The sequence below is a fragment of the Barbus barbus genome (genome assembly GCF_936440315.1).
Source record: "Barbus barbus genome assembly, chromosome: 2".
NCBI lineage: Eukaryota > Metazoa > Chordata > Actinopteri > Cypriniformes > Cyprinidae > Barbus > Barbus barbus.
In genome coordinates this window covers 43928523-44000611 of record NC_136730.1, presented here as the reverse complement: position 1 = coordinate 44000611, position 72089 = coordinate 43928523, and the positions used below count along the sequence as shown (strand labels likewise).

General features: G+C 37.2%; 3 protein-coding genes across 3 annotated transcripts in view; 1 reads left to right on the top strand and 2 right to left on the bottom strand.

Moving 5' to 3' along the window:
• hectd4 (HECT domain E3 ubiquitin protein ligase 4) overlaps nt 1-30122 on the bottom strand; it is a gene marked incomplete at its 3' end in the record, with an annotated part of 79719 nt that extends 49597 nt beyond the window's left edge. The window contains exons 1-25 of the mRNA XM_079436454.1: nt 29861-30122; nt 24604-25202; nt 23418-23507; nt 22763-22890; nt 21505-21613; nt 20115-20253; nt 19459-19629; nt 18392-18584; nt 16403-16564; nt 15526-15639; nt 14225-14365; nt 11163-11392; nt 10890-11032; nt 10734-10804; nt 9819-9924; nt 9465-9585; nt 7909-8037; nt 4530-4654; nt 4265-4418; nt 3317-3405; nt 2973-3177; nt 2755-2874; nt 1777-1881; nt 1201-1364; nt 77-310 (exon numbers count right to left, since the gene is read on the bottom strand). Of these exons, the coding sequence (XP_079292580.1) occupies nt 77-310; nt 1201-1364; nt 1777-1881; nt 2755-2874; nt 2973-3177; nt 3317-3405; nt 4265-4418; nt 4530-4654; nt 7909-8037; nt 9465-9585; nt 9819-9924; nt 10734-10804; nt 10890-11032; nt 11163-11392; nt 14225-14365; nt 15526-15639; nt 16403-16564; nt 18392-18584; nt 19459-19629; nt 20115-20253; nt 21505-21613; nt 22763-22890; nt 23418-23507; nt 24604-25202; nt 29861-30007 (3989 nt within the window). The 5' untranslated portion in view covers nt 30008-30122. The remainder of the gene's footprint in view (nt 1-76; nt 311-1200; nt 1365-1776; nt 1882-2754; nt 2875-2972; nt 3178-3316; nt 3406-4264; nt 4419-4529; nt 4655-7908; nt 8038-9464; nt 9586-9818; nt 9925-10733; nt 10805-10889; nt 11033-11162; nt 11393-14224; nt 14366-15525; nt 15640-16402; nt 16565-18391; nt 18585-19458; nt 19630-20114; nt 20254-21504; nt 21614-22762; nt 22891-23417; nt 23508-24603; nt 25203-29860) is intronic.
• Nucleotides 30123-36138: 6016 nt separating this feature from the next.
• LOC306881688 (group 3 secretory phospholipase A2) lies at nt 36139-42531 on the bottom strand (the record flags this gene model as incomplete). The annotated part of the gene is made up of 4 exons (XM_079435899.1): nt 41766-42531; nt 40404-40536; nt 39362-39496; nt 36139-36739 (listed from the first exon to the last, which is right to left on the bottom strand). Exons 1-4 carry the CDS (start codon nt 42280-42282, stop codon nt 36139-36141), a joined length of 1386 nt encoding a protein of 461 aa, XP_079292025.1. The 5' UTR covers nt 42283-42531.
• An 11721-nt stretch (nt 42532-54252) lies between these two features.
• LOC306881684 (rabphilin-3A-like) lies at nt 54253-69088 on the top strand (the record flags this gene model as incomplete). The annotated part of the gene is made up of 15 exons (XM_079435884.1): nt 54253-54401; nt 54829-54958; nt 55641-55724; nt 55807-55957; nt 56605-56796; nt 57250-57420; nt 58422-58501; nt 58824-58898; nt 60283-60392; nt 61028-61154; nt 61274-61330; nt 65404-65558; nt 66500-66581; nt 67137-67233; nt 68958-69088. The coding sequence occupies 15 exons, from the start codon at nt 54253-54255 to the stop codon at nt 69086-69088; spliced, it is 1791 nt and encodes a 596-aa protein (XP_079292010.1).
• Between the last annotated feature and the right edge of the window lie 3001 nt (nt 69089-72089).

The window sequence follows — 72089 nt, the reverse complement described above, 5'->3', positions numbered from 1 at the left end:
TTCTGATTACAGTTAAATGTTCTGCTATCATTAAGTTACATTCCCCTAATATGTAGTGTCCATATCATGTGCTCACTTGATGCTGGGGCGAAACTGAGGCCGGCCTCTTCCAGACAGCTCCCTCAGGCGGCCCATAATGCCCAGGGGTAAGTGGATGCGGGGAAGCTCACAGCAAGCGCCTGGAGGAGGGACGAGGATGTCTGAAGGATAGGTGAACTCTCGCTCCTCATCAATGGTCAAAGGCAGAGGAGACGGAGACGGCGTGAGGGCAGGAGAGATCGCACCATTAGCCTCCACCTGCCACTGACACCTTACACAGCAGGAAATAAATGCTTTCATTCAACAAATATGCATTAAGTTGATCAAATATGACAGTTTTATAGACATTTATCATGTTTTTTCTGAAGAAAAACAAACATATATAATGAGGAAAGCCAAAATATTAAATCCCATGGATGTTTATTCACTGAGTAATCCACTATTACCTTGTAGAAGGGGGTCAAAATGACAATTTCACTTGAGAAAACTTGTTCGAATCCGCCCTTGCATAGGATTTCGTCCTCAAAACCAAATGTGTTCATCAGTGATTGTATATCAAGAGCAGGGCATTTTATTTTGTGATTTCACTATAATCTCCACAACGGGACTAAAGCGTGCATCAATGACAACAAGCACTCAGGATGTTTTCAAAAGCAACACATTTTAGCACCAGATCGCCTCTTATTTAACGCAAATGAACAAAGTCAAAAGCCTGCTAGTCAACTAGAGATGTTTAATTTGTTATAGATATATCTGTACCACGAGATGTTTCAAAAAGTCACTTTTTCAATGACGTACGATGCATTAACGGGAATATCTGATCTGTCCGCTTACACGGCAGACGCAAATGCACGTATCCGACTCATATCAGATTTATGCATGAGGCCTGAAACCGATCTGAGAATATCAGAATCCATGTGCTTTTTTCCTGCTTACATGTTCATGGGTAATATCATGGGAGGATTTTTTTTTTTAAATTGGGTCACTTGAACATGCAGCGTAAATGTGGCCTAAATGACTAGAAACCCTGTAAAAGCAGCAAACATCTGAAGCTTGCATTCAGACGGGTTTTAAGCACTTGTCTTCACAAGCACCACTGAGTGCAGCACTGAAGAGCAGCTGATGTTACAGTGTTTGTGCACGGCAGGTGAAGCAGCACACCTCTGCAGTAGTTTGGAGCAGAGCAGGTCGTGGCAGGCCTCCTCCTCTCGTGTGATATCGGGGCCGTTATAGAGGATGCGTAACATGGCGCAGGAAAGCACCGATAAACCCAGAGCTAGATCAGCCAGGAAGGGCAGCCCACCGGACACATCCTCAGACGACTCCTGAAACAAGCAACAGAATCAGCGAAAACAAGAAAGGTGAAACATTTGCCCATTTTTAGTTTATTTTCATTTCAATTAGACCTGCCGATTTATTTGGTGCAATTAACTATAACGTGTTAAAATGATTAAAGCATTTAATGCACCTGCCCAGATTTGTTCATCCTCTTACAATGATGCAGTTGCTGATGAACATGCAGGACGACTGACTGTGTAATGAAGCCTATTAGAATGCAGCTACGCTTATCTAAAATTCAAGATATGAGGCAAAAAAAATGCCTGTGTATGGGTTTTCATTTAATATTTAAAATGATGCTGTGCTGTTTTTTCCCCAAACATTTACATGATTGCAAATGCAATATTAATTTTATTCAACAGTTCAATAAACAATAACACATTGTGATACATTGGGTACCTGCGCTCGGACAGTGCATGAGAAACCCCACATGGCTTTATCTGGGGTGTTGTGCTCACGTCCACTTCTCATCTCAAAAGAGAATGTCACAGTATCTCCTTCCACCTGAAAATACATCAGATTAGAAGCATTAATATCTGTAGACTGTTTAAATTATTCAGAATGTGCTTTATTTGCCAAGTGTGCACAAACACACAAGGAATTTGGTATCATTTCAAGAAGCACCAGGTACTGAATAATTTTTCTGTATTCTCTGGTGTATATAAGTAGAATTAAATAAAAACCTACGGTCATATAAATCTAGAAAAATTAAATAAGTAGAATTAAGGTAGAAAAATGTAAAGCAATGCACATAAAGATGGAGTAAGCAAAAGGCTTATTGAACAGAAGTTACATTAAGCATTGCATATACCTCATATACTGTATAAAAGGAATTGCATATTTACATGATACATTTTTTTTACACATTATGTAATGTCCAGGTTGCATAAACATCTTAAGGATATCGATCCATTAAAAATTTTTGAATGTGCACTCTGGTGTCCTGATACATTTATTTTGATTTTGATATAGATATATATCTTTTTCTTTTTTTTTTAAGCACACCATTTTTTGAAATCTGACTAAATGCATTTGTACTTTTAAAAATTATTTTCTTGTTGCACATTTGATTCATCAGGCTTCAGGATTCAACAAACACAAAAGTTCAACCAAAAAAAATTTTTAATCAATAAAAGATCCATTAATAGCTATTTAAATATAAACGCTATTTGAGATTACTGCCATTGACATTGTAGTAAACAGTGCATCAAAAGGCGGATATTTTTAATAAATGACATTAAAGAAAGCCCCGTTTCAAATATAAACCCCCCCCCCAAAAAAACAGTATTATAACACATTTTGTGTTGTTATTCCACCTGCCTTTATTCTTAACCACTGAACGTGTGCCATCTGATGAAAAGTGTGTGTGTTCCTCACCTTGACCAGATCTTTGGGCCATCCGGTTCCTAAGACGCTGCGGCTACCGTAACCCATGGTGTTTCCTCCATACTCACTCACCTTACGACTATTCGTGTTTGGCCCGGCGTACATCACCAGCTGAATAACAAGAGAGGTTATGAGCATGAATATTCGATGTAACGCTTTTATTCCACTGTAAATGAGAACAGCAGTTTCCGAGAATCGAAACGTGAAACCTTGTCATAGTCGTATTGTGAGGAGCAGCGAGGGTCGAAGCGGAGGTAGAGACACCGAGCTCCAGGTATGTGCACTGTTTCTTTAAATTTGTAGTTGTCTCGCACCGGATGAACAGTTTCCACGGTTTTCCCAGCGGCCCATGGGGCAGGGATCTTCAGGCCGGTCAGAAAGCCCGGCTCCTCTCTCTCCTCCAGAATCTGGAAACTAAAATAAAAACAACTTCATTTTGTGAATGAATAATCTAGATGCTTTTGTCCAACATGTTTCTTTTGATATAATAATAAAAAATAAAAAATAAAAACTGCAAAACCGAAAAAGTTCAGAAAAATGGCAAATAATGTACCTGTCATTTAACGAGGGTGGATTGGAGCCTTGATTTAGCGGCGAATCCTCAACAAATAATGGTGAATGTGTCTTTAGAAGCAAAGCAGTCTGTTGGATAGACAGAGACACAGAGCTGTCAACCTTAACAACATCAATGGCTTACAATTAATTATTTTTATTTAAAAATGTACAACACACATTCATGAAAATCCAATGTACAAATTTCAATGTACACTGTTTAGGGTCAGGAGTTTTATAATTATTATAATTTTTTTTAATTTATACTTTTATTCAGCAAGCATGCATTAAATTGATCAAAAGTAACAGTAAAGATTAAAAATGAAAAAAAAAAAAAAAAAAAATCAAGGTTTTCACAAAAATATTCATCAGTACAACTATTTTCAGGATTGATAATAATCAGAAATGCTTCTTGAGCAGCAAATCAGCATATTAAAATAGAAAATAGAAAATTCAGCTTTGATCACAGCAGTCAATTGCATTTTATTCACATAGAAAACAGATATTTTAAATTGTAAAAATGTTTCACGTTTATGTTATATTTGATCAAATAAATACAGCTTTGTTGAGAAAAGAGACTTCTTTCAAACACATGAGGCACCTGTGTACACTGAATAGGTGATTGGTCAATATTTACTATTATTTTGCTGGTGATATAAAATTAATCATCACTGTGAATATTCTGATGATTGATTAGCTTTGTATTTAACAATTACATTTTTTAAACCCTGTTTCTTTCAATATATTTTTTTTAATAATATGTACTTTAAAGACACTTGAAGGCAAAAATGTAAACATTGAGATGCTACGTATATCAAATATTGTCCAAATGATGAAAAATATTGAGATAAATTTATTTTTATACACTGTATATCACCTGTATTTTCCATCCATTATCATAATATTTACAACTGGATTATTATAGTATATTCTAGTCACACATGCACACCTGACTCGTATAGAGGACCAGCTGGACCAGCTGTGGCATGAGAGCGTCAGCGAGCGTGAGGGCTTGTAGGTTCGGGTGCATCAGTGATGTCAACAAGACCGGCAACAAGTGACCCAACATCGTGGCCTTCGTCACCTGTTCAAGTCCTCTCAGTCTTGACATAAAAAAACCCAGAGTGTAGAGAAGATAAGTAAAGGAAAGTGCTTCAGTACATGTACAAATACAAATAAAGCATCACCAAAGTGTTGCTGATATCTGAATGCACCTGGCCTCTCGATCGCTGATGCTGCTGTTGATGAGGGAGCTGGTGACTTGCTGAAGCGTCTCCAGAACCTCATCACATCCAACCAGGATCTTAGAGGCAAGTGACAGGATGCTGGTCTGCAGCTCCTGACGGGAACACATTCATTCAACACACACATTTCTCAGAGAACATCTACAGCTGCTACAGAACTCTTGTGAATAGTAAGTGAACACTCTAGCATACTTTAAAAAAACAAAAAACAAAGAGTACTTCAAAAATTATTTAGCTACCACTAATAAGTGTATTTCAAAAATGTATTTAGCTACCACTTGTAGTACACTTGAGTGTACTAGTGTATGAAAGATGGGTTCAAGTGTACTACAAGTGGTAGCTAAATACATTTTTTAAATACAAAGATAGTATGCTAAAAGTGCATTTTAGTTCATATTCATGGTGTCTCAAAATAGCACAGTTGAGTACACTTAGATGATCTTAAGTTTATCTTAAGAAGTACTAAAGGATCATTTTTAGTGTATTAAGTACAAAATTAGTGCGCGAAAATAGAGCACTTTAAGTACATTATGGAAGTGCACTTGTTTTTCACCTGGGAATAAGATGATGTATTAATGTATTATGGTTTAAGTTTATATTAAATACAATTAGCTAAACATTATAGTGCTTTTTGACCCAATTAATTAGGAATTAAGTACATCTTATAATTTCATAATTACTTCTATTTTTAAAATCTGGCTATAGTGTACTTAAATATATTTGCAGTTAAACATTTGCAATGATGAAGATGCAGATCAGTGCATTTAAAATGTATTAACTTAAGTGTAATATAGAACACATTACAGTTAAAATTTATACTCCAGTACTTTTCATGTGATTTGTTAGTCAACAAATCAAAATAAGTGTACTTCAATGCATGACAAAAGATGAAAACATAATTAAAACATACTTTTAAATAATTTGATATTAGTGCAAATTGCACTCTTAAAGTGTACTTAAGTGTTTTAAGAAATAGTCATGAAAGGTTCTGTTAAGTGTCCTTTTATTTCATTAATATTATATTATCTGCAAGTATGTTTTCTTAAAATACACTCTTAAGATTAAGTACACAAACAATCATTCAGCTCGTTTAGGGAAGGAAAGGTACAACGGCTCTGTTTTAAATCTTAGTGCGCTGCCCTGTGAATTGGGTTAGCACAGTTCTCCTCAAAATTTGGACATATTTCCAGTTTACACACAAAGCCAAAACGTTAAAATAAACCCATCAAAACATCAGGGTCAATTTATGATATATTGATAAATATGGTTCAATCCAATTAATGCAGAATTTAACCCAATATCAACAATCATGGCCAAAAATATCGACACCCTTGGTAAATATGATCAAAGGCGGCTGTGAAAATTAATCTGTAGCATTAATCCTTAAAATGGGGGGAAATATCATTATGAAATAAATGTTTTTCTCAAATACACATTGGCCACAATTAACGGCACCCTTTTATTCAATACTTTTTGAAACCTCCATTTGTCAGTTTAACAGCTCTAAATTTTCTCCTATAATGCCTGATGAGGTTAGAGAAGACCTGACAAGAGATCAGAGACCATTCCTTCATCCAGAATCACTCCAGATCCTTCAGATTCACAGCTCCATGACGGTGCTTCTTCTCTTCAGTTCACCTCACTCATTTTCTACAGGGTTCAGGTCAGAGGACTGGAATGGCCAGCAGAAGCTTGGTTTTGTGCTCAGTGACCCATTTTTGAGGTTTGTGTTTGGATTATTGTACGGTTGGAAGATCCAAACATGTTCCATTATAAGATTTCTAACAGAGTCAGTCACTTATTGATTTTTTTATCTGCTGGTATTTGATAGAATGCATGATGCTATGTGTCTAAACAAGATATAGGCCCACAACATCAAAAATACAGCAGTATATTTCATTGTGCACATGGGGTACTTTTTATCCCTGTGTTCACCAAACCCATCTTGAGTGTTTGCTGCTAAAAAGCTCATTTTTTAGTTTCATCTGAACATAGAAGCCAGTCCCATTTGAAGTGCCAGTCGTGTCTGATAACTGAATATGCTGGAGTTTGTTTTTGGATGAGCTAGGAGAATTTTTCTTGAAACCCTCCCAAACAACATGTGGTGATGTAGGGGCTGTTTGACAATTTTTTTTAAGGTTTTCTGACCCCAAGACTCAACTATTTTCTGCAATTCTCCATCTATGGTCCTTGGAGAGCCACTCAAACTCTCCTCCTCACCATGCATTAGGACGATATAGACACACGTCCTCTTCCAGGCAGATTCATAACATTTTATGTTGATTGGAAATTCTTAATTATTGCCCTGATGGTGGAAATGGGAATTTTCACTGCTCTAGCTCTTTTCTTAAAGCCACTTCACTAATTTGTGAAGCTCAGTTATCTTTTGCTGCACATCAGAAATATATTCTTTGGTTTTTCTCATTGTGATGGATGATTAAGGGAATTTGGGCTTTGTTTTCCCTCTTATTTATATTTCTGTGAAACAGGAAGCCATGGCTGGATAATTTCATGTTCATAATCACCCTGGAGTGCTCAAACTCGTAAATATGAATGGGAATATACTTCAGAGATATTTTACTCGTAAGAATTTCTAGGGGTACCAATAATTGTGTCCAATGTGTATTTGAGAAAAACATTTATTTCATAATGATATTTCCCCCCATTTTAAATTCTTATTATCCAATGAAAGGTTAGACTTTTGTGAATGTTTTTAATAAAGTTCAAAAGGATTAACAATGCAGATTAATTTTCACAGCCTTCTTTGATCATATTTACCAAGGGTGCCAATATTTTTGGCCATGACTGTATATATGCTACTGCTGTATTTTTTCTTAAATTGCTGTGTTGTTATCTTAGAAGTATTTAGTGCTATTTGTGTGGTACATGCGAGTGTCCATTATGAGAGATGCTGCCCATTTAGGCCTAGTGCATCTCAAATCAGTCACTGACGATGTTCTAAAATGGTTAGGATGCTACCTTAGAAGGCAGCTGTCTATGTAGACAGCAAGGCAGCTCACTATGCTTTAGAACACTGCTAATATGTGTTAATGAGAAGAAAACAGAAAGTGTTAACCCACATCGAAAATCCTATCCTACTACAGAAACTTACATTACCAGTGCTTATCACATGACAGTTTGGCAAATAATAAATAAAATGGACATTAAATATATTGAATTACTTAATGAAAAATATCTGGTACACACCACAGTAGAGACCACACTATAATGAACTGATTTAATACCAATGCAATGAATGCCTGTATGTTCCTCCTTTCCTGGATGGAGCCACCGGCAGTCCACACTAACCAATCAGAGAGACCGTAGGGTTTTTAAAGGGGATGTTTACCTGTACCTTCAGTGTTTCCCCTTGTAGGGAGCTGTCACTATCATCAATGTCATCCGGGTGGAGCAGGATGGTGTTGCTGAGCAAATGGTTCTGCACAGCCATTAAATAACGCAAGCTTGGTGACGCTACCTGTTAATGTGGAAGTGCTGTCAGTTAATCAGACACAGCAAACTATATGAATTTATACAGAAAAAAGACAGTTATTTCAAATTATGGCTGTATTGTCCCTTGTGAAAAAGAAGTGTACTGAATGTGCACTTTTAGTGTACTTCAAATCCTAAAAGAGTATTTAAAAAAAAAAAATTATACTTGGAGATACTGTATCGCGTATCTTGTCAGTGTGTGCACTTGCTTGGCCATTTTTAGTGATTAATAGGAAAGTGGGTTCAGCTGAATTCTAGTAGTGATTTGTTAGATAGGTATAAAAAAAGTTTATTATACCGTGGCAGCGGTCGCGGCAGCCCTCATGTGAAGTCCTCTTAGTGTGAAGACCAAAGAGTGTAAAGACCATCGACCATCGCTTTTTATTTTTATTTTATTAATTTTTTTCCTTTATATGTTTATTATTGGAATGTTGTTGTTGTATGCATTTGTCAATTTTATTTAATTTCTGTATTTTCTTAAATGGGTGTGTATAGAGTATTTACAGAGTGTTAACTTTTAGTTTTAGTTACTTTTTCTTATTTGTAAGTCACTTTGGATAAAAGCGTCTGCTAAATGACTAAGTAAAAGTAAAGTAAAGATACTATATTAATGAAATAAAGGCCACTTAAGTGACTTAAAGAGAGACACTTTCCTGATTGTTTCTAAACACACTTAAGTACACTTTTAAAAAGTGACCTTAGCAATAATGTCAAATTAAAAGATTTAAAGTACATTTGAAATCATTGATTAATAATCTTTTGTCGTGCATTAAAGTACACTTATTTTGATGTTGACTAACATACTAAAGCACATGTAAAGTACTTGAATATCATTTTAACTGTAGTGTATTATTTAATTTTACATTTAATGAATTTTAAATTAACTAAATTGCAACTGACATACAAGTTTTAATTAGAAATCACATTAACGTGAACTATTAAACTATATTTTAGTTCATCATAAATGCTTATCAGTACATTCAACAGTACTTTAACCATATTTCAAAGACCATAGAAGTGATTATGTAATTACAAATAAAGATGTACTTAAGTCATAAATAGGTGGGTCAAAAAAAAAATCTAAATTTCAGCTAATTTGATTTAATCTAAATTTAAGCTACAAAATATTTAGAATTGTTATTGCAATTAACATGGAATTAAGTGTCTGAAAACTTTACCTTCAGTTCGTGCATGTATTCTTAAGCATATTATGTCAGTAACAGTGCTCTTTTTTTAAAGCATGCTAAAGTGCACTTCTTTTTCACAAGGGAAAAAAAAATTATGAAAGCTAATAGCTTGTAGAACTGCATCTTTTAACATGAATTCAGTTCACTTAAAAGTTAAATAAAAAGTAAAAATGAAAATTTTCTTCACAAAATAATTCTTAAATGCATTTATGTGGAAGTCACATACAGGTACAGTGGAGAGAAGCTTCTGAAGGTCTTCCTTGGAAACGGTTTGACATTTGGTGATAAGCAGACATGACTCACGCACTACAGTCTTCAAGATACACTGCAACAGTTCATCTTTCAGCCTACAGGGGAAGAAGGGCGAAAGTGTTTGCACATGACAGACATTAACCACAAAAACATCTACAGACATTTACAATCCGTTATCAAGGTGAATGACAGACACCACATGTTTGTTGAGCTGACAAGAAACTGAATGTATATATTTAGCAGTAGAATAAAATACAGAAGTGAACAGAGCAAGCGATTTAAATTTAACTCGAGCACTTTCCGTCTGAAGAGTAGTGAAACTTGCTACCTGTAGTGGTCATCATCCTCACTACCAAAGCGGTTCCTCTGTAACTGGTTAGCAAGGTTGTTTAATATAACATCCCGTAATTGAGACAAACCACTGTTCTTCTCCCCTACAGAGAAAAAAAAGAACAGTAATTATTGGCACATGTTGCTCATCAATATGAAATTGTTCAATGCTAACTTGACTTATAATTAAGTATGATTTCTGGGTAACACTTTACAATAAGGTTCATTAGTTAGCAACATTAGTAAACATGAACTAAGAATGAATAAGATTTATTTAATCTTAGTTCATGTTAATTTCAGCATTTGCTAATGCATTATTAAAATCACAAGTTGTGTTTGTTAACATTATTTATTTGTTAGTTCACAGTGCATTAACTAATGAACTACAGTATTTTCATTAACTAACATTAAACAAAGATTAATAAATAGTGTAATAAATGCATTGTCCATTGTTTATGTTAGTTAATACATTAACTAATGTTAAGTGAAGTGACATACTGCCAAGTATGGTGACCCATACTTGGAATTTGTGCTCTGCATTTAACCCATCCAACGTGCACACACACAGCAGTGAACACACACACAGCAGTGAACACACACACACCGTGAACACACACACACAGTGAACACACACCCGGAGCAGTGGGCAGCATTTATGCTGCAGCGCCCGGGGAGCAGTTGGGGGTTCGTTGCCTTGCTCAAGGGCACCTCAGTCGTGGTATTGAGGGTGGAGAGAGTGCTGGACATTCACTCCCCCCACCTACAATCCCTGCCGGCCCGAGACTCGAACCCGCAACCTTTGGATTACGAGTCCGACTCTCTAACCATTAGCCCACGACTTCCAACAACTGACACCTTATTGTAAAGTGTTACTGTGATTTCTGTACTGTGTGTGTCTATTTGCAATTCTCACCCTCTGTGAAAACAAATTTTAGCAGGCTGTTCAACTCCGATTCGCTCTGGTACAAGGTGTTTAAACCTGAGCTAATGAGGAAAAAAGAAAAATGGTTTATAGTTATTGCAGATATTCTTTGAATTTATTATTTTCTGACTTAATTTTAAGGCTCACCTGATGGCGAGACACACTTCTTTTTGTATGTCTGGCTCTATCTGATCGTGAGGAGCCATAAGTAACTGCCACAGCAACAGTCCTGAACGCTTCACACAGTCCCGGTTCTGCTCTGAATTTAGATTAAAAAACTGGAACACTACCTGGATAAAAATTTTTTAAAAATACATCGTTTCCATTAACAAAATTACCACTACTACAGAACAGCTTCATCAAAATTGATTGAAAGTCATTTAAATTTTTTCTGTTTTAAATAATCTAGCGAAACCCCACCTGAAAGACGACCAGAATGCAGCGGATGATGCAGGTGTCTCCGTTAACCATGGCCTTCTCCATGACGTCACATATGGAGTTGAAATGGCAGGCTTCCATGGGCTGTTTTCCTATAAAGGTTCCCAAGTGCAGATTACTGCTGGCCGCCAGCAGGTTGAGCTGATGGATGCACATGGCGCCGACATGATGGAGCAGCTGGTTTATCACTTTGGATGTGTCTATCATTTCTTCTGTCATAAAGAGTCAAAAACATATAGGGAAAATGATACAGATCATTTCTGCAGAAAATGTCATCACATTTAAAAAACAAAACAAAAACTTTGTATATCAAGTGGCCTATCATCAAAAACGTGCTCACCCTTGTGAAAAAGAAGTGCACTTAATTGTATTGAATGTGCACTTGCAGTGTACTTAAAATCTTAAAGGTATATTTAAAAAAACAATGAAAAGGCCACTTAAGTGACTCTTTTATGACTGTTTCTTAACACACTTAAGTACACTTTTAAGTTACCATTTTTATAATGTCAAATTAAAAGTTTTACTATAGATCACATTTTAAATCATAGTTTTAATAATCCTTTGTCGTGCTTTAAAGTAGTGCACTAATTTTTATGTTTTGACTAACAAATTAAAGCACACAAAGTACTTAATTATAATTTTAACTGTAATGTGTTATTTAAAATTAATATATTTTAAATTTACTAAATTGTAAGTTCATCATTAAAAATAGTTTTAAAAATATAGCTGCAAGCAGCAATTACGGGGCCAAGCACTCCAGCAGCACAATGAGGAGCTAAGCATAGCATGGAGCATCAGACCAACTGCAGAAATGATTAATTTAAGCCATTTTAGGATTATTTTAGTAAAAACGGCTGAAAAATCATATATAAACCTCTAGTAATATGACTTAATGGCTTATCACGTTTGACCGATAGGTGGCGCAATCGATGTGGTGTGTTCTGTGTGAGGTGACAATGGTACACACAAAGTTTGGTGTCAATATGCCAAAGCATTGCAGAGATATAGCCTCAAGTGTCATTTTGGCATCACGCCTCAAATTCGTTGCTGTAGTATGCGAAAACGGTTTTGTCTAAAGACACAAAATCCATGATCAAATTTGGTGAAAAGAAAATCAAAATGGTGGACTGGAAGTTTGGCTGACCATGGAAACGTTGGTATCACTGTTCTCAGCATGACCCAAGGAATCTATTAATACCAGTCTCCTTATAATAGGCAAAATTCACAGAAAGCTATTAGCATTTATTTAAAATTTCATTATAAGGAGGCATCACAAGGAGGCACTCTCTCTAAACTTTGAGTACTTTCAGGTCAGGGTCTCAATGGTATGTACAAAGTTCCGTAATGGTACGCCAATGTATTCGTAAAATATAGCATTTTATATCAAAATACTCCATTGTAGTCAATGGCAATTTCATGTTTTGTTCAATTATAGCGCCACCAAATGGTACAATCCCACCAATTTTTTGTGTGTCCTTAGAGTGTGTCAATTTTGGTGAAAATATCTCATTTTGTTTTGGAGTTATAGACATTTTTATATACGAGATGACAAAAAATTACTGACTGTCGACTTTGTTTGCATTTTTGTGCCAATTTTGGCAATTGGGCATGAATGTGCGACTGGCATGCTATGTTTCCGAATTTCCTACGGTGGTTTCGTGTCGATCGGAGTAACGGTTTCTAAGATATTGGTAAATGTTTTTTAAGCGCTAAAATGCAACGTTGTACAAACCATAAGACTAAATCTGGCTAGTTTGGTATCGCTGGACTCGGCAAGGATTCAGGAGTCAAAAAAGGTGACTCCCGTGAAAATAAGTCGACCACACCCAAAGTTATAAGCATGTGACTATTTGATTTTACCACTAGGTGGCGCTGGCTCGAAACTTCTCAGGCTCCTTCAGGGCATCGTGCTGATGACCCATACCGAGTTTCATTACGATATGTCAATGCGTTCGTTAAAATATAGCATTTTTATACAAAATTCAAAATGGCAGATGGTCAAAATGGCTGACATGGGACAATTGGATATGGTTCGACTCGGCATGGTGCACTGAATCTAAAGAGACCAGTTTCGTGATTTTTGGTTAAACCACTGAGAAGTTATAAGGCAAAAATAGCAAGTTTTCGTATCTCCTGACCACTAGGTGGCACTGCGCCGAAACACTGCAGGTCATGCTTGTTATAACACACACCAAGTTTGGTCTCAATACGCCAAACCCTTGCGGAGATATAGCCTCAGATCTATTTTTGCGTGCTTTTTATAGAATTTGTTTGCTCATTATTTGAGAACGGCTCAGTGAATCAACTTGAATTCCATAACATTTTGCCAGCATTGTCTGAAGATGATCTGAGCCAATTTTGGTGAGAATCGGACAAATTCGAAAAAGTAGGTTTTGCGAACAATTAAAAACAGCAAAACAACTAAACCTTGCGATTTTTGACTTTATTCGACTTGGCTTGAGCCAAGGATTCAGAGGAAAAATAATTGTCATTTTATGGCTTACGGTTATTAACATAAACATGAGTGAAAATTTGGACAAGTGGTGGCGCTAGAGAGTTTGAGCTAGAGACTCCAAATTTGCTATGGTTACTATTGACACTATTCTCTGTCAGTGTGCCAAATTTCACAACTTTCCCGCAAGCGGTTCTATGGGCTGCCATAGACTCAAGAGCAGAAGAAGAAGAATAATAACGCCAACAAAAACAATAGGTGCCATCCAACATATACATATTTTTAGTTAATCAAAAATGCCTGTCAGTACACTCAGCAACAGAAGTCATCATGAAATTTCATATAAAGATGCTCTTAAGTCCTACTTAAGTGTCAAAAACATGCGAAAGTTCAGCTGATTGCATTTGTGACCTGTGCTGGCAAAACGAGTTACAATGAGCAAATGTTCAAATAGGAGTTATTTTTTATTTTCACACTCTCCATTAAAAGTCCTTCAAAATGATATATGATTTGTTGGAATCGTACACCATACAAAAATCAATTCAAGCTAACTGTTTTGTACTTCCTGTTTACATGGGCATAGTTTCAGTACCTTTAGGCTGACTGATGACGTGACTGACGCCCAGTCGCTGGCACACATGATGGAAGGCCTGATTCCCAGGATTACACCACTGGTCCATGTAGTCGCTGGAGCACGTCCAGATTAAATTGTTACGTGCATCATAACAGGCCCCTGAAACAGCCATCATAAAAACACAACGTCAGTACTCGTATAACACTTCAAAATGATAGGGAAACTTGAAAAATGAAAATTGAAACCAGTTTTTTAAAGCTACACACTTTGTGGATAATTGTCATAAAAATAAATGTTCTGCTGTTTAATTCAATGAGCACTTCAAATTAGAGGTGGGAGATATGACCAATGTATCACGATATGACTAATTTTATATCACGATAACGATATACGGTATAGCACATAAAAGGTTATGATATTAAAATCTTTGATACCATAGAATTTCCACAATCCTTGTCACCAATGTCAATATCAAACTAATACAAGCCTAAAAAGAGACAAAAAAACAACAACTCGAGCTCACTGAAGATAAATAAACAGTCAGTGATGAAATAAGGATAAGAAACTAATTGCAAGCAATAGGACAAAAAACTACAATAAATAAACGCTACATAAATTGTGTAAATTAATTAGTCTTCACTGTGTTAATTATATCTATCTATGATATAATTACGAATATTGGACAGCTTCCCTTTTAAGACCAAAGTCCAGATCCAATATACTTTTACATGCGTTTTCTCTTTCAGCTGTTTACTCTCTCTTAAGACCTAAATCATTTTGTTTATGAGGATACTTGCAAAGACGGGGATTCTGACGCATATAAGTGTGTTTATGTAATCGTTCAAAGCCAATAAAGCGGCAAAAATAAATAAATGCGCGGTCCTCTCACACAGAAACAGAGACGGCGCACACATATAGCTCTGTTGTTTGTGTTTCAACGGCTGTTTTAAAAATACAGTGCTTAAAAACCCGTGCCCATGCTATAGATGTAGTCAGGAACGAGCTCCTCGTTTTGTTCTGGTCATTCTCCACCTGGTTCTGTCTCCCCTTCACGCCCCGTGGTGGTGTGTAAAGATCGCAGTCATCCAAATGATGAAAAAGTATTACCGTAAACAATGTATTTTGCGACACCACGAAATAAACGATAGAACATAATATGAAACGATCGACTTTTTATTTCATCCATCCGATATATATCGTCATATCGCACAGCCCTAGTTCAGTTGTAATATCGACTGCTGTCATTAAAAGAAGCACATGATCACCATGATTCCTTTAAGTGTTTGTGTCTGCTCCACCTCAAAATGTCTGATTCTTACCCAGTCCTGCAACCTGAGCCCCGCGACCCAGAGAACTTCCAGGAGCATCTACCAGATCAGCACGACTGCTAAACTGACCGTCAGCCAGGTTAAACACCAAACTAGACGCCAAGACTAGGAAAGAACACACAAATGTTAACAAGAGGTTGAGAATGTTTAATAAAAGCTCCAAAGTAAATCATCCCTGGATTTATTAAAGATCACTAGGTTTGGAAGAACACGAGGGTGAATAAATGATTGTTTTCATTTTTGGCTGAACTAACCGTAGTAAAAAAAAGCAATATTTTTTTTAAATACAATTATTTCATACTAAATATTTTCTGACATATTGCTCGAGACTTACTGATAAACTTCATTTGGAGTGCAACTTGTGCACAATGCACGACTATAAAATTGTGTTTTAATGTCACTATCGATGAGGATTGTATGATTTTTGAATAATATTGGTCTTTAAATGGAAAATATTTAAAGTGCACTTGAAGTATACTTCCACTATAGCACAATCAAATATACTTCAGTATATCTTTAGTTGGATTTCAGCACTACCTTCACACAATTAAAGTGCATTAAGTACCAAATTAGTTGTTCCAATTTAGTAGGCTTTAAGTTTACCGGTTTAGTATCCCAAACTGCATGCATTTTTATTAAATGCTTAAATATGTAAATATATATGTGCAGTATACTTTGCATAAAACAAATGTATTTAGTATATTTATTTTTCACTTAATTGTTAAATATTTGATTAAGTAACTGTGATGTTAAGAATGGATAACGTTAAATGGTTAATCACCATTCCGACACTATCCATGACAGAGTTCAGTATGAAATGATGATAAAATAACACGTTAAATGTTTGTTTAGGGTATAAAGATCTTACTCTTGAGGGAAGAAAGGCCACTGGAGCCACCGAACAGCGACCGTGTTGCCGAGCTCCCAGCTACACCTGGAACAGGTGCCAGCATCACCAGATACGTCCCACATACATACATCGGTGTCTTCCTCAGTGTTTTTATAGACAGACCACAGCTTGTGTTGACTACTGGGACGACAGAAAAAACAAGAGACCACGATCAACATTGCAATGAAACTACAGTGAAGAATTACAGCACAGCACAGCACAGATGTGAATTTGGAGTTGTGGCTGTTTTGTCTATTTTTCCCATTTGCTACAGTTATTAGAATTAACTAAAACTAAAACCATAACAAAAATGTTACTTGAAATAAAATGAAACTGAAAATAAAACATGCATTTTAAATGTTAAAATAACTTATTTAAAAAAGAAAACTTAAACTTACTTTATTCCAGATAGCTGCCAAGGAAACATTTCTCATTAACCTGATGTACTGAAATAACCAAAACTAAAAACTACTGATAAAACAAACTATAACAGCATCTCAATGATACTAAAAAAAAAAAAAAAAAAAAAAAGTTGGTGTATACATCCAAAACCCCAAATTGGTGCAGGACAAAAAAAAAAAAAAAAGACAAAATTGCTTGGACAAAAAGCAGCACATTTTTTGTGAAATTGAAATATAACACTATAATATATACTAATATAGCACTTGCAAATTATTGCTCTTTTCTTGGTTTTGATTGCTTCTATTCTCCTCGTTTGTAAGTCGCTTTGGATATAAGCCTCTGCTAAATAACAAAATGTAAATGTAAATAACAAAACTAAATTGAAATTTTAAAACAAGCTCCAAATCAACTAAGTAACACAAATAAAAGAAATCTCTTCATATAAACAAATTAAGTCATTGTCTGTGCTCTTTCCATTGAAAATTAGAGGCAACCACTGCATTTTAAGCATCATCCAAACAAAGATGCTGCATACATGCAACATGAGCAGTTTATAATCTAAATTAGATTTGTATAATTTCCAAATTTGAAGCAAAAACAGAATGGTCTGACTTCAGTTTTGTGAAACTACTGTATACATAAAAAATATCTGCAGGAAATGAAACAGCAGACGAGCTGAATGAGACGCAGATTCAGTCTCTGCCAGCAGGTGGCGCTTTAAGCGTTCCTTGGTTTCTTATGAACTTTAATATGCTTTGTACAGAGGCAAGATGAAAAGAAAAAATACCATCTAAACTTTTCTAAAGACAGCAAGTTCCCCTCAGACATACATTCATATAAACTCTTAATCCTAATTGAATTACGATTTGTTTAGCATCTGAACCGATTTGAATCGTCACATATTTGAATCGATTTTCAACCGGCTCGCGGTTAATCGTTACATCCCTAATGTTGTGTATTTAAATATATTTGTAATCACACATTTGTAATGATGAAGTTGCAATTAAGTTGACTTAAAATATATTACCTTCAAATGTAATAGCAAATAACACACTACAGTTTAAATTATAATCAAGTACTTTACAAGTGCTTTAGTATGTTAGTCAACACATCAAAATGATTATTAAAACCTCATTTTAAAATGTACTTTAAAGTAATAGGTTTAATTTGACATTACTACAAAGGTCACTTTTTAAAAGTGTACTTAAGTGTGTTCAGAAACAGTCATGAAAGTGTCTCTTTAAGTCACTTACATTTACATTTATGCATTTGGCAGACGCTTTTATCCAAAGCGACTTACATTGAATTCAAGTTACAGTTTTTACATTTGATCAGCTCTTGCTTTCCCTGGGAATCGAACCCATGACCTTGGCGTTGCTAGCTCTACTATTTGAGCGACAGGAAAGCCACTTAAGTGTCCTTTTATTTCATTAACATTATATTACAGGTTAGTACAGTTTTTGAAAAAATATAATTTTCACAATGGCTCCCATTATTGTAGCAACTAAGCCAAAGAAGCTGGTGCTTGGGAACAGCCGAGGCACAAACAACATACAGCAGCATTACCCGACTGCTCCTCTTTGACGGGGTTGCTGATGGCGGAGCCGGTGAGAGCAGCCAGCGTGGACGAGTGCGAGGCACGAAAGCGGGACATACGGCTCAGGAGCAGCTCATTCAAACACTTCGATGACTCGCCATCCTTTCGTGACAGGATTACCCGATCCTGTATAGGACTGGCCACACATAGACCCGACTCCGTCTGCAAAAAACAAAACAGATATTGGGAGCTCGTGAAGTGAGGGTTCATTGAACACTTATTTACTTGCTACATTTATGATAATTCCCTTGTGAAAAGAAGTGCACTTGTAGTGTACTTCAAATTTTAAATAAGATATTTTTAAAAACTGGACTTGCAGATAATATAATGCTAATAAAATTAAAGCCCAGTTAAGTGACTTAAAGAGAGACACTTTCATGACTGTTTCTGAACACACTTAACTACACTTTTAAAAAGTGACCTTTGTAATAATGTCAAATCAAAAGTTTTGCTTTAAAGTACTTATTTTGATGTGTTGACTAACATGCTAAAGCACATCTAAAGTACTTGATTATAATTTTAACTGCAGTTTGTTATTCGATATTGCATTTAGAAATAATATATGTACTCAATTGCAGCTTCATTATTAAAATTAAGAATTAAAAATGTATTTAAATACATGGCATACAAGTTTCAATAGAAATTACATTAAAGTCAATTTTGGTTTAGCATAAATGCTTGTCCGTACGTTCAGCAGTACTTTAACAATATTTCAAAGACAATAGAAGTAATTTTGAAATCACATGTAAAGATGCTTAAGTGGGTCAAAAAGCACACTCAGCTGATTACATTAAATATAAATTCAAAGTATAATATTTTTTAAATTAATAGCAAATAATATGCACTTAAGTGTCAGAAAACATTACATTCAGTTCACACTTAAGTATATTGCTTTGCATAAGTATGCTAAAGTGTGCTTCATTTTCACAAGGGTTGCCAGTCATTGCATGCAACAAAAAACTAATGCAAAATGCAACTACAAAACTGCACAAAGAACAACGAAATTAGCAAGTCTGATAATAGCAAAGTCTCATACCGTTAGCCTGAAGACATCCATGAAGACTGAGTGGCCTTTCTGGGTTTTCTCGTTGATGCTGACAGGTGACCAAACCCAGTAGAGGTAGGTACCATCAGAACACAGACGCAGGCTGGTCAAGCTGCTGCCCACTGGGAAATGATGAAGCGGCATCGCTACTACTTGGGAAACCTTCAACAGAGAGAAACAGGGAACTAGAAGCTTCCACAAACAAAGAACTCATTAAAAATGTCTCTTTTTTTTTGTCCCATAAGATGCTGCACACAGATGAAACTAATTCACACAGGTTTGGAGAGTGAGGGAGAGTAAATGATGACAGGGTAACTGTCCCTTTATGTTATCGTGACAACCATAGTAGACAAAGTGTAATGCATAAAAAAAAACCTAAAAAGTTGACATTCAGCATCCATTTTTCTACCAACATATGCTGAAACATCAACTAAAAGTGAGATGTTATCCAAAGTGCACATTGCATCAGTAACAACTCAACAAGCATGTCCACAAATCATGCAAAGGTTTTATTTTCAAGCATACTTAGAAATAATACACTTTAACACATTAAAAATGATACGAGTAGAAATATCCAAATACATACTTGCAATGTCAATTTGAAAGTGCAATGTGAAGAGTGATGGTTTGAGATGCATGGGTCGTACCTGCAGTGTGAAGGGGTCGATGACCTGGCATAGCTGATGAGGTTTGGTGTCAAAAGAGGCTGGACGGTGGAGCAAAAAGCCACTGCTGTGTGCCACCCACCCCGCCTCCAGCTCCTCATTCCGACAGTACACAAAACCCCTGGGAGGAAGCGCAGAGGACAAAGTTTTAGGTACATAAAATATTGGTTAAAGTTAGGGTAGGTGATTTCAGAGAACCTAGCAATAGTACATTTAGACCACTTCACTTAGTGATTGTTATTGGGATGTGAAAAGACTTCAACCAGCATAAAAAATGTCTTTGAACCAAATCACCTACCCTGCCATAAATAACACAGTGTTTGTGTGTGTGTGTGAGTGTGAGTGTGAGTGTGAGTGTGAGTGTGCGTGTGTGAGTGTGTGAGAGTGTGTTTGCATACATTTCTAAATTCTGATAATTACTTCCTATCCAGTACCGTTATTGATAACTAAACTATTAAAAATAGTTCCCATTAACTGAAATAAAAAAATATAGATTTAGATAAAAACAAAGTTAAGTAAACTGAAAAAAATCTAAACGGACATTTAAAAACTAATAAAAATGACAAAAGCACATATCAAAATGATTAAAACTTAAAATAAAATGACAGCTGAAAATATAAAGACCTAGTTCAAAATGTTTATAAATACTATAATAGTATACAAATAATACTAAAATAACACTATTCATATAGTCCATTATATTTGCAAAATCCTGGTCATGCACGAAATCCAAATTAACTGGTTTCTCTGGAAAAGTCTTAATAGAGTTGTATGGGTTTCAGACAGTAAATGTTATGCATCAACTTATATAAATGCTATATATCAACTTATACAAGAGAATGTGTTCATTCAGATGGTACACAAGCTGCCATTTAAAATGAATTAACCTAATCAAAAAACTAATTAGAATTCAGATACTTTACAATAGTTTTTGTCCTGAAATAAATTATATTTGTACACAGAAACTAACAACATCCACTGTGACTTCAGCAGGATTTCTAAGTGGTTAAACTGTTACACACATCCCGGTCTCCTCTATTATGTTGAAATTTTCATTTAGGCAAAATGATTTCTTATTTTTAACATTTTAGTTGAAACATGTTCAAGCCATTTCTTTATGAGATTCACCCATAAGACTGAGGAAGTGTGAGAAGTTGACATTTAAGAGAGGAAAGACACACTGACGTTCACTGACAGCAGAATTTCACAGGGTCCAAACATCTAACAAATATAGTTGCTCACAGAGCAGAAATGAGAAAGACAGCAGAACAAAGCAGGAGCTGTAGAAAGAGCACAATAGTGGCCTGGAGGTTACTGGCACAAACAGGAGAGCAGGGCAGGAGGTGAAGTGGTGGTTGTGTTGTAGAGTTACCTCAGCGTCCCATGCTGCCCCGAGCCCAGCTTGCTTAAGCACTTCCCAAAAGAGTTTGTCGTGTAGAGATAGAACCCATCTGTAGCCAGGCTGCGGCCCAGGTCTGTGTCTGAAACGGGCAAACAGAGAGAGAAAGATGACAGAGAGTGTCTGAGGAGGCAAAAGACAGCAGCGCTGGGAGACGCACCGGAAATTCACTTTCAGAGGGAAACATTACTTATAGTCAACAGCAAAATAGGAGCAGGGATTGTGCTGGCATGCTTAGGGCCCTATGAAATCCATTTTTTCCCCAAATTCCAGTCGGTTTCCATTTTTCTTGAGAGAGAAAAAAAAAATATATTTTCTGGATTCCATTTTTAATGGTAAATTGAATAGTAATAAAAAAAAGCATATATAAGTAATTTAAATCATTAAGCTTACAATTTAACAACAATTTCTTAAAAGTTAAACCAAAAGTACATTTTTATGGCCATATTTCAAATTTAATTCAGCTTTATTTTTCACAAATACCTTTTTTTGTCTTTTTGTTTGTATTAAATTTTACTTTAATGGTTTAGTTCAATTTTAATAATCCAAAACCTGTCTAATCAATTGAATAGAAAATGTTGTTGTTGTTGTTTTTTTCAGCAAATTCTGTGTTGTCTCTCTTAATTTTCCAGGAGTTATGATTTAATACAACTTCATTATCAAAAAAAGTTATGTAATCAAATGAAAAAGTAACAATTCCTTTTATTTTTTGGCAAACATAGTGCTGCACAACAGGTTTACTGTTAAAAGTAAAACATATTTTGCATGATATTCCTTCAAAAAAATTTAATTATGTTTATTACTATTATTATTATTATTTGAGAAGTTCATTTTACTGTAGTTACATATTTCTGTTAAAATGTCTTTAAGTTAAACCAGATTTTATTTTGAAGGGTTGTCATGAAGACCACACAGAAACACAAAGAACATGCAGACTACATTTAAATAGCTTCATATTTGCACAGTCTGTTTACCGTTTATTATTCACAGGTACTAGTCCATATTGCGGTTTAAGTATACAGCCCTACTTTTGATTTATTCATCCAAAATTTGTCAAAATCCATGACATCCCATGTTATACTGTAAATTCCATTTTCATGACTGGTTTCCGCGATTCTGTGCATGTTTTCTGCATCGTGGAAATCATAAGGCCTTTCTGAAATGGAATAAAAGAGTTTCTCCTGTGGTAAATGTGTTGAATAGTTGTTTTTGTGTCAGCTGTGTGGCTCACCTTTACTCTCTGCTCCAGCGGCGCTGCTCTCTGGTGTGGGCAGCATGTCCTCAAAGCCCCACGAAACACTGTGTTTACCCCCTAACAAACAGGACGGTGAGCCTGGACCTCCCTCAAGAAGCAGCAGTCTGCAGGTGAGAGGATATTACGCAATCTTGAGAAGCAAATCAGCATATTAGAATGATTTCTGAAGATCATGTGACACTGAAGACTGGAGTAATGATGCTGAAAATACAGCTTTGATCCACAGAAATAAATTACATTTTACAATACATTCACATAGAAAACTGTAATACTAAATTGTATTATTAGCTCACAACGTTACTGTTTTTACTAACTTTTGATCACATAAATGCAGCCTTGGAGAGCAGAAGAGATTTTTTTTCAAAAACATTTTAAAAAAATCATAATTACTCTCAACTTTTAAACAGTCACATGACCAAAGCAGTTTAATTTCTGTTTGCCATTCTGAAAAATCATGTCAATAAAGCTCAAGAAAAAACAGCCAGTAAAACCTTCATAAAATACAACGACGACTAGTAAAGTTACAGTTTTAAGACTGGTTAATAATTCCCAGCCTGTTATTCTGCACCATTCATAAGAGTTAACAGATAACAGAAGCAGTTTAATGTGTTCACAGACAGTAATAGCTCACCTGTAGAGAACATCAGCCACTGGAAGCTGACCCAGGTCTGTCTGTTTCTGCAGCAGGTGGACCGTGTGAATGAACGTCTTGAGGGAACCCCTGCAAACACAGACAACAACAGAGTTTTTCCTTTATATCAGTATATAGTGATGCATGTATAGCGATGAAATCAACAGAGACTCCTTCCTAGACATATCAGATCAAAAGTGTTTGAAGGAGAGGCACGGAGTACTTTAGTACTTTAGTAAAGTGCTGTGTGTCTCAGCTTACCATTTATAATTGACTGGATAAAAGGGCCAAAAATGCATAGAGAGTACCATACTTAACAACCGGGGTAACCATACTGAGAGATAAACATTTTAACTAACTAACTAACAGATATCATCATAATTCCTAATGTTCATTTTGAAAATTGTGCTTTGCAACTTTTAATATGAAATAAAGTCTCAGCTTTCAAATTATGTTAATTTGATCATTATCATGTCTCATATAATCACTCATCACATTTACCTCAGGAAAGACAATCGATGTTCATAAACCTGTTAATCAGCTATGAATAAAAATAAAAAAACCCTAGAGAGAAGCACTTATAGGGACGCAAGGGTGTGGAACATTTCTGGAACATTCTAGAGTGGGGAATTTGGGGAATTTTCCGGAAATATTGCACAACCCTAATTACATATTAATTATGTTTTTACTCAACCTGTTGACTTCATCATGTAATGCATGCTTGAATAAATCTGTCATGCAAACAGGTTTTACTGTTTAAATCTTCATATTTCAACAATAAATTGGAGTAGAAACATAATTCTGTTATGAAAAAGTTGACACAAAAACTGCCTTATGTGCAATATAACTTCGAACAACTCAGTTTTAAGTGTTGATTTATTAAATAAATGTGATTTAGGGGTGGGCGATATACCGGTAGAGATTTTCGATTATCGTCTCTATCACGGTTACACACTCATGTGACGTTTCTGTGCTATGTGGTCACAAAAATGTATCGTTTGCATGCGTTGCACAACCCTAATTAAACACACCTGAAGCAGCTAATCAATGCAAAAAAACATGGTGACATTAATTTTTATGTAAATATAATGGGCAATATATTGTGTCAACAAAAATGATTGAGGTCATGTAAATATATTGTGCGAAAAGTCGATATATTGATTATTGCGACAGGTACTGCGCTCACCTTGCACATGATAGAGCCACTAGAGCAGCTGCTGCGTTCTGCCTCTGCTGCTGGGTGAGCAGTGGTCTTGCCTGTGCCGTACCCTCCAGCTCACTCTTCTCCTCCAACCAGGAGCAAAGCAACCTCTCCAGGCCATTAAGGCAGTCTGCAGGCTCCTTGCCCAGGCTGAGGGGCTGGCAGTCACGCAGACACGCGAGCAGGACCTCAGCGGTGACGCCGCAGAGCGCAGGGTCGTGCCGAGTTTGCGACTGCAGTAGTGGAAAGACCAACAGGAGGGCGACGCGTGAGGTAAATGGCGCCTGATCGGTGCCGGCGGGCATCGGAGGGTGGTGAGGATGGTGGTGATGTTGAGGTTGCAGGAAGCCTTGTCGCTTAAGCAGGGCCAGCATCTCGTCGTCAGACCCTCCGGCGCTCCCTGGGACGACCCCGTCATGCTCCTGCTGCTCCTCCAGGGCCAGCTGTCGCTGCGCCCCCCACAGTCCACGCAGAGCATTGAGACGGTACTCCAAAAGTCTGGTGTAAGCGTTACTCTGGTTTCCGCAGACGGCTCGCAGGCGCTCGGCGAGCTCTACTGGGTTCTTGGTCTCAAATGACAAGATCTGCAAGAGCACAGAAAAAAAAATCTGAAGCATATTTTTGACCCTCATCAGGTTAATTTAAAATTAGCTACTTGCTTCAACGCTGTCAAATTCAGGGATTGTATCTAACAATTCAAGTGAAAATTAAAAAAAAAAAAAAAGATTAAGTATGTACAACCCTTTAAAAACTATAATGGGAACATACGTATCCACAAAATTATTAGTAGAATTATTCATGTTGTTTACTAATTAATTGTTATTTTAGACATATTAGTAAAAAAAAAAAAACACTAATAGTATAAAATGTATATTTCATATATATATATATATATATATATATATATATATATATATATATATATATATATATATATATATATATATATTCATTGTGCATACTTTTATTTGTATTTAGCCTACATACGAACAAGAAATGTGAAATCACTGCCAAATAAACAAGACTCTCAGACCTTATTAATATTAATATCTTTAACTTCAAACTATAACACACACTACCAGTCAAATGTTTTTGAACAGTAAGTTGTTTTAAAGAATTCTCTTCTGCTCACCAAGCCTGTATTTATTTGATCAAAAGTACAGAAAAAAACAGTAAATTTTAAGAATATGTTTTCTATTTAAAATAAATGTTTTCTATTTGAATATATTTTAAAATATAATTTATTCCGGTGATTTCAAAGCTGAATTTTTAGCATCATTACTCCAGTCACATGATCCTTCAGAAATCCTTCTAATATTCGGATTTTCTGCTCAAAAACCTATTATTAGTGTTGTTTAAAACAGCCAAGTAGATTTTTTTCAAGTTTCTTTGATGAATAGGAAAAAAACAGCATTTATAGAAATCTTTTGTAACAGTATAAATGTCTTTATCATTTTGATCAATTTAAAGCATAATAATATAATTTTACAAAAGCTTTTTATTTCAGATACATCTTTGGATCTTTATATTCATCAAACAATCCTGAAAAAATATACTCAACTGTTTTAACAATTGATAATAATAATAATAATAAAAAAAAATGTTTCTTGAGCAGCAAATCAGCATATTAGTATGATTTCTGAAGGATCATGTGACACTGAAGACTGGAGTAAAGATGCTGAAAATACAGAAATAAATTACATTTTAAAATATACACAAATAGAAAACAGTTGTTTTAAATAGTAAAAATATTTCACAATATTACTGCTTTTTATTTTGGAGCAAATAAATGAAGGCTTGGTGAGCAGAAGATAATTCTTAAAAAAACATTAAAAATCTTACTGTTCAAAACTGGTAGTGTAGGCTGATTATTCTTACAGATTGAAACAAATGTGCTTCATCCAGGTTAAAGAATATGAGAAGCGCTCGGAGTTGCTGCAGAAAAACAGAAAACAAAATTGAGCAACAGCAAAAACGTATTGCTGGAGACGGGCTTATTATTGAAAATGCAAACTGATTCTCTGCCAGCAGGAGGCGCTCTGAGAGCGGTAGAACTAGCGGTTTCCCCAGGAACGGCTGTAATCAAGCTCCGCTCATGAACACTACTTTATCAGATAAAATTAAAATGCCATCGAAACTTTTCTGAAGACAGTCAGTTGCCTTCAGAGATGCATTCATATAAAACACCCGCGCCGCGTTTTGATTTTCAAACGTGCAGTGCTCATGTTTATTCAACGAAGTCAAACGCCACAAATAAATCAATGCATGGGAAACACTGGTAATGTATATCGAAAAATCATATCACCGTTACTGAAAAACATTATATCGCGATATAGATATTGAATTAATGTGTCCAGCCCAATGCAATATTCTTCAAATATTGGTCAATAACAACATATATCACAATATATACATTGCCATGGAACAAGTCAAACTAATTTTTTTTGTTATATATTCATATTTGAAGGGTCATACAATCAATAAATGATCAAAAGTATTAAAAAATACTGTTTTATCTATTCTACCTGCTCAACACTGTTTCTTTAATTCAAGCAGGTAGGTATTTCCTTTCTAGCTGAGCGTTTCCCTTTGATTCCTCTCCATTATACAGTTTGCCCAATTTCAGGTTGCAGCTCACAACATTCCTGGCAACTCGATATAATTATTTGATATAAATGCGCAATTAATCTGGCTATTACTCTAAGGTAATTTGCTCAGTGCGTGACAAACAAGGCCTGGTTCCACTGGCTTAAGTTAAAAGAAGCACACAAAACTTGCTTCATTTCAAGATGGACATGACTGAAAGTCAGAAGTTTATTCTGTTACTGAACAAAAACGTCTCCCCATGCTGAAAGATCCATTTGCATTTATTCAGTAGCGTTTTGACATCCATGCTGAAAATGGTAAAATTACTTAATATATAAGCGCCCTTTCTAATGCCCTTTGCATTTTTCATACATCAAACTTTAGACTCACTGATGTCACTTTGTTCACTCTTAAACTGAACTTTTGCCAGAAAGAAGATTAGATTCACTGTTGCTACCTTTTCAAGTTCAGTTTTATTTCTAGAGCACATTTAATTCTAGAGCACGAAACAAGGCTCGACCAAAGTGCTGCACAACAAACAATAATATATAACAAGGAGAAAATCAGTAAACAAATTAAAACCATTCACAAACCAATACAACAATAAAAAAAGCACAAACAGCAACAGCAAGATGGCAACAAACGAGAGGAAAAACAATCAGATGGATGGAAAGGAGGAGAAGAGGTTTCTGGAGATGTTTCTCAGATGGGCATGGCCTGTAGTTTTGAAGTCTTGCTACAGTATTTAGTGCCACAAAAAACTAAACTAAAAAAAAAAGTGATTTGAATGCATGACACGTCATAATTAGGTGTCCCCCCCCCAAACAATGCATGCACAAACACCCATAAAGAGAGAGAGAGGGAGAGAGAATGATCTGAATGATAAACTGTTTAATTCAGAAGATAGGCTACCTTAACTCAAGCCATAATGAATGTAACGTGCTGAAACATATTTAATATAATAAACAGAACCCAATGACAGCACTTATAAACGTAACAGTCCAACAGCTCATAAGGCTAGGACATTTCCATTTCAAAAAATGGGACCCCTACAGGCAATAGATACGAGATGGGAGGAAAAATATACTTCAATATCTTCTGTCGCAATTATATCGCTGAGTAATTATACTGCATATAAACTGGAGGAAATGCATCATGTACGTAGACAAGTGCAATGCCCACAAGTGTGGTATTGGGACGGGCCCTGACAGTAGATGCATCTCAGTTTGCATACTATACTATGCTATTTTGTAGTATGCATAGTGTGAGTAAGTGTGCACTCACTGAAAATTCCATAAAAGAACAAACAGAGCAATTCCAGGAGGTGCACAGGCCCTAGAAAGTGCTCTTCAAATACCAGATGGTGCACTTAATTAACCAAAGTGTGCACCAGACGGCAGAGCAGCGCTTTTCAAACCGGAGCCCAGGTTCAAATAATGTAAAAAAATTTTAAATAAATAAAATAATAAAAATACTCAAATAAATAAATATTTGATTCAACTAAATAAGAACATAAATGGGTAATTTAGTAAATAAATTAGCGCTGTCAAACGATTAATCACATCCAAAATAAAATATTTTGTTTGCATAATATATGTGTGCTGTGTATATTTATTATGTATATAAACACACACACATGCATGCATATATTTGAGAAAAATATGCTATGTTTATATATTAAATCTATTTATTTTTAATAGAAATTATATAAATATAAACATGTAAATATTTGCAAATATATATACATATATGTGTGTGTATTTATATACATAATATACACAGAACACACATATATTATGCAAACAAAAACTTATTTAGTACGCGATTAATCGTTTAACAGAATTAAAATAAATAAATAAATATCAAACAGTACAGTACTACAATCAGTAATAATCTAAACATTTTCAAAATAATATTAAATGAATTTTTCACTATAAAAATTAGGTCTTTATGCAAGAAACTATTTAGAGTCCTTTTAAATATTAAGATGAGGGACCCTTGTACGAAGACTATCATATTTTATTACTTTAATAAATCACTTATGGAGGAAAATGACTGTGTGCTTTGGACAACATTTGTATTAAAGCGTTTAGGTTTCTGTAATAGTAGGGAAAACCCTGTCGAGGTAAATGTCACTATTATAACAATAAGTTGTCATATTTGGACGTTCTACATCAAAACTGCATATATTGTCTTAAACGTATGTGTTTATATTGTAAGATGAATCAGGTCAATATCTGGCGAGAGATTCAGCTCCTCTAATAACACTAACTAGCCTGTCTGTGCTATGCTAACGCGTCAAACACCACAGACACACACAAATATGACATATACATTCACAATAACAACCTTAAACATGACTTTATAAGCTTCGTTAACGTCAAGGCATATCGATCTGCCGTTAAATTCTGCTTTTGTGGCAATACTATTCTGATTCTGCTCATAACGGGCTTAGAGTATGTTTACATCAACTAACATAAACACGATATGTGATTTAACACCACAACAACAACAGCCTTTTATTATTAGCATGTTGCTATCTGACAAGCCTGTTTTGGCCGAGTCCCGAGTTAAGTTTGGTGTTAAGCTAATGAAGTTCAGGTCTAATGCTATCGCTAATCGCAGTCTATATGAAAAGGATATAATAAACGCACACCTCCTGCTCGGATTCCGCTTGTTCAGACACTCCGATTTCACTGGGCAGCTCTGCCAGGTCCGTGACCCGAATTAGTCCATCGTGAAGGAAAATAGTCTCTTCCTTCACTGACAGCCACTGGGAAGAATCCACAGCACCTGATCCCATCTCTTTCTCTCCTCCGAGGAAAAAGGGCAAAGTGGTCAAACATCAAATTCAACGCGCGACGGGATCAGATTCAGCGCGAGCCGGCGACAGATAACCGCATCATCACTGAGCGCTCGCGCAGATCATGTACGACGCCCTGCGATGCGATGCGACGCGACGCGATACGATGCGAGGCCTCGCTGCGGATCGATCCGTGTTTTCGGAAATCGGTGGGCGTGACACAGGGACAGATCATTCGCTCTCTTTCCAAACTTGACACAATTGCGCAGTTCTCGAATTGATGCTCGCGCGCTCTGCGCCGAATGCAACCGAGTTCACGGCATAAACCCAGCAGCTGTCAGTCAGACGCCATGCTAAGCCAATTCAGTTACGCTGCAGTGTAAGATAAACACGTGCGTTCAAATTTATTATTTATTTAAAATTAAATTTAAAACCCAACAGGTGGAATCCAAAGCATAATTTGCTTCTCTTAAACCCTAAGTACTGTATACTTCAGTTTTTAGTCATAGACTAGGTTATGCATACAGTGTGCATGATGCCCAAAGTACTGCATACTTAATTTTTATGTGCATACTATAGTTACCATACACAGTACACATTTTTTATATGCAATATTTCAATTCTAGCATGCTTACAGTGTGCATGAAGTCCAAATTACTGTATACTTTGGTTTGTGTACAATGCACATAAAGACCAAAGTATACTTAGGTTTTATGGCTATGCTAGGGCAAGTTTAGGCTCACTTGAAGCCCAAGGTTTAATTCAGTTTACATAAGCTAGGGAGTACGTACAGTGCATGTGATGCACAGAGTACTATATACTTAGGTTTTACGTGTACGCTACGCTATGAATACTGTGCTTGTAAAGTCCAAAGTACTACATACTTCATTTTTATATGCATACTAGGGTATGCTTACCATACAGTACACATTTTTTATATGCAATTCTTGCATGCTGTGCATGAAGTCCAAATTACTGTAGCCTATACTTTGGTTTGTGTACAATGCACATAAAGACCAAAGTATATTTAGGTTTTATGGCTATGCTAGGCTATGCATACTGTGCTTGTAAAATCATAAGTACTACATACTTCAGTTTTATGTGCATACTAGGGTATGCTTACCATACAGCACACATTTTTATATGCAATGCCAGCATGGATACAGTGTGCATGAAGTCCAAATTACTGTAGCCTATACTTTGGTTTGTGTACAATGCACATAAAGACCAAAGTATACTTAGGTTTTATGGCTATGCTAGGCTATGCATACTGTGCTTGTAAAATCATAAGAACTACATACTTCAGTTTTATGTGCATACTAGGGTATGCTTACCATACAGCACACATTTTTATATGCAATGCCAGCATGGATACAGTGTGCATGAAGTCCAAATTACTGTAGCCTATACTTTGGTTTGTGTACAATGCACATAAAGACCAAAGTATACTTAGGTTTTATGGCTATGCTAGGGCAAGTTTAGGCTTACAGTGCACTTGAAGCCCAAGGTTTAATTCAGTTTGTATGCATACGCTAAGGCATACATACAGTGCATGTGATGCCCAAAGTACTGTATACTTAGGTTTTACAAGTACGCTAGGGTATGCATACTGTGCTTGTAAAGCTGCACACTTCAGTTTTACGCATATGCTAGGGCATGTGTACAGAGCATGTGAAGCCTAAAGTATACTTTGGTTTTCATGTGTATGCTGAGGTATGCATACAGTGCACATGAAGTCTAAAGCACACTGCCTTTTTACGCATATGCTAGGAAATACATACATTGCATGCAAATCTGAAATTCAGTATTTATGCATACGCTAGTGTGCATGAAGCCTAAACTACTGTATACTTCATCTTTATGTGTATGCTGGGTTATGCGTACAGTGCACTTGGAACTTTTAATGCATACACTAGGCATGTGTAGAGTGCACTTGACCCCTAGACTATACTGTACTTCTTTTGTTGCAAGTACAATATAGGCCATGCGAACTTGATGCCCAATGTATAAATGATACTTCAATTTTTACACATACGGTACGTGTGAAGACCAAAGTTTACTTGGTTTTGTAAAGTGCATGCAGCCCAAAGTACTGTATATCTTGGTTTTTATGTGTCCACTATAGGCATGATTACAGTGTGCATGAAGCCAATTGCATACTGTGGGCTTTTTTGGGCATGCCATCATCTAGTGAGATGCAGGGCAGTGGGATATGACCTGGGATGTACAGTAGGCAGTTGCAAGGGGCCAAGGGGTTGCTGGTTAGCATGGCCTCATTAGCCTCTGCTGGTAGATGCTGTAACTGCAACATGTGACTGCAAACAAAGTGCATCTTTCTGGGTTGACACCGATTCGAAACTTGCTTATCCTGCCTCTCAAGAAATGCAAAAAAGAATGTCTTATTTTGACCCTTTTATAATATTCAACATATTTTTCCTCAAATATTTTACTTAAAAATGACACAGTTCTCTGAAATCTCCAGTTTTTGTATTAACATGACAACACAGCTTAAAAACCATGGATGATAGGAGAAACATAAAATATGAATCTCATACTTTCAGAAAAAAATGGCACAAAAGCTGTCGCTTTTCAAAAGGAACACTTTTGTTTATTTTAAGTACTAAGACACTTTATGTACCTTTAAGGCACCAATATGGATACAAAAGTGTACCTTTTGAAAAGGCACCAGATGGTGCACAGCTTTTGTTCTTTTTTATGCACCATACAGCTAAAAAAGAAAATCGCACTGTAAAAAAAAAAAAAAAAAGTTGAGAAAACTGAAAAGTTTAAGGCAACCAGCTTCAGCAGATTTTTGAGTTTTCTCAACGTTTTGTTGTATAAACTGAATACAAGAAGTTGAGTAAACTCACAAATCTGCTGAAGCTGGTTGCCTTGAACTTTTAAGTTTTCTCAACTTTTGATATAAAAACAAATAAATTAACAGTGCATTAAGTAATATTTAAATATGAAATATTATATTTTATCACTCAAGAAGAGCAGAGATGTGAGTACCAACAACTTTAGTTGCATCAGGCGTGTGAACAACATGTTGAATACAAAGAAAGTAAAAGACTGAGCTGTAAATGTGTTAGTCTTATTCAGAAATCAATCCATATATGCATTTGTATTGATGCTCTAAATAATGTCTGATAGTTTACTACTATACTGTGCTAAAGGAAATCTTTCTGACATGTTATGACTGAAAGAAAGTTATTGTTGAGGCTTAAAATGAAAAGTATTTTGATAGACACATTAAACACACAATCGTTTAATACCATCTTGAAGGGATTGTCCAACCAAAATTGAAACTAAATTTTCACTATTTGATGCAAAATCTGGGCCCTGAAGCAAACCGTTGGAGAGCCACTGGACTAAACCTTATTAAAAGTCATCAAGTCTCAGCAAGAAGAACCACGGTTGACTAGACAGATTTTTCTTGGACTTTTTGACATGAATGGAATGGGTTTGCTAAATCAAATTAGGTTTAATTGGTTTGAACGCAGTTGATGATTTTGAGGCTGTAATACATTTCGTAAGCTCATTCTACAGCAGTAAAGGAATGAAGCTGATCACTGAATGTAATACTGCGGTGTTATCATCTGCTGCCTTTCAGAATGACGAGAACTTCAAATGAAGAAAGTGTTCATCCTGCTGTGTGAGTAATACCAAGCATACCGCAGTAAACTGAAGCAACACTTACTTCCTGACACTTCAGGCGAGGATTATGCTTATAGTAGTCGAGTTTATGCCAAATTTCTCTCAGACAGCATATCAAAAGTATCAAATATTTTAGCAGAAGGAATTGCTGCAAGGCTGTTAAATGTTACATCGACTGGTTTTTGGAGAAGAGACAGCAATATGAATGATGTTTCAGGAATGTCTGTCCCTGTGTAATGTTAATACAAATTTGATTTATTTATGCTCCATATCAACATTTGTAACAATAATTTCATTAAAAACGAGCACTTTTGGTGCTAACACCAGCTTGGCATCAGTTGAATTCTACAGTATATTAATAATCTAGGTTTCTACAATTAGGCCTAGGAACTATATTGCTTGGCTGATTGTACTCTTATCTGTGGGTGAGAATATATATTTTATATTTTATATTCTGAAGACAAAGTGTGAGCAAATTAATTAATTCATTAAAATGTATATATTTCTTTTACAAATGCATTGACATTTATGTGAAGTTAAAGTGGCTCCGGCGGCTGCATGTACTTCATAGATTTATCAAAGCATTGCAGAAATGGTAATTAATTAATACTTGGCAAGCTACATAATAAAAATATGACATCCTTTCCCTGACTCGCCGTTAATGATAAATGCCCTTTTCTTAAGAACGCATTTCAACCTTTCAGATAAGATCACATTCATTATGTACTTGACTCTTTTATTACACTCATTTTTTTTTTTACCCAAGTCTCATTACAAAAATATAATGATATTGACATTTTACGAGGATACAACTATTTTAAATTAGGATTATGTGCCTCTGGGAAAAAACAACAAACTATAACACTGCTAGAGAAAATAAGCATGCAATTTCTTGGACTTAAATGCTTTTTTCTCTCTTCTTTTCAGGATTAATTAAATCATTTTTTACTCTAGATTTACAGCATGCATCTTCTGGAGGAATCCACAAACTGCAAATTCTGTTTAGACTTGTGGAAAGAATAGACATGATTCTCAGACGTGATGCACAACATCTTTTTTTCCTCACAAAAATAGCAAAATTAGGTTTTGTGTCCCTTCACCACAAGGACCTTCCATATCTGTTCATAAACACACGCACAGTTTAAACGCAACGTGAGTATATTTGGAATATATTGCCACATTTGTTTTTTGTTTATTTAATATTTTCCTCATTATTACCACTCCAAACAATGCATAGTGAATTTTAAAATTCAAAAATAAAAAATGCTGGAGTGAATTTGTTGCAGTGAATGGGTGCCGTCAGAATGAGAGTCCAAACAGCTGATAAAAACATCACAATAATTCACACCACTCCACTCCAGTCCATCAGTTGAGAAGTGAAAAACTGTGTGTTTGTAAGAAACAAATGCATCATTAAGATGTTTTTCACTTCAAAACTTTGTTCATTGATGGACTGGAGTGGTGTGGATTATTGTGAGGTTTTTATGAGCTGTTCGGACCCTCATTCTGACGGCACCCATTCACTGCAGAGCATCCATTGCTGGGCAAGTGATGCAATGCTACATTTCTCCAAATCTGAGGAAGAAACAAACTCATCCTAATCTTGGATGGCCTGAGAGTGAGAACATTTTCAGCAAATTTTAATTTTTGCATGAACTATTGCTTTAAGTCTTTTAATCGTTGCAGTTGAACTGCAAACTAAATGAATCTGACGATGCTATCAGCTACATATTATGAGTGCCGTATTCTCAGCTGTAAATTGGTGTGTGTAATTTATTGCTTGCGTCATTGTTCAATATCTTAAATTTTAAGAGAATGCTTGCATTGTTGCTTTCAGAATGCTTTGTTTAGCTGGTGAGACAGTCAGTGTTACCTGACAATATATGCCATGCCAAGTTTTTGTCTTCACTGAACTACAATCACAGATTTATGTACAGTATTCTGTAATTTCACAGTTTACCTAAAAGCCTTTTGTTGCAGCAACTGTTAGATGATTGGTATACTGGTAATATTACTGAGCTAATATATTCTTAAACACCTCATTTTAAAATACTGTTAGTGAGACCCAAATCTGGGCTGTGGTTCAAATGCAGCCCTTACAAGTTTACCAGTGTCGCCCACCACAGTCTGGACTTTTTCTTGTTTTAGGAATTTTTAAATTGTGCAGATACAATAAAACTTGCATTCACTTTAACATTTAAACTAAGTCCAGAAGCAATTACAATTAATTGAGTAATTTGCTTTTTATTAATCACAGCATTAGAACATGCAAATGCGTGTATGTGCATATACTGAGGTTGTTGGTACATATTAAGTATCATTGTTTAGTATCATTTTTATAATTGTATTAATTGGCACCTGTTTAAACAACATTGCAAATTCATTACCGTCTGTACGTGCAAAAGAGCAAGGATCTCATTTGATAATTGTGACTATATGCATATTTTTCATGCTTTAAAGAATTGTCTTTTCACTCATCCTTGTTTTGGGGATTTAATTCGTTTTCCCTTCTGGGTCTTTTTTTTTTTACCTCTTTTTCTCTTATTTTGAAGTGTCCTCGCTCCTGATTTAGTTACGGACATTGGTTTGGACTGAGTGGCCATTGTCTTTTGCACTGAGAGTAATTTGGTTTTAGATGAGGTTGAAGGGGAGTGAGTGACACTTGCTTTTGGAGTCCTGTGGGTGCTTTGACGAATAGTTTCCATTTTGAGCTTCTGAGTAATCATTTTCTTCTCTTTGGATGCCTTCCTTTGGGAAACCAGTGACTCCTTTCTTCCTTTTTGATGTCTTTTTGTTTGTAGTTTCTTCCTTTTTTCAATTTGGCTCACCAACTTTTGACTTAGCTGAAATGTTTCTCCTTTTGCATAGTCTACTGGAGCGCAGGTTTTTTGGCCCTTTGTCAATTGAATTAGTTTCGATTTAGAGGTTCTTTGTTTGGTGCCGTGTGACAGTTTGATTGGCACTTCATTGCATGAGAGGTCAATGGTGCTGCTGTTCTCATTAGTCAGACTGGTAGAATTGTATGGTGTTGAATCTTTCAATACTGCCACAGGTGCAGTCTCAACCATCGTGCATCTGCAGAGAGAGATTGAAGAACTCAGTTACAGCACAAATGTATCTACACCGGGGATGGGCAACTTCGGCCCTGGAGGGCCACTGTCCTGCAGAGTTTAGCTCTAACCCTAATCATTAGGGTTGGAGCTAAACTCTTCAGGACACCGGCCCTCCAGTTGCCCATCCCTGATCTAGATGTATCTATAGAAAAAATGTCAAATATTCAGAATAGAATACAAAATGGGTGGAGTAACAAGACCAGGGTTTTCAAACAGGGTTTTAAGAAGTGCTTAAGATTATTTCTTTAGACATTTGCCAGAATGAACAGCCACGTTCACACATTAATCTTGGTAAATTACTATAAAATTGTTGAATGCATCGTCTGCTGTTCACACAAACTATAGCTACCCATTTTTATTTTTTCGTTAAGATACTAGTAACACAAATACCAGTAACTTATGTGATGTCAATCATCTGAAATGACCTTTAAACGATGCCGTTTTCTTTTTGATTCCCAGTGACAAGCATAAGGACTCGACCACACAAAAAGGAAATTGCAAGACGGCCCACAATAGCTGCTAATAATACAGAGCTGCAGTGCTGATGAATAGAAAAGACGGCAAAGACGTGTTTTTAAATTCACTGACTGTGCTCATGCATGAGACGCTGAAAAAACTGCAAGATGCAAGCACAGCAGTCAAGCATATTCATCTAGCACATATTTATACAGAATATTTTTTTAAAACAGCGCAGTGGAACAAAAAAAGCAAGGTGGATGGCAGTGGGATGGGGTGCAAAGATGCATTTTTGATGCACAACAATTTAAAAACATGTCACTCATGTACAAGATGTTTTTCCTCTACATTTCAAATCATTATCTAAACACTGGAAAACTATTTAGAGATGATTTCTGGCGTGGATAGACACGACAGAGACACAGTAACACTATAGTGACTTTGTTTTCTGCTCATGATCAGAACGTTTTGATTATTCGATTGCTGTTTATTGTTAGTAGATTGTTATAAAAACTATTTAGCTGTTCAGGATCTTTTTTTCTTTTTCTTTTACAAAGTACTACAGGTGCTGCCCAAATGGAAATGTATAACTTTTCCAAAAAAGTGTTGTTTGGACGTCCGTTGGGATACAAAATACAGCCTGAACAATTAAAACATTCATAACTATACATTGTCCATCATAACTGACACATTTATACACAGAATCCGAAAATGGTACATTTGTAAACTACACACTTGCAAATAACATATCTGTACATATCTATACATTCAATTAAACAATTTCATGTTTTTTCCCTCTGTATTTCTACTTTTGTATATGTGCATTATTTAATTTTCTGTTTTTATTATATTAGTGTTATATTCCATCTCTACTGCGTATGTCTGCACTATCATGTATGTTTGCACTATGTCTGTCCTTTCTTCTGCAATGGAAACTCCTGTGACCAAGTCAAATTTCTTGTGCGTGTACTTGGTAATAAAGCTCTTTTTGACTTCTGAAACTGGACTTCTTGTAGCTTTAATTGAACACCCCTGCATTTATAGTTTCCGAGGCCCTTGCACCCAGATCCTGAAGTGCGCATTCGATGGACACTTTACTATCCCATGAGGCCATGGGAGAGGATTTATGAATCGCAGTTAAGAGACACATCTGAGGCTGGTAAATCATGTGACTGTAACAACATGTTGGAGTACATAGTACGTCAAAATTTCATTCAAACAACTTCTATTCATTCTATATAGAGCATGCTTTTTTCAACAGTCGCAAAGTAGGTTCAAATTCAAATGCTATACTCAGTATGCAATACGGACACATCGAGAGTAATCTCCGTCAACACTTTCTGATTGGCCCAAACGCAAATATCAGTGATCTGCACACGCTCTGTTCACACATAATATCTAAATGCTCATTTACTGTAACGTTTCAACTTCTCATCCCACAAAACTGCCAGAATTTGTTTATCAGTATATCAGTGTCCTGATTCTTCATTTTCTCCATGTCTAATAATGTTGCAAAAGCCCGATTTTTAATGAATCGATTGTTTGTCAGATCTGTGTAAGTTCATAATTGCTTGGGAAACGTGGTAATTTGACAGTGACTTTCTCCGCAGGACTCAACACGACTTGCTTGAGGTGAGTCATAGCCTTGACTTGTCTTGTTTTATTTAGTGCATTGCAACTTGAGACTTGACTGAAGGATTTATTTGCTTATGATCTGTATACAGTAGGTAACTTACTCGCACCCCGCCACTATGTTATTATACAGAAACGCATCCTGCCAGCAGCAATAAAATTCAACACCACGAGTATCAAACAAATATAAGCAAATCTCTAGGACAATGCATCTAGTAAAATTGTTACAGGATACAACGTTAATCCAGAAACTGGAAGAGGCTGAAAATTGAACACGTTTATATATGAGTGAGGGATCAATGATTCTGTAAATGTTGAAAACACCTGGTCTATGACTATGAGCATATTAAAACCTTATAATGATGCCATGCAAATGATTCTATGGAAAAAATGATGTCAATGTAGACCTTACATAATTACAAATAATGTCATTACAAGCGGAAAAAAACCACAAAGCATCATTTCTGGAATGCATGACTTCATTTCTTGCACTCACAATCCAAACCAGTTGTACTGCGTGCATTGCCTCCTTTGGATCAGCTCAAAGCAGCGGAGCTTCAGGACGTTGAAAAAACTGTAGCCCACCATGTTGGAGATGGTGTCATTTCCACTGAGAAGGCATTGTTTAAATCTAACAGAGACGAGATAGGAAGACACAAGGCGTGATAATAAACGTGATTTGCATTATAGTGTCAAAATCTGTCCCTTTTGTGTCTCAATGTCAGCTAAACTGTACTTTGAACAAAATGAATTTGCATGCATGCATTCAGAACTTCAAATCTCTTACCACAACTAAAACACATGCATGGTTGCAAGTAAAATAAAACTAGTTTAATTAATTAAAATTTTTAAGTAGCAAACATTATTTTTAATGTGTTCTGTTTACATATTAATGTTGATTATTATAGTAGCTTAATATTTTGTGCAATTTAAATATACATTTCTGAAGTTGAAATAATGTAATTGTAATAATGTATTGAAATTGTCTTGATAACTTTGTGAATTTCTAGTTCATATGTGCTTTGCAATGGATAAGGAGAGTAAATATTTAAATTAATGTTATTTTATATTTAATTTTTATTTAATGCTGTTTGACATTTCAAAGAGTTTCTTTCATGTTTAAGTTTACATGCTAAATACGTTTTTATGTGCTGTGCTAGTTTTGAACTGAAAAGTTATAATCGGAACAACTTTTTATTATTGAAAAATGTGTTTATGTACAAATTAAGTTCCTTATTATTAACATAATTTCATTATACGTTGTCATAACTCAAAAAGTTTTCTTTTTTGGAGCCAAAACATTTGTCTTTAGAGTGTTCCACATCACAAGAAAGGCCTTTACATAAACGTCATGCTTTCCCACTGAAATGTGGGAAAAGATCAATTCTTTATCTTGCACGCAGTAGGCTATAATGTTTTACAGATGAAATACACAGGATGAATAAACAGAAAAGATGAGTAATGACAGAAGGATGAGTTATGACTCTAAAGAGTCTCCCCTGAGGACTGAAGAGTGTGGAATGTGAGACAGTGCTCACCTGTGGTCACAGTCACAGTGCGAGAGCGTGAACAGAGTGGGGTTGAACACACCGAAGTTCACCGAGAACGAGCGAATGATGTTCTCACAGTGATCGTGTTCTCGACAGCATCTGTCTGCATGCACAAACATACCTGCGTGAGAGAACAACATGCAAATAAGTAAATGCAATAATAACAAATATTGATTAATTACCCTGCTGGAAAAAAAACAATAGAACCTTCACAGAAAATTCTAACGGTTTCCACTATAAATACCATTACAAACCATCAACTTTTAACTATTAAAACCATTAAAAATAGTTTCATGTAGTGTGTTTTGGGACATATCCCATTAGGAGTTATTGGTTTTAACAAGCCACCAATAGAAGCGATCAACAGAGTCCGTTTCCATTAAAACCAATACAAGTCCAATTATAACCAGCAAAACCATTACAAATTTTGTGATGGTGTCGATTGTTTTTTTTTCAGCAGGGACAATTCTGTAATATAATACAGTCAATTTGTTACATCGGAATAAACTAATTGTTCATGAAATTGCCAGCGATATTTTGCACAGAACTACTGTTCTTGATTATCATGTAACTACTTTAATGACACACTCTGTAATCACATTGATTTACTTACTGTAATTTTCAGGTTATGTTGCTGGACCTCCCACATCTTTCCTGAACGCCATACATTCACACCCATGCACGCCCACTTTGGCACAAAACCTGCATTTTGATTTATCGCTCTCAGGAAAATCATAGCGAATAATAGCAATAAATACGGATATTGCTATTAATGAAGCTTGTAATTTCATTTCTGTCGTATCGTTATCCTTGATTTTTATTTTCACGCCGATAACTTTCATATCGGTAAAAACTTTACAATAGGATATATATATATATATATATATATCGAGGGGTGAAAACCAGAAGGGCGGAAGTGGTTTTTTGGTGAAATGGAGATATATATATATATCAAATGAAAGCTCTTCATGAGCTCTTTCTACTGGCAAAAGTACTGTCATCCATGAGTGTATACATTTGTATTATAAACAATTTAAATCAGTACACAAAGTCAGATCAAACTATGGTAAAAATTGTTGTTTTGGCTTTTCTGTAAAGTTGGTGAAATGTCACTTATGCATTTCTGGTTCTCTCTCTCTCTCTCTCTCTCTCTCACACACACACACACACACACACATATATATATATATATATATATATATATATATATATATATTTCTTACCGGTATGAACAACACAAATAGTTCACTAAATTTGTTTATAGCCTACATATATATACTAATATTTGAAAAAGAATAGCCTGGCTAAATGAACTGACCAATGGCAGCTTACCGATGGATGCACACCTACCCAACTGTTCATAGTCATTAGCGCTGGTGCCGCGTCCACACCAAAGCGTTCCTGGGAAAACCCAAGCGCGTTTATGGCGACTTTTTGCTCTTGAATCCATCTGCTGGCCTTGATTTCTGCGGTCTTTGTGCAAAGTGAAATTGATATGCATGTTCATTTCACACAGACTGGCATCTTCCAGTAGCGCGCTTAAGTTGAAGTGCATTGGCTTCTCATTGTCCCGAGCGCGCTCTTGACGGCAGAGTGACCAATAAGGCTCAACCAAAGACCCGTCGCTACTCATGAAACAACCTACAAGACGTTTCTCTGATGTCCACTTGCTCCAGTAAAAGAGAGGAGATGCTGAAGTGTCCGGTGAGTGGATGAGAAAACTAACCTGAGAGCTCCCGTGTTCTGATGTAACGAGGAGACAAAATGGTGCAGGTTTCTGAATTGTTACCGCATTGCAACAGCATGCCACTACTAAAAGATGAACAGCAAGAAATCCGATTCGTGTGTCTTGGAGATGCAGTGGCATTGCTGCAGAGACGCGTGCTGACGCGTAGGTCTATTTGGAGGCTAAAAAGAGTCCCGCTCTATTCCAAACTCTACACTAAGCTGAGTTTTCATCCGGTTTAGTTGAGGCTGATGCACAACGCGAATAAACCCCATCAGATTGTTTCAGTCCATGCATGAAGAAGGAATTTGCTCCGTGGACGATCTGTCAAATGAAAATGAACGAGAATCTTTATCGGTTCTTTACAGTCTGTTCACAGATGTCGGAGTGAAATTTGTGTTAGCTACATGTCAAAACTTGTAACTGATGTGGACCTGAAATGTCAGGAGTCACATGACTCGAAATCAACCAGACTTCGTTTACAGAGGGTTTGCAGTATGACCCGATACAAGTTCATCAAATTCCCCGTGATACCACAATTATATTAACGCATTGTTTCACTTCTTCATTACAGCAGATTTCTAAATAACTTGGCTGTTAGCTGTACTCTAAAAAGTAATTAATGGCCAGCTATTCATTTTCAGCAGTGTAATTAGATTACTGTACTACTCCCTTAAAAGTATTGCATCACTTATTGATTACTTTCTAAATCCCATATCAATCTCAACAATACAATGAAACTGGGTTTCTTTTTTTTAAATAATAAATGATAAAATAGCATAATTTATTCTTGAACTGGCCAAAGTATTTAAAGGGAGAAGGATACATAAAAAAATACATTTTAACATTGTTGATGTTAAATTTTGATGTTAAATCCACAATTTATTATATACAATTGTTTTAGCCTGTACAGTACAGTATTTAATGCAATTACATCAGAACTGTAATTAAAATACAGCCAAATTAATATTAATCCCTTGCTTTACTTTTACAAGGGAAAAGTAATTAAATTACAGTAAATACTTATTAATGCATTACACCCATGCACCACTGTTACATAGCGATGCTGCACATGATTTTAGTCCAGGCTGCGTAATCAAATGTGCTTATGTTTTCAGGTTTTAAAAACTACTGTGAACTTTATCATTAAGGTTGCAGGTCGAGTTTTTTGGCAGCTTATATCCAGAATGGTCCTGTCCACAAATAAGTAAGGCAGGCACTGTATGGCAAGCAGTATTATCATTTAAAACTTTGGTTTGACTATTCAAAATTATATTTTCACTTTTGAATTTATCCTAGATGAGTTACAATTCTAATTTGAGTAGATTTTAGATACCTGTAAATACATTTAGACTAGTTGGTCTCTCTATTGTTGGGATTGTGAAATACACAATTCATTGACAAAGGCAATTCATATGCTGGTTTGGGGTCTATCTCTAAAGTTATTTTATTATGGTCGACATGATCAGATAGGAGCGATTTATCATTATGACCAACTAAAGGAGAAGAATGAGAAAGTGATGATGTGTAGGCAGGTAATAGACAAACACATAATTAAACTCATGAAGTGCCAACTTTTATATTGGGTTCTTGAGAAAGAAAAGGACATGACGGAATTGGTAATTAGTTTACTTTTTGTGAGTCAAGACACCCTAGTTTCACTGTTGAGTTTTGTGGGCTATAGTTAATTGCATTTATGGAGTTGTTGCCCTGCATCATATTTGTCAACAGTCAACTGTATGAAATGTAAGATGATGTACAGGTCTGGGAGCGGGGCCAGTGCGTTAGAGCATCCTGGAGTGGAGTCTGGGGAGAGGATAGGAGCCGAGAACTCAGGCAGAAGCGCCATATCCAGGATCTCTGAAAGACATGCTGGAGCGGACTCTGGGGCTGGAGCTGACACTGGAGCAGACTCAGGGGCTGGAGTCCACAGTCTCTTCCTCCACATTCTCCTCCTTTGGGCTGAGGAGAGTGAGAAGACTGGCAGGCTTGACAGCGGAGAGTCCGGCGATCCTGGGCTGAAGACTAGGGAGGAGCTTAGGAGAACTCGGGGAAGTAAGGGTGGAACAGAGCGAGCGGGCTCATTGGAAACGTATGTGGAGGGAGCTGGCTTGTGGTGAGCTGGAGCGTCCACATGCTTCCGGATGAGAGGAGGATGAGGATCCTCCACACCGACAAGGAACTTGGAACCATTCAAATCTAGAACGTAATTTATGAAATCTGGGAGACTCCATTTGATGTTCATGTAACCTAATTTCTAAAACAGTAATGAACTGAACGCAACGCTAAAATCTCTTGAATGGTGTTAATGTTCTTCAGTGTAGAAAGCATAACAACAGCTCATGTCATCAGAAGCATCCATGTAAAAAAAAAAAAGACTCAAGAACAGCTTTTTCCCACTGGCCTTCAAGCTTCTCAAACGATCCGCCTGAAGAGCCTCCCCGTCATTGTGCGTCAATGTAGTAACTCATTCTCAGCAGACTTGCCAGAATTTTCCACTCTTGTCTATTTTAATGTATTTATTTCTTGTCTGTTCTATGTCTGAAAACTGATGCTTTTTTGCATATAATGCATTTTATGCTTTTTGGTACTATGAAAACAAACTCTAGCTTTCTATCATGAAATAATGTAAATATTCATTAACTGCGTAAAACTGACACAGTGTGAAGTAAATGTTTTGATTAAGTCAAGACCGGTGACAAGATTGTGCACCGAAGCTCCTGGACAATTTGTATTTTATCTGTAATCCTATTAAATGGAAGTTCCAATAGAGTAAAGAGACTCAAAAACATTTTAAAAGTATATTGAAAAAGACTGTATTTTATATATTTAACACTCGAATAAAGTTATTTAATAAATACATAAACACATTAACACATAACACGCTCATATATCATATACACAAAAAATACTTGCAAATTTTAACCTCTAGTCTCTCTCTCACACACAAAAACACTTGTGCATATGTTTTTTTGTTTTGTTTTGGTCCAAACTAAAGTGTGGTTTACAGAATTTTTCAGAAGATACCCATAACTGATGTTTTTATGATTTGCTGACATATATTACAATAGTGTTCCCTTTCATAGGTTCACTTCAATGCTGCGATGACGTCATCACTTTGGGAACACGAATGTCTGAAGCCCTTATACCATCACGCCAATTTCATTGGCCAAATAGCGCTTAGCACCACCCCCACGTATGCTATATCAGCGTGCCGCGCACTATTTCATCAAATTTCAATTCCTTCAGGAAGGGAATCTTCTGTTGCCCATCGGAAAGAGATTCTTGTGTTCTAAGCCATCCTTTTTATAGAGCAGTATTACTCCTCTAGGCACAATGAGTTTTACGGTTTGTTTGGATGCATGTTACACGGACTCACTCACTTCGCGGCCTTTATCTATTATTGTAGCCGTGATATCTGTGTTTTTAAGTGTTGCACTCTGGGCTCACTCTCCTTCTGAGGAATGTCCATTCAACCCCCGCTGTTCCAGTTCTGTGGTTGCCGAGGCGCCGCACGAGCTCAACGCTTGGGGTGACGGCGATGAGCTGAGTGTATGGAGAGTGAACGAACAGAATTAATTCCCTCCTCTCTCGCTCTCTTCCCCCGGACTGCGTGCGTTCATCATAGAGCGCCTCGTGCATCCGGTGGTTTAGTCAATCTGATCCCGCTCTGGAAGCTTGTAAAATTATTCTTTCGGCTGCAGATTAGATGAAGCATACTCTACAGCAGCCTCAGGCTCGCGAGGAGTATTCTTATAGCAATCTATAACTGCGAGCAGGCAAGTTTTTCCCCTCTCTAACATTTCTTGCTATGCTGCACTAATGCAGTCACGTTCATTTGATTGGCGCTTATGCTTCCAACTCTTGTTCGTGCACTGTTTTTTAGATGTGGACTCTGAGGAGTCTTGCAGCAGAGGGTTGTGCACTATTATTTTTGCGCTCTGTGCTACCAAACATTAGTTGCCCGATTATTTCCTTCAGCTCTGTTCTGAGTCGAGCTGAAATAAGTGAGTTTTTCCCCTCTCCAGTTTTTCCCCTTTCTAGCCCTCGTTTCGTGTACTGCTTTAGGTGCAGACTAAAGCAGCCTGCAGTGGATATTTGTCATGCACTATTGTCTTGGCGCTTCGTGCTACCAAGCATTAGTCTGCCCTGCTGTTAATTTTTCTCTCAGCTCCACTGCTGCTTTGCGCTGGAACAAATCAGTGGGTGAGCTCACATATCTAGTAATTCCTATGGCAAGCTGTGTTACACCTAATGCCATAGTGACTCGGGCTGCAGAGTGAGCAGGGTTTTTTTCCTGTCTCTCTCTACTCCTACACGGCATTAAGGGAAGTACATTGATTTGGATATTTCACCTCATTGTCATCAGCTTCGCAGAATTACGGTGACACGCAGAGGCTTTCATGCTCTAAAGCCATGGAAGAGATCCCAGTTCCTTCAGGAAGTAGTAAGGAATGGAACATGTCCCATAAGGAACATGTTCTTGCCGCAAAACAGCGGTCCGTTCGGGACGTCCAGTCTGTTGAGCTTGGACAGACAAACTTCGGAGCTGGCACATAATCGTTTGGAACTACTGGCAGTCTTCCTGGCTCTTACCACAGTTGAAGGCTGTCATGTACTAGTCAGGACGGACAATATGACTGTAGTTTATTACCTAAATCGTCAAGGAGGATTACATTCTCGTCTTGTTCTTCTTTGGGCTCAAACCAAATTCCTGTTGATCAGAGCAAATTCCTGCTGAACTCAGGAGCGGACTTGCTCTCGCGACAGAGCCTGGAGGACCAGGAATGGAGATGACACCCCCAGGTGGTGAATCTCGTATGGCAGGGGTTCGGCCAAGCGGAAGTGGATCTGTTTGCTTCGAGCACCAGTCCACACTGCCCGCTCTGGTTTTCCCTGTCTCCCCCATTGCCCATAGATGGCCCAGAACCAGTCTGTATGTTTTTCCCCCTATCTGGCTGCTCCCAGTTGTTCTGCTCAGAGTACAGTCAGATAGAGTGGAGCACCTGCTATTAGTGGCCCACCTAGTCATGGTTTTCGAACCTGGTCAGTTTTGTTGATAGGCCCTCATTGGGAGGTTCCCTTCAGGCAAACGATCTGTTGACACAAGCTCGAGGCACGATTTGGCATCTTTGGCCGGAATTATGGAAGTTATGGGTGTATCCCCTGAGCAGAATGCGTTATTGTGCTCTGGTCTCTCGGCTGAGATTACCGATTATCAACTCTAGAGCTCCCTCCACAAGACGCTTATATGCTTTCAAGTGGAGACTCTGTGCCTCATGGTGTAGGCAACGTATTCTTGGCCCAGTTCATTGCCCCATAGGTTCAGTGCTGGAGTTTCTTCAGAGTCGTTTTTCTAAGGGAGTGACCCCCGCTACTCTCTAGGTGCATGTAGCTGCCTTATCTGCCCGACATGCTCCCATAGGAGGTGTTTCAGTGGGTTGTCATTCCTTGGTCTCCGGTTTTCTGCAGGGTTCGAGACGGCTTAGGCCTTTCCTCCCCGCACAAGTTCCTTCTTGGGATCTCTCGATTGTTTTGGAGGGTCTGTCAGGCCATCCCTTTGAGCCGTTAGAGTCCGTGTCAGAAAAGTTGTTGACCCTCAATACGGTTCGCTTGATGGCTTTATCCTGCCTTAAGAGAGTAGAGGAGTTACAGGCTCTTTCTATCAGCCTGTTGTGTATGGACTTTGCCCCAGGGCTGGTAAAAGTTTACTGCGACCTTGGCCTGACTACGTTCCTAAGGTCACTTCGAACCAATTTCGCTTTCAGCAAGTGGTCTTAGAGGCTTTCTCCCCCACTTGGGGTCAGGTAGCATGAGTCTCTGCCCAGTGAGGACACTGAGGACTTATGTAGACCGCACAGCTCAGTGGCTTAGGTCTGACCAGCTGTTCGTGTGTTTTGTTGGTAAGAGCAGAGGCTCTGTTGTCACTAAACAGCGAATGTCACATTGGATAGTGAAGGCTATCTCTTTGGCCTACGAGGCGGGTGGCTTTACTTTGCCTCTAGGATTACGTGCTCACTCTACGAGAGCAGTGGATTCTTCCCAGACCTTTCTGAAAGGGTCATCAATGGAGGATGTTTGTGCTGCGGCAGGTTGGTCCTCTCCTAGCACCTTCTACAGTCTGGACGTGAGGATGGCTCCTGGCTCCCGGGTCTTATCCGCTTGAGCAGATGCTTTCCTGGGTCTGCAGCTATCTAAGGTACGTCAGACGTTATGGTACAGCGTTTCCAAAGCGATGACGTCATCGCAGCATTGAAGTGAACCTATAAAAGGGCCTATCTCGGGTACGTATGTAACCTTGGTTCCCTGAATAGGGAACGAGATGCTGAGATGCGGGCCGTTCCATACCTTGATAGCGCTTCCTTCAGTCATATATGGAAATCTGATGAAATAGCGTGCGGCACACTGATATAGCATACGTGGGGGCGGTTCTAAGCGCTATTTGGCCAATGAAATTGGCGTGATGGTATAAGGGCTTCAGACATTTGTCACACCGAGGGTGTTCCCAAAGCGATGACGTCATCGCAGCATTGAAGTGAACCTATGAAAGGGAATCTCATTCCCTATTCAGGGAACCAAGGTTACATACATAACCGAGATGATTTTTATTATTATTTTTTTAATTCCTGCTATGTATATCTGTAAGTGTTTCAAAGATCTAGTGAATTTTTACAAATCCAGCTCGTAACTCAGGATACACTCAGAAAAAAGGTACAAAACACTGGGGTGGTACCTAATAAAAAAATGCTAATACACTTTAGGTACTGATACATACTTTTGAAGTAGCCTACATTTAAGGTAGTAATATGTACCATTAGGAGTAAACAAGGTAATTCAAAATCCATAATCACAATGACATATTACTTAACAATTAGTTAGTCCTGTGCCTCAACAAGTAAAGTCATAACATGATACCTTTGCAAATCATTAGCTACTGATTAATTAAAGCAGACAACTGGAAGTTGAAGTAGGCCTACATAGCTTTGACCACTGTGGTAATTAACATATGAATTTACATAATTAGTTAATATAATGTTATTACTAATACATAATGAACTAATAACAATTTTTAGTTTACTTAATATATTAATCATATAGATTGATCATCTGCTGATGCATTAATCATTAATAAACGGTTTAGGTTATATTAGGGTGAAGTCATCTAAAATGGGACACGTTTTGGTAAATGACTTATAATACCATCAAATAAGCTATGCATGAGATCTAATGATATTCTTATAAATTAGCATGGGTCTCTTAAATATATTTATATTTTTTAAATGTGAAAAAGTACAAAAGTTTTAAAATTATGAGAGTTAGAGAATCAACAGGTACTTCTTGAGCCACGGCACAACATTCAGGTAAAATGGGCCAGCTGTTCAGTTAAAATGGGCTGATATATAAAAAGAGAACAACAAAGGTAATTTCAGCTCAAATCATTTTATTTTTAACAGTAATTTGACACTATTGTCTTTAGTGTGCCATAGCAACACCATAAATGTATTTCATTAAATAGAAAGTTGAATGAATATTTAATTAAACAATGCAATTAAAAATGAACTGATCATGTTGTATAGGTGTGTGTTTCTGTGCATTGGTGTCTTTTGTGTGCATGTATGTGTGTATTTTTTTAAAGACTGTAAACATTTTGTATGGATACATATCTACTATAAACCTATGTTTAACCCTCCATTTCTGTGTAAAAGTGTGTGTGTGTGTGTATGCAGCCCATTTTAGCTTAACCAGCCAAAAAAGCCATTTTCTACCTAAAATGACATTTTTCATAAAAATCAGTCTAAAAGTTTCTTTTATAAATTAAACTTTTTTTTTTTTTTAATTTGAAAGAGCATGTCAAAACATTGTTCATAAACCTTTGCTTTGTTGGTAAGCTTACTTATAATGACTTTAGTACCCTTATTAGTGATGAATGAAATTTACTATGTCACCTTACAGTTTCTCTGACAAGCTTCATGTACCACATGCCCTGCCCGCCTTAAAAAACTCAGACCAATAAAAATTGTTACATGTCACCAAGAGTTAACAATGCAAGATCAGTTATTGTGATTTTCTGTTAAAATTTAAAGGGATATGATGCTACAACCTTCTTTGGCCCATTTTAGCTGACTTCACCCTATACATTAACTCGTGATTATCTGTGCATTAGTTAAGCATGAATTAATGCATATTAGTGCACCCGTAGGCTATAGTAAAGTGTTCAATCTTTCGCTTCTGAACGCATCTCACCACTGCCAGTGTACTGGGGTTTCCACAGCAAGGTAACACGGGCGTGGAATAAGTAAAGAGGGCTACGAGCAAAGCTCAGAGAAGGAAGATCAGGGAAAGAGCGCTCTCCTCATATGCGCAGTCGCTACTGACCTCACTCCCAGAGTCCGCATTGTTTGCAGTCGCCTTCCTTCATAAGTGGGCGGTTGTTATCAGGTAAGAATATTCGAGATAACATTTTCCTCACTTAACATGTTTATTAACACAGTGCATGCAAAAAGCATCATTTTCTAATCGACAAAGCTGTTGAATTCTGTGGAGAACGCACGCATTTGGGTCTCGAACCTGATGAGTTTTGCAATTTATTTAATACAGAAAAAAACGGTGCATGAAAAAAGGTACGGTGTCTTTTGATTTTACATCGGATGAGGTGGTAGTCAGTAGCTACAAATGCATTCTGCCCACAGTCATCCATGCACAGGCTATATGAAATGATATCGACATGATGGCTGAACAATGGTTGCTGTAAAAATATGAATCTATGTGAGCTTTAGGTGAGGAATATCTACCGATGGTCTCATTCGTGTTTGCTGTAGGACTGTAAGAACCAACATGCAGTTGTCTTCTAGAAGATAAGCGTAAGGTGTGTCATCTCAATGCGGGTTTTGCTTCTGCTTTACACTGATGAGAGAGAGGCAAGGTGCGTTCCTCTAAAGACGAGATCGCGAGCGCTTCTGCTCTTATTGCGCAGCAAGGCAGCGATCAGGATTGCTTTGTGCATATTAGAGTTATTAATTCTAGACTACAACAGTTTTTTTTTTTTCAGTGGGAGTGTATGGCCAGGCACTTGCTTTCAGGGGTATCCAAGTAAGTGTTTTCTGTGGAGATTTCTGCAGATATGACCTAGTTCCACTCATATTTAGTCATTCTGCTTGTTTGCGGTGGAGTTTTGGAAGGGGTTTCTCTGTATCGATTCAGGTTTATAATGCAGAATGATATTTGATGTATTTTCCATGCAGAAGGAAATTCATGAAGGCGTGGATTTTTGCAGTCAAATGACTATTTGCACTGCTGAGATTTGATGAGATATCCGTCATGACTGCTGTTGATAACAGATAATCACCTTTATGTTTAAGCATTTCAGGACAAATAATCAGGAAATTATCTAATGTGTCACTGTAGAGCATTGATGTGGAAAGATATTGAGAAAAGGGTATTAAAATGTATGTTTCGCTATAGATTTGATTGATTCATTGGTTGCATACAGACTGTATTCTTATTTTTGCTGTACTCAGTCCCTGATCTGTTATATGGATTTTGGGACCTCTCAACTTGGGACTTAGTGCTTAGTTCATATAACAAAACAAAATGGATATTAGGCCAACATGTAGGCAAAGGGAAGTATCTGATACATTTATACTCAGCTTTCAGATATCTTTCATTGTGGTGGCAGATAGGCTATTTAGTAGGCAAATAAAAAAATGTAATACCCCAAAAAAGGGTTTCTTTGAATATATTTGCAGGAATGTACACCATGCTCTTTAAATTTACCATGCAGGCAAAGCACGCAAATGTCAATATGTTTAAACAGTTCAAATTTGTATAAGAGCTCATGCAAATTTTATAACTTTTTTTTTTTTTTGTAGAGTTTAAATGAGATCTCTAGCCATATTAATCCACATATTATGCTGTACAGTAATTTTGTTGCGGAGGAAGTGACCTTATTAAGCCCACGCATGATTTTCCATGTGTTTTTCATAACTGAGTATAGCCTTATGAAGTAATAAATCAAAGATTAATTTCTCCATCTACATTGATTATTGATTACAGCTTTAGCATGTGACATTTTTCAGCATCCATTAACTAAACATAATTTATAAACCTAAACTTTTTTTTCAATAAAACATTTTTGGGTTAAAATGTGACTGGCCACTAGTATTTTAATATTTCAGGTACTGGCTACTTTTCAGCTTTTAGCAGTTTAGAGGTGATAAATGAATTGTTAAAAGCACATGTACTGATTAATATGCATGCAGAATTAGAGAAATCGCATGGAATTTCACATCACCTACATACATACTTTATAAACCTTTATTTAGTGCAACAAAATCAGTGTAAACAGAAACTGGGACATAACTATGTGCAAAAGTGAATAGTCATTAAAATATCAGTGAAAGTCAAGGACAGCAATGTGGACAAAATAAAATATGATAAATAAAATGAAATCATTTAATTTAACATCTCAAAAATGAGCAATGACTGTATGCACATATCTTTAATTTAGTTAGAGTGCATAATTGGCTCGTTTTTTTTTGTGTGTGCCTTTATGTAGGCAGTGTTTGAATTTGCTGCTTGCAATTCATTTTTAGAACTCAGATAAGCCCAGATAAGCCTTATGCATTAAGAAGTGCTGTTACTGCCAGCCAAATGTGCTTTCAGCACTAAGCATCTCAAATAGTCCCTGCATTTCTGAAAGACGTGAGAATCTGTGGATAATATTACAGTGATAGAAACGCAAGATCCACCACTGTACAGTGATATGAATAGCTTGTGCTAATAAGTATGGTTAGCGTTTATTGTTTTGCTTTTTGCTGCTTTTTTATGCTGTTGTTGAGAGTTTGGCTGGGCGCGATCAAGATTAATTGCAGCTCAACATGACTTTAATCATTTTCAATAATGACAATATATATATGCACTAGTTTTATTCCGATCAGGCAAACAACCTAGGACCAGTTTGCCAAAGTAGATTTCACAATGAATTCAAAACCATTCATTTAGAAGATGATTTTGTCTAAAATGTTCACTTCTAGTTATAAAGCGTCAGACATTTACTCAAGACATGGCTATTGATGTCAATCAAAAACAAGTCATGAATAAATGTGGGAATAAATACATCTGGGAACAAATAAATACAAAAAAATGATGAAATATAAAAAATAAATATTATATCAATATATCAATATTAAAAATAAATAAAGGGACTAAATTTAATGAAAAAGCCATGTTTCTTTCTTTCTTTCTTTATTTCTGTTTCTGCAGGTTTGGGCATCTATATAACACTAAACTAATGATTTTATTTATAGTAATTGATATTGATGAAGCAAAGTTGTTTGGGGTGAGTAGGTCTATCATGTTACATAAATTACTTGTGAATGACTTTTCATCCAGATTTAAGGTACAACCCCAAATGCATTAGTCTTGATTGCAGTGCCCTCTATTGATGGTTTGGAGTAGCTCCATTACACTAATTTTAAGCCAGTCTAGGCAGTGATAAAAGAATACATACATTTCATAATCTTTTATTTGATTGAACTTGTTATAAAACACACAAGACGACTGCAACAGCATACAGGCCTACCCTTGCCTCTTGGTAAAATGTTAAGCATGCTACAAAAATGTATAGTTTTTTTTTTATATGATTAATGCACAGTACAATTTTTATTTCATGGCTGTTACCAATTAATCTCAATTGTTAATACAATTATTTATTTATTTAGTAGATTGTGTACATATTCAAAATTTAGATTTGTTATTATTATTATTAATAAATGAATGAATTGATTTATTATTTATTCTTGTAAAAGACTCAAAAAATGACTCATCTTTAACCTTTTGTCCTCTAGTGGTTGATTGCGTTAGTCGTGCTTTTGCGTGAGGTGACGTGCAGCAAATGACATACTGTATGCATGCATTTTACCCCAAAATATAATCATTATTATAGGTTTAATCAACGTATATTTTGGGGAAGACATGGCTTGGAAGATGGATTTTTTGCACTCTTATTAATATATATTTGTTTCTTTGGGTTGCTAATTTTTTACTATTTGATTAGTTCTTTATCTATTCACTGTTATTCATTTTTGCATCACAGGTTCCAGTGATTTCACGATGACAGACGCGGTGATGGGCACGAAAGGTGTCCATGTGCAGTCTGGACCGTGTCTCGGTGCAGAGCTGACTGATGAGGAGAAGGAGATCATCAACAGCGTCATCGCCCGGGCCGAAAAAATGGAGGCAATGGAGCAAGAGAGGATTGGGTAGGAGAGAGATTATGGATGTTTATCGATTGTTATCACCAACATCGTGCAATACAGTACAATACAATACATTGTTTATTTATATAGCACATTTGTGACCCTGGACCACAAAACCAGTCATAAGGGTAAATTTTTTTCAAATTGAGATAAAGCTGGAACATGATCTGAATATCCTAATGATTTTTGGCACAAAAGATCCAGAATTAAATTGGACACATTCTCATATTAAATTGTATATATGTATATTTCAGTATTTATTTATTAAAGGTTACATTATTTTGAATATTTTGAAAGAAAGATTATGCACAGAAGCATAAGCAACAGCAAGGACATGTAGATTATTTGGCTTATAGTGCCAATGTAAGAGTAAGGCACTGTATATGTTAACATAATGACCCATATGCACTCTCTGTTTTATTTATGATAGACGTCTGGTGAATCGTCTGGACAACATGAAAAAAGCTGTTTGTGGGGATGGAAAGTCACGCTGCCTTTTATGTGGAGAGCAGCTGGGTTCAGGAGGGGACAGATCAGTGGTTTGTGAGGACTGTAAAAAGGTGAGAAACTAATCCAAATAAAATGTTCTAAATGACGCCTCATTTTTAGATCATTTGAATTCTTATGGGATTGCTATACATTTGGTACATGCAATAAAATCATAAATAAATAATGCAACAAAGGGGATGCTAATGGAATTTGATTCTGAAACATTAAAGGGGTCATCGGATGCCCATTTTCCACAGTTTGATATGATTCTTTAGGGTCTTAATGAAAAGTCTATAACATACTTTGGTTAAAATTTAAGGCCGTTTTGTTGCATGTTCTTTTAAATGCTAATGAGCTCTCCTGAACCCGCCCCTTTCATCCAAGCCACTTTCTGAATCATCACGAATGATTCGCGCGAACATAGATGCATTTAGGTAGATCAGGGGCACATGAACATGATTTCTGCCCGAGTCCCGTCGGATTGCGTCATCTGTGGGGATGAAGACAACAACTCCCATGATCCTACAGGCGTCATCATACTACGCCTTTGTTTATTTCTTTGTTTTGAAGCGGTGAAAACTTACATATTGTGTCTTTAAAGCCCATCTTGAATAGTCAGCAATGCAGCTCTATTCATCCTACTTGAAATACTGGTGTCACAGCTGTTTAGTTCATTCTGCTCACTATTTATAATACTGTTTTTACTGTCTCTAATGAACTGATTTCATAACTACGTCCTGTTATTCCCCTCAGAGCATGTGCACCAAGTGTGGGGTGCAGGCGAACGCTCGGCCGCGGTCTGTGTGGCTCTGCAAGATCTGCAGCGAGCAGAGAGAGGTGGGTGAATAACACCTATCGTAAAGAAGTGATCTGGAGTCTAACTGTCTGTAAATGTCCATTGCCTATTATCCCTTTAAAGGTATGGAAGCGATCTGGAGCCTGGTTCTTCAAAGGTCTCCCTAAGCAGTTCTTACCCTCACCTATGCCCGTTTCCAGACCCAGAGATCCCAGTCCTCAGCAGCGCCCTGCAGCTCCTACAGCGGCTATGCAGACTCAAGCACCGGCCGCAGGTGAGCTGGACAAACTGTGATTTTAACTTTTCCATCAGCTGTTGGTTATTGAAACATGTTACAACCCCAGAAAAATATAGGAATGGTTCACCTAAAATGAAAATTTGCTGAAAATTTACTCTCCCTCAGGCCATCCAAGATGTAGATGAGTTTGTTTCTTCATCAGGTTTGCAGAAATGTGTCTCTGCATCAGTGTCTCAGCAATGGATGCTCTGCAGTGAATGGGTGCCGTCAGAATGAGAGTCCAAACAGCTGATAAAAACATCACAATAATACACAAGCAATCCACACCACTCCAGTCCAATCCATCAGTTAATGCTTTGTGCCAAAAGCTGTGTGTTTGTAAGAAACAAATCCATCTTTAAGACGAGGGATAGATAGTTCACCCCAAAATTAAAATGATGTCATTAATTACTCACCCTCATGTCGTTCCAAACCCGTAAGACCTTCGTTTATCTGTGGAACACATGTAATAATATGTAATAATAGTTCACAATATTATTGGTTTTACTATATTTTTTTTTAATCAAATAAATGCAGCCGTGGTGAGCAGAAGAGACTTCTTTCAAAAACATTAAAATCTCCTAATTATTCCAACCGTTTGACCGGTAATGTATACATATGAAAGTGTATGTGTGTTATATAACCTCCAGAGCCGACAGTGGATCCACCGATCGCCCAAAAACCACCCGTGGCTCAAAAACCTGCTCACCTTCAAACTCACAGTTACTCAGAGGCGGATGGAGATGCAGGGAGCTCCCAGAATACCCCAGTGCTGATGAAGAAGACGGTGAACGTCCACGCGGCCAGACCAGCCCCATCAGGCACATTCCAGCCGGGTAACAACAAACATGCACACAGACAACAAAAAAAAACACATTATTTCTTTATAGTATTGCATAAAAATGGGCCACAAGCATACATGCATTTTGTCTACTACAAGTGCACATACAATACAATTTAGGAGTATTGATTACGGTTTTTTCGAACTGCTTACACACAAAATCTTTACTTGTCACACAATTTCTGAAAGCTGACACTCAAACAGCAGAAGCACACAGCAAATCTGCCAAACCACAGAAAATATTGTGTTAGCAATTGTTTGCTTTTGAGATGTGTTTGTGATATTTTGCACGCAGTGCTTCATTTTGCAAGAGATGTGAGGCATTTTGCATTTTGTGTCTGCAATTCTTGGATTTGTGTGTTAAGAGGCAAAGTTTTGAAAATGTGTGTAAGCAGTTAAAAAACACTGTAATATACTAGAATCTGAAGAGTTTTTTTGTCCCTACCAGCTGCTCAGGAGGCAGAGAGAGGAGCCTATCAGTCCGTCAGCAGTGTGTCTCAAGTGCAGGAGAGAGCGGAGCTGAAGCCTGCGCTCAGCCCTCGAGCCGTCCAGCATCAGGCCGCTCCGCCAGCGGACGAGGAGGAGGAGGAGGCCAACAGCTATGACTCCGATGAAGCCAGTAAGCAGCTCCTCAGTGACTTCTTGTTCTGCTTTGACTGTGACTAGAAGAAGCATGTCTTAAAAAGTATCATCATCATCATCATCATCATAATCACTGTGAGACTTGCTATCAATTTTCTCATTGTTGGTGGAAAGAAGAGCCCTTTGTGGGATTTTGTTATAGGAAGTTAATCAGTTCTGTAGTTCACCTGCAGGTTTTATTCTATCTTCACATGAATTACTAAGCAGAGTTTAGAGTTGCAGAATGTGTTGATCTAAGATCTAACTTTAATTTTTTATGTTGCTTGCATATAATGTTGTGCAAGAGAAAGCATCACATCACTTTTTTTTACACTTCTCTTGTATATTTAGGTATGTGTATTTATTTATTTTACATTTCTATGTATATCTAAGTATATATTTATTTATTTTTGTTGTGTTTTTACATATTTGTATTATTATTATTTTTTTTTTTACATTTCTTTGTATATTTAATTATTATTTTTTAGATTTATTTGTATATTTTTTTATTTAATTATGTGTGTATTGGTTTACATTTCTTTCAATATTTCTTCATATATTTTTTATTTTTTAATTCTAATTTTTGCAGATGTGGCATTCCACAGCCCTTCGCCTAATCACACTTCTGCAAACGTTATTCCCTGTTTACAACATATTTGAAATATATTTACATTTTGAAACATATTTAAAGACATATTTTGGTTTGGTTAAAAAAAAAATTCACCATGGTGTTACTTTTAGATTTGGCAAAACAACTTGTTTTAACACTATTAGATGTCAGTGTTGCATTAAACTTTAAATACTGTATAGCATGTGCATTTGTGGTGTGTGTGTGTGTGTGTGAGAGAGTGTTTCAATTAAATGAAGTGCAACAGAAAGCAGCAACATAATTATTTATAGCACACACTGAAATGTAGAGCTGTGAGATTAGATTCTGCATCTCATGCATTCAAACTTAATGAAATGCTTGAGCCTAATGCAATATTGCTTTTGTTTCAGCAACTCTGGGATCACTGGACTTCACTTTACTGTATGACCAAGGGAACAGCAGCCTTCACTGCAACATTATTAGAGCGAAGGTATCTTCTATATTAAAAATCTTGCACACAAACAAAAAATAATATATTGTCTTTGTGGGCTAATTATGTTGTAATAGTACTGAGATATGTATTTATTATCATGCAACAGTTTGTTCTGATCCGTGAATATTTTAATTTGGATGAGTTGGATATTTAGTCCCCGACTGGAGCTTTTCACAGTTTTATCACAGTTATGAGCGCTCTTCATAGGACATAATTACAAAAAGTTTGAAGATTTAGAAATGTTATTTGAGTAATATTGCACTGTGCTTGATTTCTGTGTTGTGACAAAACTTTAAGTTATTGTAATATTTTCTTGCAGGGTTTGAAACCGATGGATTCGAACGGACTGGCAGATCCTTATGTCAAGCTTCATCTGTTACCGGGTGCAAGCAAGGTGAGATCAGGGGCTGTTTGGTGCAGTAGGCATTCTCAAATATTAATAACTCTGAATAATGTCTGTGATGTTTACTATAGCAATAGCTCAACACTTTTGTAATGGACCCTTTTGACAAACCGTGATGATGCAATTAGTAACATTGTTAATACCACAGTTATTAACATTGTAAATCTAGAATGTTTTTATATTTTCTCTTTTAAATTATTTAATGCACAGTATATTTTATATTTTATTACCTTGATAATCTCTGAATATTTTGGGATTTTGGAAAGTCATGGAAATGCTACCGTGATTTTTTTATTTTACTATTGCGGCAAATATTAATGCAAATATGTTATATTTGTTGTAGTTTCCACTTACCAATATATACGTTTACCCAGCTATGATGATGTGAAAATGTGAAAAGGATCCATATATATATATATATATAAAACAATTTTTGGTAGAAATTGAATAAATTGCTGCAGAGTTACAGACATTTTTTCTGGTATTCATGATTAAAATTATAATGAAAACATTATAATAATATAGAGGCCAGTCTCATAACGTAGGGTTAAGTGACTTCTTAGTTAACTTTGAGTATAGTTTGACAATTCGTTTTTCAGTCTCACGAAAGCAGAACATTTTTACAGTGTTTATCATCATAGTAATGAATGTACATGGCAAGTTTTGTCTGGGTAAGAGATTATAAACCAAAACTGGACCAATCCAACCAATCATGTCTCTGATGCAAGAAAGCCACCTCCCCTATATCGCTTTCATCACAAAAAGCATATTCACAAAATTGGTAATGATTATTAATAATTATATGTTATTTATATTGTATTCTGAAATTTAAGCTGCATTGTTGCTGGTCTGTTATTGCATTTCTTTGCAAATTACATATTGAGAGCAAGGACATATGAACAATCTAGTAAACCTGTGATGCATTACCCATCAGCAATTAAATTTGGACAATTAATTGTAAACTTTATAGTGGCATTTTGAATTGAATTATTGTATGATATTCAATGCATGATATAAACTCACAGTCGTGTGTTACAAAGTCAGAATTGGGAGCTATAAACTTAATTATAAGACTTTTCCCCTCAGAATTTGACGTATTAATATCTCACAATTCTGAGAAAATAAGTCAGAATTACGGGATATAAACACAAATTGCAAGAAAAAGTCAGAATTGTGAGATAAAGTTTATTTTTTATCCTGTGGTTGAAACAGACGCTATAGTTTTAAGACTAGTGATATTAATTGGTTTGTTCAACTCAAAACCAACGCTAGCTTCATGAGACGAGCCTCAGTTATGCAAAAGCTTCTTTTCAAAACTTCTTTTATTCTGGTCAAGCAATGACGGTTAAACAAAGCATCTTTGCTGTCAATGCAGTCAAATAAATTACGCACCAAGACCCTGCGCAACACTCGCAACCCAACCTGGAACGAGACGCTGGTGTACCACGGGCTGACCGACGAGGATATGCAGCGCAAGACCCTCAGGTTTCAGTGCACTCCAGTACAGATGTTTCTTTTCTTACCTTGGAAATAATCAAACTTGTATGATTTAGGATATTTTTGACCATGTTAGCTCATTTTACAGTTTTTTTCAATTGCTAACATCCCTTTGTCCAATCTGTAGTCACATTTTCAAAAGTCTAAACACAATTAACACAACATCCTTCTCTTGTGACCATACCATTAACAAATGCTTAAACACAGCATGTCAGAAATGAAGACCTAATGTTTCAAACTTTAAATATACAGGTACATCTAAAAAAATGTGAATATCATGAAAAAGGTTCAAATATTAAATATTCAGTTTTCATCTTTTGTTTAGTTTTGTAATGTGCTTTTGTCATTTAATTTTTTTATTTTTACTTCCATTTCTTTTTTAATTTGGGTTTTAGTATTAGTCCTTTTAGTATTCACTTACACTCGTGTTTTTTCAGTTAGTTACCAAGGCAACACATCTAATTTGGTCTAATAATATATTATAAAAAATATATATATTTTATTTCAGCATTATTTCACTTCCAATTAATTAGCTAATCTTAGACTAAAGAAAGTATTCATTGTATTGTACATTCAGTATTCATTGATTCATATTTAACCTTTCAAGGGATTTGTTTGTGCAGAATATCTGTCTGTGATGAAGACAAGTTTGGTCACAATGAGTTCATCGGAGAAACCAGAGTCGCGCTGAAAAAACTCAAGTTCAGTCAGAAGAAAAACTTTAACGTGTGTCTAGAGAGGGTTGTGCAGGTGAGTGTTTTATACACATATTAACAAACATTGCTGAATTCACTGAATATATATATATATATATATATATATTCCTTTCAAATATGAAAGGTAAAAATTGCGCCTCTCTCTTTCCTTAGACAAAAAGAACATCAGCTGCAGGCGGTGCACGAGGAATCACCCTCTATGAGGATGAGGTGAATGTTTAAACTCATATTTATAAAGACATACCAAAATATTGACATCACTTAACAATATATTTGCATTAAGATTAAGGTCACATTCAGCTTTACAGACTTGCAACTGTCTGCCATGGATGGATTATAATTTGCATTATTCTATACCCTTGTGAAAAAGAAGTAAACTGAAGTACTTAAGTACTTTTTTAAGTATGCCAACTACAGAAATAATATGAGCTGAATGTAATGTTTTTTGCATTTAATGTATTGTAGTTTAAATTTATATTAAATGCACCTAGCTGAATTTTTTGAAAGTGTGCTTTTTTGAGCCACTTAAGTACATCTTTATATGTGTTACATGTCAGTCCTTGTCTTGTGTTTCCCCTCCTCTCGTGTCCCTATTTGGCCATCCTCGTTCCTTTCCTCATTAGTTTAATTAGTCCCTAGCCCTGTGTTTGATTAGTCCACACCTGTTCCTTGTTTTCCTAGTGTTTATAAGCCCTGTGTTTCCTAGCCCCTGTGTCCGGTCATCACGTCAGATGTGTTCGTCTCTCCCCATGATCCCTGTTTGTCTGCTGGTTGATAATAAATGTGCTTATTGGAACTCCTACGTCTCCTCGCTCCTTGTATCCCGAGAGGGAACGTGACAGATGACCGGACCTACAAAGTAAGCGGCGCTCCTTTTCCCCCGTTTTGTTTTCCGTTTTTGAAAGTTTTTTGTTTGCTCCTTTTTTCCCGCTCCCTCCATGGCGATGGAGTTCGCCGCCCGCCTCCGCGCCCTGATACTCCGCGATCTCCCCTTCGTGGAGTACACGGAGGAGTTCTGCGAGCTGGCCGGGAAGGCGGAGCTGCACGACGCGGTCATCCTCCAGCTCTTCCGGCTCGGGGCCTGTCACCACCGCCCCATGAACCTCCCAGACACCACGGGATTGACCTGGAGGCTGGGGATATACCGGTGTCTGGGAGACTTTCGGGCCCGAGTCGAAGCTAGCCCGCCGTCGTCAGCGGCTCCCCCGAGCCCGCCGCCGCTCGCGCTTCCAGAGCGCCCCCGCGAACTCGCGCTTCCAGAGCGCCCCCGCGAACTCGCGCTTCCAGAGCGCCCCCGCGAACTCGCGCTTCCAGAGCGCCCCCGCGAACTCGCGCTTCCAGAGCGCCCCCGCGAACTCGCGCTTCCCGAGCGCCCTCCCGCGCCGGCTCCACGCACGTGCCCTCCAGTGCCGGCCCCACGCACGTGCCCTCCAGTGCCGGCCCCACGCACGTGCCCTCCAGTGCCGGCCCCACGCACGTGCCCTCCAGTGCCGGCCCCACGCACGTGCCCTCCAGTGCCGGCCCCACGCACGTGCCCTCCAGTGCCGGCCCCACGCACGTGCCCTCCAGTGCCGGCCCCACGCACGTGCCCTCCAGTGCCGGCCCCACGCACGTGCCCTCCAGTGCCGGCCCCACGCACGTGCCCTCCAGTGCCGGCTCCACGCACGTGCCCTCCTGAGTTCCCGCTGGTTCCGTCCAGCCCTCCTGAGTTCCCGCTGGTTCCGTCCAGCCCTCCTGAGTTCCCGCTGGTTCCGTCCAGCCCTCCTGAGTTCCCGCTGGTTCCGTCCAGCCCTCCTGAGTTCCCGCTGGTCCCGTCCAGCCCACCTGAGTTCCCGCTGGTCCCGTCCAGCCCACCTGAGTTCCCGCTGGTCCCGTCCAGCCCACCTGAGTTCCCGCTGGTCCCGTCCAGCCCACCTGAGTTCCCGCTGGTCCCGTCCAGCCCACCTGAGTTCCCGCTGGTCCCGTCCAGCCCACCTGAGTTCCCGCTGGTCCCGTCCAGCCCACCTGAGTTCCCGCTGGTCCCGTCCAGCCCACCTGAGTTCCCGCTGGTCCCGTCCAGCCCACCTGAGTTCCCGCTGGTCCCGTCCAGCCCACCTGAGTTCCCGCTGGTCCCGTCCAGCCCACCTGAGTTCCCGCTGGTCCCGTCCAGCCCAGCGCCTCCCGTGCGCCCTCTAATGTCCGCGCCGCAAGAGCGCCCTCAAGGGTCCGCGCCGCAAGAGCGCCCTCAAGAGTCCGCGCCGCAAGAGCGCCCTCCTGCGTCTCCGCTGGTCCCGTCCAGCGCTCCTTCGTCTCCGCTGGTTCTATCCAGCTTCGCGCCTCCCGTGCGCCCTCAAGTGTCTGCGCTGCAAGAGCGCCCTCAGGAGTCCGCGCTGCAAGAGCGCCCTCCTGCATCTACGCTGGTCCCGTCCAGCTCTCCTTCGTCTCCGCTGGTTCCGTCCAGCTCCGCGCCTCCAGAGCGCCCCCCAGTGCCCGCTCCTCCAGAGCGCCCCCCAGTGCCCGCTCCTCCAGAGCGCCCCCCAGTGCCCGCTCCTCCAGAGCGCCCCCAAGTGCCCGCTCCTCCAGAGCGCCCTCTAGGGCCCGCTCCTCCAGAGCGCCCTCTAGGGCCCGCTCCTCCAGAGCGCCCTCTAGGGCCCGCTCCTCCAGAGCGCCCTCTAGGGCCCGCTCCTCCAGAGCGCCCTCAAGTGCCCGCTCCTCCAGAGCGCCCTCAGGTTACCGCTCCTCCCGAGCGCCCCCAAGAGCCCTCTCCTCCAATGTGGCCCCCAGAGGGGAACTTTCCCAAATAAATTTTGGGGGGGGGCCATATAGTCCCAGTCTGTGTGGCCAGGCCAAAGGCCAAGGCCACAAAGGACCCCGATCCACCAAGGCCTCCCAAGGCTCCAGATCCGCCATGGCCTCCCGAATCTCCAGTCCTGCCATGGCCTCCCAAGGCTCCAGATCCGCCATGGCCTCCCAAGGCTCCAGATCCGCCATGGCCTCCCGAATCTCCAGTCCTGCCATGGCCTCCCAAGGCTCCAGATCCGCCATGGCCTCCCAAGGCTCCAGATCCGCCATGGCCTCCCGAATCTCCAGTCCTGCCATGGCCTCCCAAGGCTCCAGATCCGCCATGGCCTCCCGAATCTCCAGTCCTGCCATGGCCTCCCAAGGCCCCTGATCCGCCCTGGAGGCTTCCCTGGTCTCCTCCCTGTCCGGGCCCTGCTCCAGCCTCCAGAGCGCCCGCCCCCCCCCCGCCCGTGATGTGTATGTTACGGTGCGGGACGCACCTTCCGGGAGGGGGGCGATATGTTACATGTCAGTCCTTGTCTTGTGTTTCCCCTCCTCTCGTGTCCCTATTTGGCCATCCTCGTTCCTTTCCTCATTAGTTTAATTAGTCCCTAGCCCTGTGTTTGATTAGTCCACACCTGTTCCTTGTTTTCCTAGTGTTTATAAGCCCTGTGTTTCCTAGCCCCTGTGTCCGGTCATCACGTCAGATGTGTTCGTCTCTCCCCATGATCCCTGTTTGTCTGCTGGTTGATAATAAATGTGCTTATTGGAACTCCTACGTCTCCTCGCTCCTTGTATCCCGAGAGGGAACGTGACAATATGTAATTTCATAATTACTTCTGTTGTCCTTGAAATATGGTTAAAGTACTTCTGAATGTACTGACAAGCATTGATGGTAAACTAAAATATACTTTAACGTTATTTCTATTAAAACTTGTCATGTATTTATTTAAATATATTTGTTTTTGTATTTAAATATATTTATTTTATACATTTGTAATGATAAAGTTATAATTTAGTACATTTAAAATATATTAACTTTAAATGTAATATCGAATAACACACTACAGTTAAAAATAAAAGTACTTTACATGTGCTGTAGTATCTTAGTCAACATACTTCTTTAAGCACGACAAAATAAATAATTTAAAATGTACTTTAAAACCTTTAATATGGCATTATTATAAAGTGCACTTTTTAAAAGTGTAAAAAAAATAGCTTAAAGAATTGAAGTGCACATTCAACACAATTCTTTTTCACAAGGGTGTCATTAACAGAGGTTTACAGATTAGACCTTTTCAAACTAGAGCTTTTTCATGCGGTGATAACATTATTTTGTGCATCCTGTGTATTTTGGTCATCACTGTTACTGTATGTGTATCAGCTGCAAATACTAATAGCAAAATAAATTAACACCCACATGCTATTTATAGAATGATGTGCTTCTACAATAAGTACATTTGCAACAAACGCTCCTGTTCTATCATTATCATCCACACTACATTGTTTTTGTATGTGTGTAGACTGGGAAGGACGGCGCTGAGATGGAAGAGAGAGGACGAATCCTGATATCTCTCATGTACAGCAGTCAGCAGAGTCGTCTCATTGTAGGCGTTGTACGCTGTGTTCACTTAGCAGCAATGGATGCAAATGGGTATTCTGATCCTTTTGTCAAAATGTGAGTTTCTCTGTCAAACTCAACATTTATATGCATTGCATTTATTATATGTTTAGGAAACGCTCATGCAATTGAAAGAGATAGCTCACACAAAAACTAACATTTGCTGGGAATGTGTTCACCCTCAGGCCGGGCAAGATGTAGATGAGTTTGTTTCTCCATCAGATTTGGAGAAATGTAGTATTGCATCAGTGTCTCAGCAATGGATGCTCTGCAGTGAATGGGTGCCGTCAGAATGAGAGTCCAAACAGCTGATAAAAACATCACAATAATCCACAGCACTCCAGTCCATCTGGAGAAGACAAAATCTGCCTGTTTGTAGGAAACAAATCCATCAAGGCAATTTTAACTTCAAACTGGCTAAAATACGAAAAATTTTAAACATACTTGCAAACATCTTGGATGGCCTGAGGCTGAACACATTTTCTGCAAATGTTCATGTTTTGGTGAATTATTCTTTTTAGTCAACTTAAGTTATTAGAAAAAAATAGTGCTGTCAAATGATTAATGGATCGCATCCAAGATAAAAAAATGTGTTTACATAATATATGTGTGTGTGCTGTCTAAATTTATTATGTATATAAAAATACAGACACATGCATGTATATATTTAAGAAAAACCTGTTATATTTGTATATTAAATATATTGTTATATAATATAAATGATATGAATATAAATATAGACATGTAAATACATGCAAATATTTTCAAAATATATACTATATGTGTGTGTATTTATATATAGGCTACATAATAAATATACACAGCACACATACATATATTATGTAAACAAAAACTTTTATTTTGGATCCGACTTGACAGCACTAAAAAATATTAAATATTATATAATTCTTAATGAATCTGTAAAAGGATTGTTTATTTTCTATTCTTTTATAAAAATGCTTGAAAATGTGATGATATATTTCTATGAATGGATATAGATGTCTGAAACCTGATATGGGGAAGAAAGCAAAGAACAAGACGCAGATCAAGAAGAAAACACTCAACCCTGAGTTTAATGAGGTATGTTGTCCACCTGTGATGATGACACATGTTTATTAATTAAATGAAAAATTTGTTTATTTGTAGGTGTGTACATAAAAAACTATGATCCTAAAAAATGCTGAAACAAATACAAATAGTATGACTGACCAACAGTGTGACCAGAATAATTCATGTGATATTCATCTCTGTCCAATTTGGTTCTTCAAATGCATTTGCACATTTGATTAAAATCTCTGGATTGAGTTGTCTGAGTGTTCTTGTTTTCAGAAGAATCAATACTCAAAACCATGATCGGCAATGCAGCAAATAGCCAATAATATTAATAATAGCAAAAAGCCATTAAACATGCATTTTGACAGGAAAATAATATAAACAGTGTCAAATTTCAGCACTTTCAAAATCTTGTGATTAATCATGATTAAATATCTACTGACAGCACTAGCAAATATATTCATGTTTAATAATCTGGTCCAATATTGTAGCAATGTGAAGCCTTGTTATTTTTTTTGCTGCTTGGATCTTTAGTGTTTCTTAGATTTTCCCTGTTTTGCCATTTGAACTGTTGTTTTGCAGGAATTCGGCTATGAAATTAAGCATGCAGAGCTGGCCAAAAAGACTCTTGACATCTCAGTATGGGACTATGACATCGGAAAATGCAATGACTATATAGGTATTGTAAAATATACACATTATATGTGACCCTGGAGCACAAAACCAGTCTTAAGTCTCTGGGGTATATTTGTAGCAATAGCCAAAAATACATTGCATGGGTCAAAATTATCCATTTTTCTTTTATGCCAAAAATCATTAGGATATTAAGTAAAGATCATGTTCCATGAAGATATTTTGTGAATTTTCTACCATAAAGATATCAAAACTTCATTTTTGATTAGTAATATGCATTGCTAAGAACTTCATTTGAACAACTTTAAAGGTGATTTTCTCAATATTTCGATTTTTTTGCCCCCTCAGATTCCAGATTTTCTAATAGTTGTATCTCAGCCAAATATTGTCCGATCATAACAAACCAGCTGTCAGATGATGTATAAATCTCAATTTCACAACATTGACTGGTTTTGTGGTCCAGGGTCACAAATGTCATTTTATCCAACTTATCCAATATTAACTTTAATATTCTTTTTTTCATTTTTTTCTCTTTTAATAAGCATTTATACAAATTTTCCCTGAAATTTTGAGTTAAAAACTTTCCCATTTAGTCCCACTTGTTAGCAAACACCTTTTTCAAGACAACTAAAAGCTTTAAAAATCACAAGTATATAATAGCTATTACTGATGCATTTTATGTAATAGAATAACATGTGGGTCACACTTTATTTTAAGGTACAATTCTCACAATTAACAAACTATTAGCTATATCTTTTGCCTCGATAAACTCCTAGTTACTGCTTATTAGTAGTTAGTAAGGTAGATGTTAAGTTTAGGAATTGGGTAGGATTAGGGATGTAGAATATGTGCTTTATAAGCACTCATAAACAGCCAATATGTTATTAGTTGGCAATAGGCATGCTAATAAGCTTACTTAATAGTGAGAATTGGTCCCTATACTAAAGTGCTACCAAAACGTGAAAATATCTTGAGTTCGCAGACCTTATTTCTGGCATTTAATCAAAAACCGATTGGGAAAAAAAAAACATTGACTTGAGGATGATGCAACCAGAAGTGCTAAAAAATTAATTTCTGGGTTTTGCCAAAAATGCATCATCCTTGCAGCACTCGATAGCCACTTTACACATACATTTAAGTCCAAATCTGCCAAGGAGTAATTAAATGTAACAAACCATGTAAAAATGTATCACCCTTTCTTGGAAAAGTAACAATTTTTTTTATTAAACTTTGATAATTGCCTTAGTCTTTTAAGCAACCGAGTCTGCTACATTTGATAAAAATCACCTGTCAGTTTTGTGCATGTTAGTTTTTGACAGACAAGATGCTACATTCAGATGTTGCAAATAAGTTCATTTATTTAACTAGTAAAGGAGTGCTTTTGATGCACAGTTGTTTTTATTGTCTCTTATAGCAACAATATTATTAATCAAATGTATTTAACAATGTAATTTAAACCCATGAAAATGCAGATCCTGTTGTAAATAACAGTGAAAAAAATCACTTTTTAAAACTCGTTCCATTATTACCCCGTAGCAGATTTGGACTCGTTTAGCAATGTCCGCTTGTTATCCTTAAACGATGTTGATACTAGGTGCAAACATGGTCTAGATTGTTATTATGCTTCAATCTGACCATAGTGCCATAACTTCACCACATTTCGTATTCAGAATGTAATTGAATGTCATATTCATAAATGTTTTAGTAAATTATTAAATGTGCATTGGTAGCACATTGAATGTTTTAATACAACTAATATTTCCCGATCAGGAGGCTGTCAGTTGGGTATCACTGCCAAAGGTGAGCGTTTGAAGCACTGGTACGAATGCCTCAAGAACAAAGACAAGAAGATCGAGCGCTGGCATACCCTGCACAACGAGAATCACGTCTCCAGCGATTAGGTTCCTCAAGCGTTCTGCATGCCTTTAAGTTGTACTCGGCCCATTTTGCAACTCCATTCCCCTCCACTAACCGCATATCTTGGGCTACACCGACCTTGCTCTTGTCCGGCTGACACATGATATGCTTTCAAGAAACAAAATGTGATGTCTGGAGCTCTTCTATTCACTGTGACCCACACAAACGACTATAGGTTACCACTGAAGTGTAAAAGAACTGCACAATTATGTCACGTTCACTAATCTGGCCAAAGCAGCATTGTGTTTTTAAGTTTAAGAACAACTAGAAACTCCAAATAATTATCTTGTTGTGGGAATGCATTAATATCACGTCTCTTAGCAATGTCTCCTATTAAAAAGCATTATGATGCTTAGAAAAAGAGGCCGATGCAGCCCTATTTTAACCCGTCTAAGAATGTTTACAGGCCAGAATGTCAGGTAAAATTAATTAATTATATTTAGCGACTCATTTAAATATCTTCAACATCAAATTTCCACGAGTCAATGTTATTTTCGTTTCACTGATATACTATGGATTTTTGTTCATATTTGTGAATTAGATTTAATTTTTTTATTTATTATTTTGAAAACTATAATTTTTAAATATCACTTTAATTTTAGTTAAAGTTTTAATCATTTGGCTTTTAGTTTTTCTATTTTTTTTAACGTCTATATATATTTTATACACATTTTTACGCATTTTTTTATAAGTGTTTTATTACTATAAGTTAAACTAAAACAAAATAAAAATGTCAAGTAATAGATTTAGAGATTTTGAATGGTTTTATTTTTAGTTAGCTATAATAACCCTGACATGAGGTCAAAAGAACTAGTTTCAAGCGACATGTAGGGATGTTTACACAGCACAGATAAGACTAAATCCAAAGAATGTTCAAGTCCAAACTAGAACATTTAAAGCATTATCTGTTCGCCAATGCAACATTTAGACTTCGCTTAGGTAGTCTTCGAATCTAATGAATGCGATTTTGTAACATTGCTCGGTACGTCTCGTTTACAACTACACTATTACTGTATGTAAGCACACTATTCCACTAAACCCTTCAAACATGCATCCTATTTATGGTCTATAATGTGCTAAAAAATACAGTTGCCTTGTGTGTCCATGGATAAATCAAATAGGATAGACTAAAAATAGTCCACTACGTCATGTGGCTGTGACGCAAGCCGATATTACTGTAATAGGAAACAGTACTGCAGTCCAATCACATGTGAACACTGAAAGGAAAGCACATTTACAATGGAATGACCTCAACATTTCTATTCTTTGCTGTTATTATAACCAGCTCTTATGCATGAGTGTCTTTGATCATATTGAAAACAATTCATTTGCTTTGTATAATTTACTCCCCGTATAGATGAAATTACCAACAAACACTTGGTGGCGACACTTCCGGGTTTCTCAGGAACCACAGCTGCTTTACATTATATCGTTTACATCTGAGCTGAAAAACACTGAAGAGTGATCTGTGCTCGGCTGAAATTTTTTTAGCAAAACTCAAATACGCAAATTATGATAATTCACCAATCCTGAGCAAAATGATCTGCTCTAATGCAGGGTTTCAGGTCTTAAAAAGGTCTTAATATGCTCTTATTCTTTTTTTTTTTTTTTTTTAATTAAGACTTGAAAAGTTCAGCAGAAAGTCTTAAATCCGTAAAATTGTGGCATTAAATGCTGCATACAGACAAATAAAAAAATAAAATCTGAATTTGTTTTCCAATCTTCCATAAATCAAGATGTATTTCAGTAAATCAAGATTTACTTCAGATGCAAATTGAGCATATTAAGTCTTGTTTTCTGAGAAACTGAATGAAATAAAGTCAGTTTTTGCGTAAAACAAGAACACATATCTGTCAAGGGAAAATGAAAACGTGTTTGCTTTGAATTTTTCTGAGCCCATTGACAGATACTTGTTCTCGTTTTAATCATAAACTTACTTCATGTTGATTAATTCCTCATAAAAGAAGACTTTTGCTTCTCAAGTAAATGTACATTGATTTAAGATTCTAAGAGACAAACATATTGATTACAAACATTATTTTTACATTTATGTATTTACATTTGATGTCCATTCAATTTATTCCTTGAATTTGCTTTACTTGATCTTAAAAGTTATTAAAATTCTTAAATTTTCCATCATAAAACCTGCAGAAATCTTGTAATATGACCCAATTGTCCCACAGCTGCTGTTGGTAAATTTGTGTTTTACTAGGCATCATGCAAAGATTTAAGCTGCAAACAACTGATTTGATCGTTTGAACCATAATTGAGGTGTCAGATATTTCATATTTTACATGGTCCTATAACACCAAATAACCTTCAAAAAAGCATTTTGAATGCTGCAAGTAATTTTAGTCAAAAACAGTGTCTGATCAATATCAAATATTAATATTTATGTGGTCAAATGTGTATTTAAGCAATAAAGATGCATTGCTTATCTGATTTAACCTTAATTTTTTACTCAATATATGTCATCTCTCAGGCTTTAGAAGTATGTCATGATGTATATTTAACGTCCTGTAGCACGTTCAACAAATAAATGACTAAAACTATCTATAAATCTCTTAATAAAGAGTACAGTAAAGCGAGATTAAACTAGAAGAAACCGGAAGTGTGGTCGCCCATTGTTTGACATTACAGATTTGAAAGGATTCATGCCATGAGGAATCACATTTCCTTGGTATTTTAGTATATAAGAGATCACTGTATTATAAAAACACTGTTTCAGAACATAAAATATCTTCCAAAAAGAGGTTTTATTGTTACTACTCTGAAAAAAACAAAAAACCCTGGAAATTATTATTTATTTTGAATGATATGGTGCTTTATATTGAAGTCTCAAAGGGTAAGCATCCCCAAAAGGAAACATTTTGGTTAAGACTGGTGGAAAATGCCCAGATATTAATGCATTTAGACCATCTTTGAACAAACAACTTTGCAAGTAAATGAACCTTAAGGAATATCAGAAATAAAAAAATGCATGAC